This window comes from Miniopterus natalensis, chromosome 1 (assembly GCF_054644295.1).
Source record: "Miniopterus natalensis isolate mMinNat1 chromosome 1, mMinNat1.hap1, whole genome shotgun sequence".
NCBI classification, from domain to species: domain Eukaryota; kingdom Metazoa; phylum Chordata; class Mammalia; order Chiroptera; family Miniopteridae; genus Miniopterus; species Miniopterus natalensis.
The window spans coordinates 162,850,028-162,915,120 of record NC_142081.1 but is presented as its reverse complement, the minus strand read 5'-3'; the positions used below and the strand labels follow the sequence as shown (position 1 = coordinate 162,915,120).

At 37.6% G+C, this 65,093-nt stretch overlaps 1 pseudogene; it reads right to left on the bottom strand.

The window, feature by feature from the left end:
* Positions 1 to 8,276: 8,276 nt before the first annotated feature.
* LOC107541925 (large ribosomal subunit protein uL4-like) lies at positions 8,277 to 40,619 on the bottom strand (annotated as a pseudogene).
* Between the last annotated feature and the right edge of the window lie 24,474 nt (positions 40,620 to 65,093).

Below are 65,093 nucleotides of genomic sequence, written 5' to 3'. Positions count from 1 at the left end.
CCAGAAGTGGAGCCTCTTATCACCCAGGCCCCACCGAATTACGTTCACTCAGAGAAGCTGCAAACAGACAAGCAGGAGCCACCAGGATTCACATCCCTTCTAGCAAGACAGACCTCACCAGACACAAAAAATAAAATAAAAAATTGGTCAAGTCCTCTGAAAACCTCCATCAGTTTACAGATAAATTGTAAGCTTTGACAATGTCTTTTGACCTGACTTAGGTGGACATTCATATTTTCCTGTCTGGCCATGTGCTGAACTCCTGAGGAGAAACACAGGGTCTGGTTAGCAGCTCAGGGACATGCTGATGGAATGGCAGCAGCTCAACCCGGTGGGAGCAACTTCAGTCCCAGCCCAAGATCTAGCCTGGAACTACCAGGTAGAACAGGCAGACCTCACCAGAACAGATCATATGACACACTGCCTTATAAGTGGCATGAAAAAAAATGTGTCATCAAGCCTGTAAAAATTATGGAGAAGTAAAAGGTAACTCAAAGGGAAAAAATCCTGCCCTGTTTCAAGGGAGACTGATTGGGGGCTTTAAAAAGTGCACCAACATAGACCACTCTGCTTTTGAAGGATGACAAGCCTTACTTGGTCAATATTTTGTTAGTCAGATATCAAGTGGAAGTTACAAAAACTTTAATTTGGCTCTCAGACCCCAACAGCTCAGTTACTGGAAACGGCCTTCAGAGTGTTTAACAACTGAGACTAATTGAGAGGGATGAAAGGGCCCAACGTGATATTAGTCAGGCCAAGCGACCAGCTCAGTTGGTAGTAGCCACCATTGCTGGCACTTTGCAACCTCAAGGTAACTCAGAGGAACATTAAAATGCTTGAGTACGGAACCCCTGGGGCCCCCAAAGGGGCTTGTTTTAAGTGTGATGAGTAGAGTCACTGTAGCAGGCAATGTCCCCAAAAGCTAGAACTGGGAGTCTCCTCCCCAGGAAAGAACTCACTGGGCCTTGCCCTATGTACAACCAATCAAGCCATTGGAAAAAGGACTGTCTCCAGCTCTGAAGAAAGAGGGGACTCCTGAGGACATAATGGACTTAACTGAATAAGGGTGAAGCTGCCCAGGGTCCCTGGTGGCTCCAAATGAAAAACATCTTGTGACTATGGAAGAAACCTGGGTGGCTCTTGATGTAACAGGTAAAAAATGTTAATTTTTAAACTGACACAGAAGCTACCTACTCAGTCTTACGAAACACGTGGGGCCTTGAAAATCTTGGCTTGTACCATTATAGGACTAGACGAGCAGTCTAAAAGAAAATATTTTACCCCACCTCTCAGCTGCCACCATCAAGATTGTCTAGTTTCTCAACAATTCCTGGTAATGCCAGAATGTCCTTCTCCCTCAATTGGGAGGGATTTAATAATGGTCCTAGGTACTAATATTCAACTTCGTAGTTTAACCCAGAGGAATGGCCCACTCCATATTTGTCTTGGTCTCTAACCAAGACTCAGACAACCCTCAGCTGGACTTTATCCCAGTCCATATACAGTCTACTATCAGCTCAATAATCTGGAACAATGAACTACCTGGGAGAGCCACCTAGATATCCACTGTACAAATTAAACTAAAAGAAATAGCTAGATATCTCCATAAATAGCAATACCATCTGAGACTAGTGGCCCATAGGGGACTAAAACACCTCACTTACAAGTTCCTTCAGCATGGACTCATAGTTCCTTGTCAATCCCCATACACGATTTCTACTGACTGAAAAAAAAAAAAAAAAAAAATCAAATGGAGAGATTCCTATGATTCTGAACTTATAATCCATTAATGAGGTTTTGACTCCCATGCAACCCATTGTACCCAATTTATATTCTCGTATCCCAAGTTCTCATGAGGCCAAATGGTTTACGGGTGAGATCTCAAGGATGTACTTTTTGCATCCCACTTCACTCATATAGTCAGTCAGCTTCTGTTTGCCTTTGAGTGGATGGATCCTGACATTCATGTAGCAGTTAAATATATTTGGACTGTCCTTCCTCAAGGCTTCCCAGACAGACCTCATATCATTGGACAAGAGCTTGTAAAATGTCTCTGGGAACTAGAGCTACCACATGGGACCATAATTCAATATGTTGATGGCATTCTGATCTTTAGACCCACCAAACAGGACTCTGACCATAACACTATCTTAGTCCTTAATGTTCTGGGAGAAAGGGATACCAAATGTCTCTCAATAAGGCCCAGATTTTCTCCTCAACAGTCAAATATTTAGACTACCATCTAACCCAGGGATCGATCTCTCTCTCAAACAAAACAACAACAACAACAAGGCTATTCTAAATCTTGAAGACCCCAGACAAAAAAAAAACAATCAAAAACCTTCTTTAAAAATGGCAGGTTTTTGCCAAACCTGGATCTCCAGGTTTGAGCTGATAGCTAGGCCCCCTAATGAGGCAATCAAAGGACCTGATTTTGAGCCATTAGAATGGAAGCAGGGCTTAAACTGAGCCTCCCAGGCTCTCAAATCAACCTTACCTGAGGCACAAGCCTTGGGCCTCCCTGACCTAGAAAAGCTGTTTATTTGATACGTAGCAGAAAAGCAATGGATTGCCTTAAGAGTCTTAACCCAAAACCGACACAGCATTCCTAGACCAGCGTCTTACTTATCAAAACAATTATACTCTGTGGCAACTAGATGGCCTGGCTGCCTACGGGCAGTAGCGGCAACTGCCTTGTTCAAAGAAGTAGCTAAGCTGACCCTAGGCTAACCTTTAGAAATCTAAACTCCACATCAAGTTCAAATGTCCTTAAGCCCAAAACATACATCATTGGCTAATGGGAGGAATACTTTGTAAATACCAGACCCTTCTCTCAGATTCCCATGAGTTCACTTTAAAAGCATGCCACACCCTAACCCCAGCTACCTTAATTCCTGAAGTGGACCCTGAGATCCAGGACATCTTGCATTCCTGTGTTGCAACTACTAAACAGACCTGACTTAAAGGACATAGCCTTTGACAGTCCCGATGTAGAATAGTTCACCGAATAAGGCAGCTCTGTTGATCAGAGAAGGAGGAGGGCAGGCTAAGCAATTATGAGTCTCCAGGAAACCCTAGAAGCCAAGTGTTTCCCTGGGAACTTTGGCCCAAAAGACTGAACTCATAGCTTTGACCTGAGCTCTTGAACTAGGAAAAGACAAAAGAGTTGACATTTACCCTGACCCCAAATATGCCTTCCTTGTTTTACATGCTCGTGATGCTATCTGGAAAGAGTGGTCTATTAACAGCAAAAAGTTCTCTATTAAACATGGCCCAGAGATTCTAAGGCTACTAGAGGCAATAAACCTACTCCAAGAATTAGCAGTGCTCTACTATAAGGAACATCAAAGGGGCCCAGCTAAAAAAGCTAAAAGAAATTGCCTTGCCCATTAAACCAAGGTATGTACCTAATAAAAACACTTGGACAAAAAGGCAAGGTTAGTCCCTAAACAATGGAAGATAGTGGATGAAAGATCAGAGACTATTGCTCTCAACTAAGGATCAATAGAAAGTTATAAAACCCTTTCAGGACTCTATCTAGTTCAAGATGCCACCTATTCTTAAATATCAAAAATCTTCATTAAAAAGGCCTATCTAGAGCCATAAAAAAGTCACTTAGGCTTATGCCCTTTGTTCAGTTAACAAGCCAGGGATAAAAAATAAAGCCCCCTCTTTTTTCAAGCCCATCTAGACAAGGTATACCTTCCCAGGAGGAAATTGGCATATAGAATTTACACAAATGCCCCCTCCCAGGGTTTCTGTGATATCCTGGTATTCATAGACACTTTTACTGGATGGGTAGAGGCCTCCTCTACCCAGACTGAAATGGTAGTCAAGGTAACCAAAGCCCCCTTTAAGGAAATCATTCTGAGCTTTTGACAACCTCAAAGCCTCCAAACTAACAATGACCCTTCTTTTGTGGCGAAAATTACCCAACAAATAGCCCAAGCCCAAGACATTAACTATCATTTACATAGTTTATGGAGGCCTCAGTCTTCAGAAAATGTAAAAATAAATAAATAAATAAATAAATAAATAAATAAATAAATAAACCTAAAAAAAATCTTAGCAAAGTTATCCCAGGAGACTTCAGAGACATGACTCCAGCTCCTGCCTATAGCATAGCCCTCCTAAGGTATAGAGGGGTTCCCAAATCAAACATAAGACTAACTCTTTTTGAGATATATGGGAGGCCCTTCTTAACCTGTGACATATATTTTGATCCAGAGATCCAGAAACAACTTAAGTATATCATTGATCTAAGACAAGTTTCAACAGGTTCTCCAAAACCATGGCAATCATATTCCCTGTCCCAGAAACATCCTCTCACACACCCAGTGTATCTCCTGGGAGCTGGGTCATTCTCAAGACTTAAAAGGAAGACTCCCCAGAGGAATTATTAACCCCAAAATAGAATGAAAAAACAACCTCCCTCTGGAAGATACACATATTGAGAAGGATAGAAATACCAGTCTAAGAAACTAATTTATCACACTTCTCAAGTTTGGTGGGCCCTTATGGGGCCCAGAGATGCCAAATTAACAGAGGCCACTTTCTCCTTCTTGTAGCAGTATCCCTACATGGAGTCCCAACTTTGCTACCTGGCTAAACCACACATCACCTAGAATATGCCTTTCTTTGTGGATATTTTAAATACATTTTTTTTTATTATTGATTTTTAGAGAGAGAGGAAGGGAGAGGGATAGAGAGATAGAAACATCGATGATAGAGAAACATCATCGGTAGGCTGCCTCTCGCATGCCCTGTACTGGGGATGGAGCCCGAAACCGAGGCATGTGCCCTGACTGTGAATTGAACCAAGACCTCCTAGTTCCTGGGTCTATGCTCAATCACTGAACCACACTGGCCAGGCTCTTTGTGGACACTTTAAACACCAGCTCTCTTATGACTACAGCCCCAATGAACTTTTATCTCTTTCTTGCCGGCCTTAGCCTACCCCCACAAAAACAACTCTGAATTCAAGAGAAAATGCATGCTTGATCAATTGGAGCCCACGAGAATGGCCCACACTGTAATCTCCTTGACAAGAGCCAAATGGGCCATAGGCTTAATCCTAGCAGGCACAGAAGTGGCAATATCATAGCCCCCATTGGATAGGATTCACCTACCATGAGGCACCTTACATAATCTAATGGGCCCTAGAAGCCTTTGCTACCAACATGAGAGAGAATCTATAGGAAATTTGAGACTCCCTAGATTCTCTAGTTAATGTAATGCTAAACAACAGGCGAAATTTCCCTAGACTACCTCCTAGCCAAAAATGAAGGCTTCTGTGCAGTCTTTAACAAAACCTGCTGTGCATAAGTAAACAAATCAGGTAAGATTTAGCTTAATATCAAAAAATCTACAAACAGATTCCGATGTCATTTTGAATGCGATTAAAAAGGCTCTTTCTTCTTTTGCCAGGCTCTATCCACTCCATCAATAACTATTCTCCTTTTACTATTTGGTTCATGCCTTTTTAAAATCCTCACCTGAAGGTATGTTTTTAGAGAGAAGGGATAGAGAGAAAGAGAGAGAGAGAGAAACATCAATGTGAGAGAGAAACGTTGATCTGCTGCCTCCTTATGTGCCTCAACTGGGGATTGAACCCACAACTTTTTAGTGCACAGGACTACTCTCCAACCAACTGAGTAATCTTCTTAAGTTTATATCATCTAAGTTACAATAGTTTCATGTAAAGATAATGACACTTCCAGGGTTCCAGGTCATACCTCAACATCCAGGAGATATAGAGCCTGGGCCCTTAGATCAGGAAGGAAAAGATTTTTTAATCCCAAACTAGGCAGGGTCCACGCCCAATCTCAGCCTGAAGCAGCAACACAAGACTGACTGTCAGCAGTTCATCTTCCAATGTGACTATGTTATCAAAATCTCTCAGGGGGGATTTAGGAGTCAGGAAAGTTAGAATAGGGAACAAAGGCCTTAAACTCTACCCCTCTCCTTTTCCTTCTCAGTTGGAGAATCATAGACGTGACATTTACTGACCACCTGTTCTTTGCCCTCCCCAATTTCCTGTAATTGAGAAAACCAAAAATAAATTGCTGTCTAGAAAGGAAATGTGGATGGGCCATATTAGCAGTCCTCTCAGTAGCTCAAAAGCCAAGGACCACCTTATTTCTCCCGTCTTGTACACGTTTAATAGAAACCTTCCACCCAGACACCTTCCTTTGGTGGGTTCATTCTCTGAGCTTGCCCATTCTCACTTCTCAAGTGTGTCCTATTGTTTTAATAAACATACTGTGCTCTGCTAAATCCTTCTGTAATGCTCTTGAATCCTTTCTTATTCCATGACAAGAACTTGGATCAAGTTAAGGCCTTTCTTCGCCTCCCCGGGTACTGCCCGACATCAAATTCTCTCTTAGTTTTTCTTCCTTTGAACTTATCAGTACTTTTCCATTTAAAATTCAACAGACCAAGTCACAGACATCCCACGTAGTGGACTTTTCACTGATACATCTCCTAGGGCAAGAGAAACAAAGGAAAAAATAAACATATGGGACTACATCAAACTAAAAAGCTTCTGCATAGCAAAAGAAAACAGCCTCAAAATACAAAAGAACCCCACAGTCTGGGAAAACATATTTGCCAAGGATGAATCTGATAAGGGGCTAATTTCCAAAGTGTACAAAGAACTCCTAGCACTCAGCAAGAGAAAGACAAACAACTCAATTAAGAAATGGGCAAAGGACTTAAATAGACACTTCTCCAAAGAGGACATACAGATGGCCAAGAGACACATGAGGAAATGCTCGACGTCGCTAATCATCAGAGAGATGCAAATTAAAACCACAATGAGGTATCACTTCACACCTGCCAGAATGGCTGCCATCAATAAATCAACAAATAACATGTGCTGGCGAGGGTGTGGAGACAGGGGAACCGTAGTACACTGCTGGTGGGAACGCAGACTGGTGCAACCACTATGGAAAACAGTATGGAGGTTCCTCAAAAAATTAAAAATGGAGCTGCCATTCAACCCAGTGATTCTACTCCTAGGAATGTATCCTAAGAATCCTGAAACATTCATCAGAAAGGATATATGCACCCCAATGTTCATAGCAGCACAGTTTATAATAGCTAAGATCTGGAAACAGCCCAAGTGCCCATCAGTAGATGAGTGGATAAAAAAGCTGTGGGACATGCACACCATGGAATACTACGCAGCTGTAAAGAAGAAGAATCTCGTACCCTTTGGTTGTGGATGGACCTGGAGAATAATATGCTAAGTGAAATAAGCCAGGCAGCAAAAGACAAATATCACATGATCTTGCTTATATGTGGAATCTAAAGAACTTAATAAACTGATGAACAGAATAGACTCAATGACATGGAAGCATAGATGAGACTGATGAATGCCAGAGGGATGGAGGAGGGAGGGTGGGTGGAGGGGGAGAGAGTAACCAAAGAATTTATATGCATATATACACAACCCAAGGACATGGACAATGGTGGGGAGAGGGACTGGGGAGGGGGAAGGAACGGGGTGGAACGGGTCATTAGGGAGAAAAAGGGACATCTGTAATATTTTAAACAATAATAAAACTTAAAAAAATAAAAAATAAAAAAATAAAATAAAATAAAATTCAACAGACCCTGAGTTTCATATGTCTCCTGGACTAACAACTCCAAGTTTCATATGTCCCCCGTACTAAAGCTAAGTTAGAGCCATTGTAAAGAAATTCCCTAAGGTAACTGCAAATTTTCACAAGTTTGCTGAGGAATTTCATATTATTATTCAGGTGTATCAGCCTGGGTTCTCTGATTTATATCAGCTAATTTATAGTCAGTTGATGAAGGCCAAACTTGGCAGTAGGTGAGAACTGTCAGATAGAAACATTCCAAAAGGGATTTAGGAAAGCAAACCTTCAATTTTGGGGGAAAAAGCTAGAGAACTTGCTCCAAAACTACAAGCAATTCCTAAGGCTGTTCCAAAGCCTAGTGATTGGAACAAAATTCAGACTTGTTTACAACAATCTGATGAATCTGTTCATGACTCCTATAATAGACTTCAAGTTGTTTTAAAGGAAAAGTCTGGTCTTCCCTCATATGTTAGCCCCACTCAGATAAGTTTTAATTCTTTATTAATGGACTGACCAGAGATTAAGAGAACCAGGATGGAATGGGAGACAATACCCACCCTAGATTTGGTTAATTTAGCCAATCAGTATGGTAGTACTCTAGATTTGCCACCTCGAGAAGTAAGATTGCCAATTTTTTCTCTCACTGCCTTTGATCACTTTAGCTGTCCAAAGTGATTTGACCTTTATGGAATAAACAAATTTAAGTTTATGCCACAGGCTTCTTTTCTTCTGTGGTGGGTTTCTTTTCTGCAGGTTTCTTCTCAGCTGCTGGTTTCTTGGTAGCTACAGCCTTTTTTCCCACCAAAGGCTTCTTCTGCTTCTTAATGCCAACAGCCTTCTTTCCTTTCTTTTCTACCACAGGCTTCTTGCCTGGAGCCCCCTTGTCATCTGATTTGGCTTCTAGTGCTGCTGCTGCTTTATCCACCCAGAACTTGTGGTTCTTGGCCTGGAGAAGAATGGTGTTCAGGTACATGGTCTTTGTGTATGGGTTTAGCTTCAACATGATTCTCAGATTTTTCAGTCTATTCTTCTTCAAGACTCTGCGATGAATCTCTTCTTGAGTGATGCTCGGAGGGCTCTTTAGATCTCTGGGTTTTTCTAATTTCTGCTAAGGTCTGTATTGAGCATCTTGTGCATGGGAAGGTTGTAGTTACTCTTGAGGGAGGCAGCTTTACACCAAGTGCCATACAGCTCATCTAACTTGTGGAAAGCACATTCAGTCCAAATGCAGAAATAGCCCACATGCCCACCAGGAGCAAGTTTCAAAACGTTCAGTTTGCTTACATTAAGCAGAGTAACTCCAGGGATGTTTCAAAGCTTTGATGATACCGTTGTCCTCATTACAGTGATGCAAGGCCCCCTGCACTGGATACAATGACAGTTTCTCATTTTGCCCCTGCCAGCTCTCATTCACTGTGAGGCATAGAACTTAATATCATCCCAGGCCTTAGGTCTCTTAAGAAGCAAAACAGCTTCCTTGGTTTTCTTGTAGCCTTCAACTTTATCTTCAACCACCAAAGGAAGTTCAGGAACTTCCTCAATATGATGACCTTTAGACATGACCAGTGCTGGTAAGGCCAAGGCAGCCAGGGCAGAGCAGATGGCATATCATTTCTGTGTTGTGTTCATCCTGCGGTGCCAACAGTGCCAGGTTTTGGTTGGTGTAAACATGCGGCCTCCACAACACATATTTCCAAAAGCACCCTGGACAGAAGGATGAGTTCCATCACCTCAGACTCTAGGAATTTGAGCCACAGCTCTGCCAGCGCCCCAAGACTCAGCACTGGTCTGATGACCTGCCAGTTCACTGACAGCATAAGGCTATTGTTTTTACGCAAATTGGTGTGAACAAAGTTCACAATATCTGGTCGAATGAGAGCCTTGAACACAGCAGGAAAAGTGACATTTTTGCCAGATGTTTCCCCCTTTTTGGAGTACATGGATGTCAGTGGACGAGCACACGCTATGGTGGGGAGAGGAGAAGGCCACCCTCCTCTCTACCTGGTGGATCCCACAGGAAAAAAGTGCCAAAATTTTTAATGTTCAGTCTTGGCACATGAGAAGCCCTATGCGAAACAAAAGACTCCAAACTTCTGCCATTATTGAAAAGAGCCAGTACTCTGGAAAAGGGATTGCTATAAGTTTAACCACTGCAGATGTTCTCAGTATTCTGACCAGTCTCCTTGATACCATTGTAGTTATGCAGTTTTTAAAAATAGGAAAGGAGCAAAGGGAGAAGCCAGACATGATAGGATGGATGTTGTTTTGGCACCTTCACCAAGAAGCTGCAGCTTTGCTCTCCCCAGGGAACCACAGGCCTATTCCCTGAAAAACACTGGGGAAAGGGAATATATATCCAACAAAGGTAATATAGATGCAAGCCCAGTGAAGTTGGTGTGGTATAAGGAAAGTACTCACTTGTCAGTCAAAACTTGGGACAGAGATGGTTGGCCAGAATGGCTGGGGCCACAGCAAGACCACAAAAATTTGGAAATACATAATCCCATAAACAAAATAATCCTCCCTCTTGTTGCTCTTGTTGTTGTGCTCTTGGCTCACTCTTGGCTTCCTTGAATTTGCCCATGTTTCTTCCATAGCCATGTGAAACTGCAGACCCCAAATACAATGGATGGATTGACTGCAGTGGGGAAAAACAAGCTAACCTGATGCTGTATTGGACTGTGCAGACATGGAAAGGAAATTCTGGACACTGGCTCTGATTTTAGCCCTTAACAGGGCAAAAAGCAAAAGAAGACTTCTTTCTTGGTGGGGCTTGGGAACTCAGGGGTTTGATTCCACAGAAATAAAGCTTTCTACAATATCACATCCTCCCATGTGAGTCTCAGAAAACTCTTTTTTGGTGGATATCGCAAGAAATCCAGACCACTAGCAATCTGGGGAGACAAGGACCTCTCCTCTCCCTTAACATTCTAACCAGCCTTTCAAGGTCCTCCTATTCCCCAATGATGGGACTCTGAAGAACTACAGGGGCTTTTTTCAACCTTTCATCTTAATCAGCTTAGAAAAGCTTCTCTTCAAATTGGTAAGAAAATTATTTCTATTCTTATTGACACTGGTGTTACACTCTTGGTATTCAACCCCCCTGTCATAAAACAGCCCTGCCTCAGAGTAAAACAATTCAAATAGTGGGGATTTCAAATAAAACTTAACAGGTTCATTTTTTTTAACCTATTCCTTTTTGCTTAGGCCCCTTAATAGATGCAAGTTGTTTTCTCCTTTGTTCTTCTGCCCCTACTCATTTATTAGGTCAAGACATCCTAAAGAAGTGTCATGCTGAAGTATCCTTTTCCCAAAAACGGGAAATAATGTTAGGGCTTGATGATAACTGTCAGAATGGCCAATTCATTGAATTAAATGGTCTTTGAACATCTTTTATTTGTTCAACTTTTTTAATGTTTTTTCATTGATTTCAAAGAGAGGAAGGGAGAGGGAGAGAGAGAGAGAAACATCAATGATGAGAGAGCCATTGATTAACTGCCTCCTGCATGTCCCCTACTCAGGATCAAGCCTGCAACCCGGGCTTGTGCCCTGGCAGGCAATCAAACTGTTACTTCCTGGTTTGTAGGTTGATTCTCAACCACTGAGCCACACCAGCTGGGCTATTTGTTCCATTTTTAATGGTACCACAGTTGAATCTGAAAGCACTGATCAATTGTCCCTTTTGGACCAATTGCCATCTTCTTTATGGGAGAAATTTTCAATTGATATTGGCAGAATCCGCAGTGCACCTTTTATTAAGAATCAAATTGGTCCTTTAAAACCTCTTCCCAGAATTAAATATCCTATAAGTAAAGAGGCCCTTCACAGTATAAAGCCCATAATAGAAGATTACATAACTCAGGACCTTATTATTTTTTGGCACTAGTCCCTGTAACACTCCTGTTTTACCTGTGATAAAGACAAAAGGATGAGGGTAGAGGTTTGTCCAGGACTTCTGAACAATAAACCACATTGCTATTACTTGACATCCGTTGTTCTTAAGCTAGCATCTATACCAACTGGAAATAAATTCTTTATGGTAATTGATATATGTAGCCCTTGTTTAGTATCCCAGTTCATAAAGCTAGTCAATACCTTTTTGCCTTCCCCTGGGAAGGAAAACAATTTACCTGAACAGTAATTCCTCAGGGTTTTACTGAAAGTTTTTCTTATTTCTCACAAATTCTGAAGACTGATTTGGATGGTTTAATTTTTTGTAAAGGTTCCATCTTATTGCAATATACAAATGATTTACCTTTTTGCTCTTCCTCTCATATCTCCTCAAAGGAATTTAATAACTTCCATCTGTTAGAACTTTTGACCTTAAAGTGACAAAAGGTCTCTAAAGAAAAATTGCAAGTTGTCAAACTCAGGTTTCATATTTGGGACATCTAATATCAGAATAATGACTATACCTGGATTCAGATGGGTTTCATGGTGTACTAAGTTTCCCAAGGTCCAAAACTAAGTGTCGACTGCAAGATTTTCTTGGGCTAGTTTGCTACTGCCAAATTGAATCCTAACTTTCTTTCTTATGACAAAACCTCATATATTTTACTAAAGAATGACAGTCCTGATACAATCTTATGGGAAGAACAAGATGATATAGCCTTTAAAGACTTAGAGAACAATTTAATAAACCCACCTGCTCTTGGGCATCTTTATGAGATTCCCTTTTTCTTTTTTGTTCACGAAAAAGAAGGGAATGCCCTTGAAGTACTCACAGAAAAACATGGGGATCACCATGACCCCTAAGATACTGTAGTCAGTAATTGAACCCAGTGGCTTGAGATACCTTCCTTGCTTTAGAGCAATAATTTTCAACCTTTTCATCTCACAGAACATGTTAGATAATTACTAAAATTCTGCAGCACACCAAAAAATATGTTTTTTGCCAATCTTACCAAAAAAATAGGTATAATTTTGACTCATTCACACCAGATAACTATTGTTCTGTTGGCTGTTGTAATTTTTTAATTTGACAATCTAAGGGAAAAGAGTTCAGTGCTGCTGACTAAATAGTTAGGTTTCCCATGTTTTAAAAATGCTTGCAGTACACCAGTGTCCCTCTTGTGGTACACCAGTATGCCACGGCACACCAATTGAAAATCGCTGCCTTAGTGCCATTGCTGCTACTGCCCACTTCATTAAGGCCACAGAGGAAATTGTTATGGGATCCCATCTCACTATTTTTGTCCCTCAAGTACTAGAAACTCTCCTGAATTCTCATCACACCTGGCATTTTTGGTTAGTTGCCTTATTTCCTATGAAATTCTTTTGTTAACCACTCTCCGCTTAAATATTTCACATTATGATAACCTTATTCCAACTTTTCCCCCTTCTGAAGCTGATAAAGCACATCATAACTGCTTGACACTGATGGATCACGTCCTGACTCCTTGTGACAATTTGCAGGAGACTCCTCTAGGTAAAGCAGATTTCTCATGGTTTACAGATGGTTCAGACTTAAAAAATAAAAATGGTAAGTACTGTGCTGGTTATACTATTATAACCCCCTTTGAAGTTGTTAATGCAGCATCTTTGCCTTTGGCTACTTCAGGTCAGCAGGCTAAATTATATACCATCACTGGAGCTTGAATTTTAACAAAGGGTAAAGCTATCAACATTTATACTGACAGTAGTTATGCCTTTGGAGTAGTTCATGACTTTGGAATGTTATGGTCTCAATGTGTTTTAGGGAGATTTTTATTTTTAATTTTTAATGGAGACAAAATTTAAAATGGTCAATATGTTCAGGAGTTTTTGGATGCTATATTTTTACGTGATGCTTTAGATCTTAAGAGGATTCCAGGACATTGTAAACTTGACTCCCTGGAAGCTAAAGGAAATCATCTTAATGACATTTCTGCTAAGAATGTTGCCTTTAAAGGCATCTGCTGCAGTCAAATCTGTCATGTTCCAAAGAGATATTTTCCCTGGTGATAACTTTGACAAACTTGCCAGATAAGCCCAACAATTGGCCTCAGAAAAAGAAAAACAAGGTTGGAAATCCAACAATTGCTAGTTTGATAAGAACAGAAAGGTTTGGTTCAGACTAAATAACAGCCAGTCCTACCAGACATTCTAAAATTTCCACTCCTGACTATTGAACCACAATAGTTCTTCTACACAATGATAGCATTTATGAATCAATATTGGTGGGGAAATACTAATAAGCAAAAAATGCCTGCCTTAAGTGTCCCACCCATCCAAAGGACAACTAAGGGAAGCCTATTTGCACTGCCCCTGGACATTTAAAATCTCTAATGGACAATTTGAAGTTTGGCAAGTAGATTTTATATAGCTTGCTTCATCTCATGGATATAAATATGTTTTAGTCATGTATGTTTTCTCACTGGACTGAAGTTCTCCCTTGTAGACCAGCTAATGCTTCTACAGTGGTTAAAGTCCTGTTAGAGAAGATTATTTTTACTTGGGAAACTCCTCTTGAACTCCATAGTGATCAAGGAATGTGTTTTACTCATAAAGTGCTACAACAAATCTGTGCTATTTGTCCAGATCTACAACATTTTCACTGTGCTTATCATGCTCAGTCTTCAGGTTTAGTTGAACATACATACTAAAGGTATTACTATAATTTAATTGGCAAAATTTGCAGAAACTCTTCAAATACTTTGGCCAAAAGCCTTCCTATTAGTCCTTTTAAAATTCAAATTTACCCTTTTTAGGACTCATAAGTTTTCACTTTTAGAGATACTTACAGGATGCCCATGCATTTGGCTCCTGCTTCTTTCGATCCACGATTGGTAAAAAAAGATATACTTCACTACTGCAAAGGCTTAGTTGCTTCTGTTGGAAAGGATCATGCTTTGGGAGAGCAATATTTCACAGTGCACTCCAAAGAAACAAAAAACCCAAAGTCCATACTCTACAACCTAGAGATTTTGTTTATTGGAAAAGACTCCTCAGAAAAGGTTCCCTCCAGCCTGCCAGGAGGATCTTTACCAGGTGCTGTTTACTAACCCTTACGTTGCTGAACTTCAGGGAGCATATTCTTGGATACATGTACCACACCTAAAAAAGACACCAAACCCTGACTAGAAGTGACTGCATTCAGATTGTTGGTTTAAATTCCATTCCTGAGAGACCCTGAAACTACAATTAGATTGAGTATTAAGTCTTGGTGCAGCTTAAAAAATGTGACTCTATTGGGGGCCTGTTGTTTCTTTTAAATACTGTAACAGACTGTGAAAGTTCAGGGCTGATATCTGTGGAAAACTGTGCAATAGCAATTAATCCAATATCTAGAACTAAGAACATGAATATATTAAGGTCAGGTTAATGGAACATTGATGCAGGCAGTAGTATGGAAAATATCCCTTCGAGACTGTTAATATTATAATGAAAAAAACAGTAAAAACAAATCTAGAGTTAGTAAGAAAGGACTTTATTAAAAAGAATTATTTATAAAGTGGCAGGGGATGAGGATAGAGAAAAGGGGTAGTGCAATAGAAAGAACATTCTGATCATAAGATCACCAAGTATCTTAAGAGCTAAGCAAGATAAATATTGCATGATCTTACTTATATGTAAAATCTAGCCTGGCCAGCATTGCTTAGTGGTTGAGTGTTGACCTATGAACCAAACAGTCATGGTTCAATTCCAGCATCAAGGCACATGCCCAGGTTGTGGGCTCAATCCCCATTGGGGGGCATGCAGGAGGCAACTGATCAATGACTCTCTCATCATTAATGTTGCTATCTCTCTTTCTCCCTCTCCCTTCCTCTTTCTGGAATCAATAAAAACTTTAAAAATAAAAATAAAATCTAAAACAGTCAAACATGTAGAAGCAAAGAACAGGCTGGAGGGTAGGGAAAAGGGAAGAAATGTTGGTCGAAGGGTACAAACTTTCACTTATAAGTAATGGGTATTTAATGGACAGCATGGTGACTATAGTTGATAATACTGTATTATATATTTAAAATTTGCTAACAGAGTAGGTCTTTAGTGCTCTCATCACAAAAACACAAAAGGTAACTATGTGAGGTGATAGCCATTTTTGATTAGCTTGATTGTGGTAATCACTTCACAGTAAATATTTATATCAAATTATCACATTTTAACCTTAAATATATACAATTTGTATTTGTCATTTATACCTCAGTAAAGCTAGCATTGAAGGAAAAAGTTAGGCAAAAGTGATCTTCTTTCTTATAAATAAGTCAATAAGGTTAGAAAGAACCATACATGGAGAAGTGAGCTAGAAGAGTGACATGATGAAAAAGAAGATAAAAGAATATTTGACCCTTAGGCTAGCCCATTCTCAGGATGGTATGCTAAGGAAAGATTGTTTACAGATGCAGGCTGAGGATAAGACAAAGTTCAGGGCCCTGTGAGTAGAAAGAAAATTTTAAACCAAAGTTTAATTAACATTTTGTTCCTATTGATCAGTAGGACAGGCAGTTCAGCTAATCATTTATAAGTCAAAGAATGAGAATCTGGAGCTTGTGTCTGGCCTTGTCACCTGTAAATAAGGAGGCATCCATGAGTCTTTATATATATATATATATATATATATATATATATAGATATAGATATAGATATAGATATAGATATAGATATAGATATAGATATAGATATAGATATAGATATATCTTTATTGATTTCAGAGAGAGGAAAGGAGAGGGAGAGAGAGAGATAGAAACATCAATGATGAAAGTCATTGACCAAGCCCACAACCCGGGCATGTGCCCTGACCGGGAATCGAACCCCGATCACCTGGATCCTAGGTCAACGCTCAACCACTGAGCCACGCCCGGCCGAGCTCCATGAGTCTTAATAAGTCATATGAAGAAGTGAGTTTACTTGCAGTAAGCTCATTTTCAGAACACAAAATGGTGAAAGAATTTCTTTAACCTTTATTGTTTCCCAAGAACACAGGTTTCAGGTAAAATTCAACATTGTCAGAAATGTCACAAAACTGTAAATATATCGAGATGAGGAATCAAATGTTATTCATTCCCCTTGAAGTTCACAGTGCCCTCCATAGATATTGTGGGGAAATGGGAAAATTACCCCTTCCGTCCTCTGGTTCTTTTGGCTAGTTGAATCATCAAATTGACATGAGACAAATTGACAAGAGAAAAATCAAACTCAAGTTTGTGCATGTGGGAACTTCCCATACATGAGAGAGTCAGAGATTTCCATACATTAGAGACTCAGAGACAAAAAGGGAAAATGAAGTATATATTACATTCTGAGCTAAGGATGAGGTAAGGTACCTTGGGGACTCAAAGGGAAGGAAGATCATTGTAGCATAAAAAGAAGAGCAGATATTCAGTAATTAGGAGTTTGCCGTGCCGTATAGATAAGTCAAAACATTTATATCTGATATTCTTTTAATGTGCACTATCACTAACTTTTTCTAGGTATTTGAGTGGACTCAGAAGTTTCTCTTGAGCCCACAGAGCCTCTGATGGCTTTAGCACAAAATAATCCAAATACTATAGAGTTACATTTTGGTGTGACTTGTTCTAAACCTCTACAATACCAAACAACACAGGGCAGTGAATGAGAATAGACTTGCTAGTGAGGCAGTCTGCTGTGTTGTAAAGGGAAACAAATTTTGCCACCTGAAAGCTGCCCTTTTGAAATATTAATTTTAAGCTGTTTATTAAAAAAAAAAAAAAAGACTCAGAAAGAATGTTTGACCCTCCCCACTTTCCTGCCCAAGAGATTCAGGCAGAGAAACCTCCTGCAGAAAGGACATCTTAGAATGTCGACATCACCTTGGCCTACTTTGAATTAAGTTTTGTGAATAGAGGGCTTCAAGAAAGAAGATTCTGAGCCTATTAGCTAGATACTCTCTCTGTCCCATTGTTTCTGAGTCTCTTTGCAAGACATTTTTTGTCATGTATGTTCTCCTCTCTCGCACTAGCTGTAAATAGCCCATTCTCATTTCTGAAATCTAAGACTTCATCCACTGCCTTTTCTCCTTTGCCCAAAATGTCTTATTCTATACCCAATATTGCCTCACTGTCTTTGGGATTTTCATAAAATTTTCATGTTTGTGTAAATTCCTCATGCACATGTATTAAAAATGTTGATTTTTCTCCTGTTAATCTGTTAATTTGGTTATTAGCCCAGCTAGAAGAACTTAGAAGGTAAGAGAAAAGGTATTAATATTTTTTTAGCTCCCACAATTATAAACTGATTAATGCAGTAATTATTTTAACCACTATCTCTTAATGTAAAAGATAATGCAAGAGTGGAAAAAATATTTTCTTCCTCTTTTTCTTAAGTGACTTCAAAAAATGTCTGGAGGAATTATCAGTCCTACATTCTCAGTCCTATGATTAGCTTTGGATGTTTATCAGTCATTAGTCAGGCAGTCATGCTGATGGATGCTAGGTGGTCTGGAAGATGGTGACATGAGGTTGGGTCAGGTCCAAGTGGTCTGTATAATGGATGTCAAGTGGATTTATCTGTGAGTTCTTCAGGAGGTAATCCAGTGGCCTAGGTATGTGAGTCCTTCAAGGGATAATTAAAGGGTTACCTGAAGGTCCAGATGTATATTCAGGCATCAATGCAGAACTGGAAGTTCAAAAAAATTAAAGTTGCCAAGGTAGTTAAAATAAGTATGAAGTCTGTCCTCATGCCTCAACTTTCATAATGTTAATAATTGTAGCAGCTTAGTTAAAATGACTCCATTTTATATATTCCCTATCTTCACCTTCTAGGTTCATTGGCTAGTGAAACAATTAAAATGACATAAAACAGATTAGCAGGAGAAAAACAAACAAAAGCATAATAATATGTAGCTGCCCCATATACATGAGAGATACCCAGGAAAACTGAGTAACTCCCCAAAATGGCCAAAGCCATCAGCTTAAATACCATCTTCAGCTAACAACAAAAGAAAATGTTGGGGATGGGGAGTTAATTATGGGAGGATACCAGGAAAAGCGCAATAAACAAGTATAGGGCTGTTATGCATATTTTTCAATGTCTTCTCCGTTGATAAGGTGCAGAGGGGGAGACACCCTTACAAATGGAGATTTCCTTTATACATGTAAATGTCTCTTGTAAAAAGGTAACTTAATAGGTTTTTAAAGCTTTTCTGTTGTCTGCAGTTTCTGACAAACAACGAGCCCAAAATAATCCTTATGCTAGAGACACATTTTGGAGAGGTAAATTCTGCTGCCCTACAAGAACTCTTATCTCCTCTTATGTGAAATGGGACAAAGACTAAATTTCTATAAATATGATTTGTAAAAATCACTTGTTATTTTAGTATGTGTGAAATGCACATTGGCTGAACAAATGAGTGCAGAAGCCCAAGAGGACAGGAAGATCTCCATGTTCTCTCTTTCTTAGTTTGTTAGAACATACTGCTTCCTCTGCCCCAGGCCTGCCTCCACATCGTGCTCAAGAAGGAAAGAACAAATAATGTTTAACTTGCCAGGGATAGTAACTTGGACTACTCTGCTGTCCAGTACTTACCAAAAGCCTGGTTATAACAAGAAATAATTGTGGAAAGTTGTTTGAAGGGAGTGAATTCTATCTGTTCCTCTGAATACTTAAAATGTTACACCTGGATTAAGCCAGACTATCAAAAAGTTATGCACTTCTGATATTGCTGTAATTAGTTAGTTATTAATAAGAAGAAAGGAGTAAAAGGGAGGCCAAACATTATAAGCATGGCCATTTGGACAGCTTCACCAGGAAGCTGCAATTTCACACTCCTCAGGGACCACCAGCCCATCCCCTGGAGGTCAGGGTGCATGCACAATGAGTCAGGGTGACACAGGGGAAGTGTCTATCAGTCAAGCCTGGGGAACCAAAGATTGGCTAGAAGAGGCAGAACCACTGCAAGCCTGTAAAATTTGGGAATACATAATCCCACAGACAAATTTCACTTTCCCTTGGCTCCCTGGTTCCTTTGGCTTTGCTCCTGCCCATGTTCCCCAATAAACACATATCCCATGGCATGTGGACCCCACACACAATGGACTGATGGACTGCAACTGGGAACACAAATTAAGCTAACCTGATGCTATATTGGACTGTCCTAACATGGAACAGAAACTCTGGGCAACGGCTTTGATTCTAGCTCTGCTGAAAGCAAATTGGGGCTTCTTCTTTGGCAGGACAAAGGGAAATGGGACCTTGGAAACTCAGGGGTATAATTTCACAGAAATAAAGCTTTCTACAATATCTCATTCTCTTGTGTGAGTCTCAGAACATTTCTCTTCTCAGGGTATCGCAAGAAGCCCAATCCCATTAGCAACTGTGGAAAGACATGGAGATCTTTCCACTGATAACACTTAGACTGAATTATTTTGTCTCCTCATAGGAATATTTCCACAGAACCAAGCCTCCATACAGTAGTATGATGGAGGGGTTTCAAGTTTTAACTTTAGACTTAGGGCAGACCTGAATTTAAATCTAAATTCTGTTGCTTATTCATTGTTAGCTTAAACATTTTATTTAAATTTTGTTAACTTAAAAATAAAAGGCCAAATTAAGAGGTAACAGTGTTTATTTGAAATAAAAAAGAATCGCAATTCTGGGAAGCTCTGATCCAGGCAAAAACCCTAATAGTATTTTATTTAGAAGGTTAAAACATGGGGCTTTTATGAAAATGGGAGGGAAATAATTACATGAATGGAATAAAGGTATTTCTATTGGTGCTAATAAGCCAGGGAAGTAATTTCTATAGGTACAAATAAGCTATGTTATTCTTCAGCTGTATATGGTAGTACTAATTCTAAAAAATGTCTTTAATTAACAGTCAGAATGTCTGTGTGGGGGAGAAAATTTTTTTTCTCTGTTGTTCTAGGTTCTTTGGCTGATCTAAAAATTAAATCATCATGAAACAGATTAACAAGAGAAAATAACCAAGTATAATTACATGTGTAAATGTGAAAACCCCACATACATGAGAGGTTCCGAGACAAAAAGGTATAAAGGAGGTATGTATGGCATTCTGAACTAAGAATGAGATAAGGCACCTTGGGACTTTAGAGGGAAAAAAAGTTATTTGCAGTACCATATGCAGGACAGGTATTCAGTGATTAAAAGTTTGCCCTGCCCTATAGATATGTAATAAAACTTATCTCTGGTAATAACTCTTATTATGGGCAAGGCCCCAATGTAAATATTTTAAGGGAAAAGTAAAAGTTTCTCTTGGGCCCACAGGATTTCAATTGCCTTAGGCAAAAAATAATCTACATGCCAAAGAAACCCATCATGGGGGGCCCTGTTCTGAACCCCTTGCTCTTCTGCTAACTTAACAAACAGTTGTGTGGAATGCAGTGTCAGCTTGACCCAGTCCAAAGGTTATTTTGCTCAGTTCAAACATTCCAAAGGTTTGAGGAGTAAGACATGCAAGGCAGTTTTTCTGGAATGACAGCTCCAACTTTACTTGAAGTGGTTGTGTGTGTATATTATTTTTCACACCTTTTGAAATTTATCTACTTTTTAAATATGTTTTTATTGATTTCAGAGAGAAAAAGAGAGAGGGAAAGAGAGAAATAAAAACACCAAAGATAGAATCATTAATCAGCTGCCTCCTGCATGCTCCCTGCTGGGGATCAAGCCCAAAATCCAGGCATGTGCCCTGACTGGGAATCAGACCTTAATCGCCTGGATCATAGGTCAATGCTCATCTGCTGAGCCATGCTGGTCAGGCTGGGCTTTATCTATTAGGTTTCACGTAGTTACTTAATTACATAGGATTTCTGGAATAGTGTGTATTGTAAAGATTATCACGACATGTGGAGGTAATAAACCTCTATTAAGGTATGTTCCCAGAATGATGTTCTGAACTTTATAGAACTAAAACCTTAACAGTCAAGCATGTCTAGGTCATCCTTTCTTGGCCACAAATGGCCAAGAAAGAAGTAGACATTTTTACAGGTAAGAATAATCAGATTACTGGTGAAAATATAAACCTATAGGTTCTATATCATTTTGAACTGGTCTCTTGAACATGAAAGTCAATAAGGGTAAAAGAGTACCCAAATTCCATTTGCATCATGATTGGAGGAGTAAAGGGAGCCACAGGGGGAGAAGAGAAAAGAGCAGATGTGAGAGAAAAATAAATTTCTGGGAGCTTTTTTCTTTGGTCTTCAGTGCCTTTCTGAAGGCTACAGCCTCCTTAGGATCTAACAGTACTCTCACTGGAAAACTGTGTGTAATTTCAGAAGCTGTATATTTATATAACATAAACTTTTTTATATGTTTATTGTCTTTCTGTTTTTAGAATGTAAAATTGAATGTTGAATCAGAATAGATTAAATGTGAAGGAGCGACTATGTGTATAATCCATGCATATATGCAAGGAATGTATTTTATTGATAAAACCAGTATTGGCTACATTACCTGTTACCTTAATAATTACTTTAAATGAAAATCAAGATATACTCAACTATTACTTATTAAAATATTCTTTCAATAGCTTGATTTGTTCTCATCCAGCTTAAACTCATCAACACAAACAACTGTCAATTGAAAACTATCTATCTGCAAAAGTCAATTTATAATCACTCAAAAACTGGATTGCCCTTCAGCAAGCATATAATTCCACTCAAGAGGGTTTGGCTGAAGATAGTTTAATGAAGAGATTCTTTTAAAAGATTCAGGCAAGATTAAGGGGTGAGTAATAATTAGGCACCCAGAGACTTGCTTCAGTAGAAAGCTATGACCACTTTTGGCCTAAAGGTGTAAGAAAAAAGGAAATTACTAGGACCCAATGAGAGCTGGAGAAGGGGCCACCTTATAGGGGCTTTTAAGCATGCTATTTTTGTTGACTTTTCTATATAATCTTCTTTAGATTCAGCATGTCTAATAAAATATGAAACAGACCTTGTAGTTTTATTACTTTTGTTTTATTAACTAAGAAAGAATTGTTAAATGTATGAATTTGTGTCGTACTATGTAAGATCACTCTTCTGTAGGTTTCATTATTTTTTCATATGTCTTAAATGATTTCAGCAATATGGGTAGGGGTAGTTCATTTTTGTTGCTGTTATTGTTGTTCTTGCTTTTACTGTTGCTTTGTGAGTAGCTGGGTTTCTTTATTATCTCTTCTACCAGTGTTTTCATGGTTAATTGCAATTTTTTGCACTGTAATGGCATTTCAGAGTGAGATTTTCATCTTCAGAAGTGGTTATTAAGCAGTCACCATGATTCCTCTTTTTGCTCTCTTCTCTTCACTTCTTCACTATCAGATTAGGTCAATTCCAACTCAAGCAAACAAGTTGACACCAAATGTCATAAGTATTTTCCCAACATTTACATTTTAATTTTAAAAGGCACACACAGTCATCATGTTGGTGGTGGCGAGGATGGCACCGGGTGTTGTTAGGCCAGTGGGGTCAGACTGGACCTTGATTCAGCAACCTCAGTACTTGAGTTCTGGCTAGAAAAGAATTCAGAGCCAAGACTCAAAATACAAGAGAAAATTTATTTTGTAAGTCACAGAGGTAAAAGAAGTGAGCTGTGGTAGAAATGGGTTCAGGAGATAACATGCCTTTGGGGGGGGACAGGAGGAGAAAGGGGTCCTTTCAGGATTGCAGTCTCCACTGATTGGTCAGTGCCAGGGCAGGGGGTCATTAATCAATGCAGCTAGTCCTCAGGTCAGCTGGGTAATCCCTTGTCTCGTTTTGTTGTTTTTCTAGGCCTGGAGCTAAAATACAATTGAGACCTAGGTGTTATCTCTAGGAAAGGGGAGGAAAGGTTAGGGGGTCTATCCCACATGACCAGCAATATGCTAGGGGAGGAAAGGTCACCCTTGAGGTGAGATCACTGTTTTCCCAGGTTTGCTCATTGCTAAGCACCTGGGGCTTTTCTCTCTGGAGACCTTTTGTACCTGACCAATTGTCCTTGCTTTGTTCATGTCTGTCTAACTGCCACTCACAATTGTACAAAAAATAATAATAATAATTCAAACAAAAAATATTTTAATAGATTAAAAAGCAAAAGTGTTTTACACTTCCTAGAAATAATCACTCATTAATTATTTTTTATTCTTTTGTGATATATATATATCTTCAAAAGTATTGTAGAAAAAGAAGGTATATTGATAAATAAATAAAACTTTTATTTTCCTTTCAAACTTTTGGTAGTTAGACTCTTGTTTAAGCCTCACTGTCTTGGAAAGGTTTGAACAAAATTTATGCAATGTCAATAGCAAAAGAAAAGTCCACTTATTAATTATATAAATATCAGCTCTTTGAGAATAAAACCATATCTTTTCATTATTTGATTTTTAATCCATAAAGTACATTTATTTATTTAAAAAGCTTGAGTAATTTACTGTTGAAGACTTTCTGATCAACTCCAGAATTTTCTGAGGCATGAGACTGTGCTAGTGTTAAAAAATTATTCATGAGACTTGTTAAAGATGGTAAGGCTGACTTTGTTCAGGACTATAGCAATAGGAATAGGAATTACTGCAGTGGGGATTGGCTATAGGGGAGAAAGATTGGGTTCAGTTCCTAATACAGCAAGGAAAGATGGGGATTTACAACTAAGGAACAGATCGGAGGTGGGGGAATGCGGAGCCAATGGATGGACTATTACTAAGAAGGAACAGTGCGATTCTTTGCTAAACTGACCTAACAAGATTCTTGCTGAAGGTAGACCAGGGTAATTAGATATTACCTGAGAGATGATAGGGCATGAGGAATTTGGTCATATATTGAGAGTGATCAGATATTGAGCATGGAGGATTCTGGCTAAAATAATTTAGCAGGGTTCTTGCCAAAACTGGATTCAACAAGCACTGAGAAAAGGCCAAGATCAGGTCAAGTCAAGCAGATGGCTCAGAGCAACCTCACTAAAGTTTGGACAAGGAAAGAATCCTTGTCACTGGCAGTACAGGATCATGCTATGTTCTCATGCCACATATCAATATCTTCTGCTAGATTGACAAGGCAACATTATTTCATTTTGGGGTTTCTGGCTTGGAACGTAATAAATACCAAAGGTCACCAGAAAGTCAATCTTATTCATTTTCTGTTGTTTCCTTAAGTTCTGTGAGTACGGATAAATTGGAATATCATTTTTTTATGCAATGCAAATCATTATTTAAAAGTTAATTCAAGAAACAATTTCTTAGCATCAACTAAGTACCAGACATTAAGTTAGTCATTGCACACACATTGTTTGATCAGAGGTAAATCTTACCTTTAAGAAACTCACACTACAATAACACTACCAGAAGTATCATTAAACATGATGATAAAGTACAAAGAAACTACAGAAAAGAGTAATGTCTTCACTCTCCCATTCTTGATCAATTTCAGAGAAAATATTTATATTTTTTAGTTACTGGGTCATTCCCACTAGTTCTTGAACCTATGGATGAAAAGGGGCCACATGTTAACTGACAAGCTCAGGGAAGGCCTTCCTATCTGCCTTACAAACTCGGAGGCCTACAGTAACCACATAGGATGGTGTAAAATTAAAACTTTAATTAAAAACAGTTCATGGCAGATAGTTACATACTATGGCAGTATTTTTTTCCTAACCAAGGTCAATCTTCACCTTAACTGAGCCTAGGTATTGTCTTTTTGCATCTAGAATAACATACCTGATAACATACCTTCAGAATTACAAAGTAATTTCCTTCTTCCCCCACCCACTCCCTCAAAGCACAACCCCAGCACCAGGGTGGAAATTATAAATCCCCTCATTGTTATTGTTATGGTGTAGATTGTTGACTTTAACTCCCCTGTACCCACCTGTGTAAAGAAGTATGTGTCTATCATTTTACTTACTATCCAATCCCAGAAGTTTCCCCACTTTGCTTTCTCCCAACTCCCTATTCTATCCCTGAATGCATTTCATGTAACTCCCTTTGGCCTCTTCTTTTGATTGTAATGTATAAAATAAAGTGCAAAATGGACATTTTCTGAAGCATTTTCTCAATCCATTGAGGTTTTGTTTCCCGGTAATTGTTGTCAGTTTGGCTCAAATAAACTCATAAAAATTATTACAGATTTGGACTTTTTTTGCATTGACAAACCAAACGATAAAGCTTGGTAGAAGAGAAGAGGGTTTTAAATTATTTTTCACATTTTAAGCTTACTCCTCAGAAATAATTTTCTTTATTTACTGTGCTACGACAGCCTTTTCCATTAACTTCAAATGTGTGCTAATCAAGAAACCACATCTTTCATTGTCCTTACACTGGGTCTGGAATTCTGTGCTGAACCTCAGATTAACTGGAAGGAATTCTGATATGTGCCCCAATTCTTTCTTCTTTAGGATTAGAGATTTTTCCTGTCTCTCTAGTTAGTGGAAAAAATTTTCTTTCAAAACAATAACAGCAAAAAACTAGAACCTCAACACCCAACTTTCCTCCTCCTTCCCACTGATTTACAAATATCACCACTCTCAGCAACTTCCACCTAAAATTTTCTCTCCCATAAATATGAGTACTGGCCACAATTACACGTATTGTTCACTGGACTTTGTGCTTTAATTTATGAATGTTCCTCCAGGGGCACAAACCTTAAACACAGTTCAATTTCCTTAATCCTATAGTTATTCCTCTTTTCCTCCCAGCCTCAAAGGCCATTAGAACAGAAGTTAACATGGCCTGCATGGTAACAAAAGGTTTTATTTTTAAAATGACAATATTTAAGCTAAGTTTTAAAGGACAACTCAAATGGTAAAGAAGGTGAGAAATAACTTCCTAATTAGAGAGAAGAGCAGATAGATGACATCTTACTACTTAGTACTAGAAAATAATTATGTGTATGTATTGAAGTAAAGTTATCTCTAAGACACCCTTGAGTGACAAAAACTGGGGAAAAAGCAATTCATAGTGTGAGCAACTTAACTTAAAAATGAACAGAAATATATATATATTTGTTGTTGTTGTTTTTAGTTTTTTAATTCTCACCCCAGGACATGCTTAGAGAGAGCAAGGAGAGAGAGAGAGAAAGAGAGAGAGAGAGAAACATTAATTGGTTGCCTTCAGTATATGTCCCAATTGGGGATCAAACCCAAAGCCCAGGTATGTGCTCTGACTAGGAATTAAACCAGCAACCTTTTGGTGCACAAAATGACGCTCAACCAACTGAATCACTCTGGTCAGGCTATATATTTCTTAATCAATGTATGTGTATTTTAGTATATGTATACATACACACAAATGCTTGCACATTGATCTGAAAGAATCTCAGAAAAATAATGTGAAACAGGGTAGCACCAAATAGTGACTTTGCTTTATCTAATGGTTTGAATATATACAATATGAATATATACAGTGTGTAGAATTGTGTGTATGTGTTTATTATTTGGAAAGTTAAAAACAACTTGTAGAAAATAAAGAATATAAATACTTAGTAGAAGAAAAGAACATAGATAACATGATTAATGTATGGCAGGGCTGTAGAGAAAATATTTTTGTATGATTAAGGCTTCTGAACAAATAAATCTGGAATTTAGGTTAACAAATAAGGCTTGGAGGTTAAAAGATGACTGGATTGAGATTTACTCTCCCCTAAAGTCTTGGGGGCAGTGAGAACAGAATCAGATGTTAGAACAGAGGGGTAAGACCAGACCTGGGTTCAGCAACCTCAGTACTTGACTCTAGCTAGGAAAAAATTCAAAGTCAAGACTCAAACTATAAGGGAACATTTATTTGGAAAATCACTGAGGTAGGAGTAATTTGTAGAAGAAATGAGCTTAGAAAACAAGTTATAGAGATAAAGGAAGAGCTGTTGGAGCTTAGAAGTGAGGAACGTAAAGGTGACATGCCTGGGGGAATGGGGAAGGGGAGAGGGAGAGCGAGCTGGGTCCTTTATCCTAAGGGTTTTAAGGGTGGAGATTTTGGGGGAGGTCCCAGGGAAAGATCTCAATAGAATATTCAGCAGCTTTCCAGGTGTGTGTTTTCAGGGTTGGGGTCTCCACTGATTGATTTGTCTGCACCAGGGCCGGATCATTATTTAATGTGCTCATCCTGAGGCCAGCCTTGGCCATGGCACTGCTTGTCTGGTTTTGCTGCTTTTCTGGGCCCAGAGCTGAAATACAACTGAGGCCTAGATGTTATCTCTAGGAAGAAAAGGTCAAGAGGTCCAAACTGATTGACCAACAATATGCTAGGGGAGGAAAGGTCACCCTTGGGCTAAGGTCCCACCCTACAATTATCCTTTGCTAGGCACCCAGGGCTTTCTGCCTTGGTGACCTTCTATACCTGGCCCACTGTCCTTGTTCTGCTCATGTCTGTCTGTCTACCACAGAAGTATGTGTTTACATTTTAATGGGGAATAATATACAGAATGTAAGAAATTTTCCTGGGTTTTTAAAGCTGAAGGCATTTGGCCTATCCCACCCTTATTTCTCCCCATCCCAACCCCCTTGAAATCCTTTACATTCCAAATAAAAAGAATCTTGAATCTTCTTTTATTTCTAAGTTATAATTTGTTTAGGGAGATTAAGCTTCTCTTTCATTCTCAGAACCAGAGGAGGGCAACAGGTAAATAAACTCCCAAATTCATATTTTGTGGTTCCTTTCCTCTAGTGCAAAACCACTTGCAGTTTTGTTCATATGACTGTTATCACATTACTTCAAAAGAAGAAAGGCAAAGCTAGAAAACAAAGGTGAACTGGTAAGGTTATGACTATAGGTAATAATACCTCTGATTTCTACTCTAAACTTTCATATTTATGTTCAGATAATATAAACAAATATAGGAATTAAAAACATACCACAGCCCAGCTGGCATGGCTCAATGGTTGAGTATTGACCTATGAACCAGGAGATCATAGTTTGATTCCTGGTCAGGGCACATGTCTGGGTTTCAGGCTCGATCTCCAGTAGGGGGTGTGCGGGAGGCAGCCGATCAATGACTCTCATCATTGATGTTTATATCTCTCTCTCCCTCCCCCTTCCTTTCTCTAAAATCAATAAAAACATATTTTAAAAAAATACCATAACACCAATATTCAATTTCATTGAGACTAATACTTTTGTGCTGTCAATGTAAGAAATACCCAAGCCTGAAGAGAATCTTTGTGAGTTTATCTGAGCCAAACAGACAACAGTTGCCTGGAAGCAAAATCTCAATGAATTGAGAAAATGCTCTGGAAAATGGCAGTTTTATCACTGACTTTATACATCAGAATAGAAGGGAAAGATGTAAAGAGGTTACATAAAATTCATTGGTGATAAATTAGGGAGGTGGGGGCAGAATCTATATGATCGGGTAAAAAATAAAACAAACAGACACATACTTCTTTTACATAGGTGGGTATAGGATAATTAATAGTTGACCATTAACACAATAACAATAATAATAAGAGACTCTGTGGTCTCCAGCTCTGGAGGGAGATTGTGCACTGAGAGGTCTGAGAAAGGATTATAATAGATGCAAAAAGACAATGGACAGGCTCAGTTAAGGTAAAGACTGACCTTTATCAAGAAAAATACCAGGTGTCTGGCCAGCATTGTTCAGCGGTTGAGCATAAACCTATGATCCAGGAGGTTGTGGTTTGATTCCCAGTGAGAGCACATGCCTGGGTTGTGGGTTTGATCCCCAGTGGGGGGCATGCAGGAGAAAGCTGATCAATGACTCTCATCACTGATGTTTCTCTCTCTCTCTCCCTCTCTCTTCATCTCTCTGAAATATATACACACACACACACACACAAAGAAAAATACCAGGCTAGGTCATGACTACTCATCATGACTCACTTTTAGCTAGAAAGTTTCAGATCATCCTATGTAGTTACTTTAGGTCTCTGAGTTTGTAAGTCTTGCCATGCAGGCCTCCTCTGAGCTTATCAGATTTAGTATGTGGCTTCTTTTTTGGCCACACTTCCTTTTTTGGTCATAAATAAATCCAAAGGATGCACTGATGACCAACCTTTTAGTTGGATAATGTGGTCCAATGATACTAGAAAAGCTCATTTTTAAGAAGTCTTACTGTCAGCATTTGTCTTGGTGAACAATGGACTATTGGGGATGAGACAAGACCATAACCTTGGATGAAAGTCAAGGCCGAATCTTTCTCAAAAGTGAAAATCAGCCTGGATGGCGTGGCTCAGAGGTTGAGCATTGACCTAGAATCCAGGAGATCAAGGTTCAATTCCTGGTCAGGGCACATGCCCAGGTTGTGGCTCAGTCCCCAGTGGGGGACAGGCAGGAGGCAGCCTATCAATGACTCTCTTACCATTGATGTTTCTCTCTCTCTCTCTCTCTCTCTCCCTCTCCCCTCCTCTCTCTGAAATCAATAAAAACATATTTTTTTAAAAAAAGAAGTGAAAATCAGGTAAATATGAGGCAGTCAGTTCTTATGGGCCTTCATTAAGAAAAACACTCTATCATTTCTAACCTATAAGCTATCATGATCCATGTTTTGCTGTCTGTCTCACTTCTTTGTATTTTGCAACTAATATAACATTTGCTTATAGTTTGAGGTCACACCATACACCTCTTCAGTTTTCATAATCTGACCATGAAATGAGTCCCCATTTACTATGGCCCATCTAGTTCTCATTGTAAGCACTGAAGTGCCATTTATTATTAATCTGATTCCTACTAGTTATGCAGCTGGAAGCTATAACTGTATGTTTATTCAGAGACAAGGCTGTAAGAACACAGTGCTATAAATTACAATTACTATCTAAAAATTTTAGAGGCCAGGAGGACAGCAAGAGTTTCATAAGTAAATATCCTATGCTTCAGCAGAAGTTAGAGAGGGTCATGACTTTATAATCACTTCAACTTCCATCTGAATTAATATAGCTAGCAGTCCTTGTTGGGTAAGCACATTCCCATAACTGGGTTCTAGCATTTATACATAAAATTCCCCTCTCAATATTTCTTTTCCATTGACCTATAACTTTTTTTATTCTTAGTTTTTCACTTTTTACTCATTCAGAAATAACCAAGTTTTAGGACAAACTACTTACTTTTAATTTCTCTTTAAAAAACACATTCTTTTTCTTCCTTTGCAAAAGTGTTCCTTCTATTAATGTATTTTCCAATGGATAAAATCTCCTGGTTGTGAGTCATGATTTTTAGAGTCTTTGTCTCCTGAATGAATATCACTAATATATCAATTTCTATTAGTTGGTTAATAAGTTCTTGATGATAATGCAGAATATCTTTTTTATCAGGTTGATTCACATGTCACTTCATCTACATGCAGAGAATAACCGGTGACTAATAAAAAGAAAAGCTATGCTTTAACCAAATAAAGTAAATTACAGGTTGAGGAGTACTATAAAAAGAGCTTTTAACTAAGGGAAATTAAAAGCTTCTACAAATTTACTTAGTTAAGTTTTAATTGTACCATTTGTATGTTCCTCTAATCCAGGGAACTAAGATGATAAGCACAATAAAAATACTATAGGCCAAATGGATTGCATTATTTGCCCAGTGAAATGAGCAACTCAATCACTGTAACTCAGAGAAAATTTCCCAATTGGAAATTAATTTTTTTAAATAACAATTTACTTACCATTAAATATGTTGTTCTCCTATAAGGGAGTGCCTCAATTCAGTAAAAAACAAAACAAAACAAAATAAACAACCATATACACACAAACCATACAAATCATAACTAACACATATTTGTATTCTTGAGATGGTGGCATTTGGATAAAATCCAATTACCATACCTCACATGGATCTAAAAAAGTGGGAAATGGCCTTGGGTTTTTCAGGGTTCTATTTGGACAAATAGAACATCTGCTACACACTTTATGAGCTACAGTAGTAGGATTTTTCCAGTAATATTGTTTACTCTAGGAAATCATTTTTAGGACCCCGATGTGTTAGCCTATGTGCATGTTAAAGTATAGGTAATTGAGTCCCTATAGTTAAGATTGGTTTCTGATTGGGACCATATCTGTTTGGGTAAAAGTTTCCCCCTTTTTGTTGTTATATCATCTTTTATTCTTCTGCAGATGTCCACTGAAACTGTAAAAGAAAGTTTTCATTGATTCAGTAAGAAGCATTCTAAGGTCTAGGTAATTTGGCTGTTTAATGCTGCCTGTCTAGCTGAAGCATCAGCTAAATGATTTCCTGATGCTTTCAAGGTGGCAGCTTTAGAATGTTCTGGAATTTTGATAATTGCCAATTGTTTTAATTTTCATATGACATCTAATAATTCTTTAATCTATTTTCTACTCTTTATGGACTTCCCTGAGAAAGTTAAGAAGCCTCACTATTTCTACAATATTTTAGTATTGTGAGCTACACCAAGGGCACGGCTACTATTAGTGCAAATATTGACTCTTTGATATTTGACCAATTAACAAGCCCAAAATAGAATAATTAATTCGGCTTATCATGCAGACCTTATTCAGGTAAATAAGAACCTTCAGTTACGTCTACCATGAAAGTTATTGCATATCCAGCTCAGTAACATCCCTGTTTATCTTTCAAAAATCTATAAACCAAATTCAGAATTCAGTGTTCTATATTTTTTGACTAGTTGTCTCTAAGTGAAAGCAGGTAAAAATCAATATTTTTTGAAACATATTTTTTAAAAATGCTTGTCTAACTTTTTCTTGATCAGTCTCACTGTAAGTTAAATTATGACATTGATTCTACTTTATTAATTTCTGCTCTTATTATGTCATTGTTTTCATTATTTCATTATTTCTAAATTTAATGCATAATCTCAACTGGGATCACCTCCAAAAAGCAGTAAAGAAATTTTTCAAACCCTTTGACTTTTCCAAAATAAGAATTGTGGAAGCTTTATATCACATAAAAGTACAGTTGGAATGTCATGTACTTAAGTTCTTGGATATATTTAGAGAGAGAGATAATTATCCTGGATGAAAGGAGATTATTTCATAAATATTTGTCTTCCTGAAACATCCATGAGTCCTACATTTAGTGATGTTTTGTATTTCATTTTTATCTTTTTGATATTTATATCAAATAAGTATTCATTCCATTTCTCATATCAGCACCATATGTACATATGCCACATTATAGAATTCCTTGCACTTTAAATTTTACTAGAATTGTGCTTCATTATTATATATTTTATTGCTATTCTCTCTTTTTAATGAAATAATCTCCAATTATTTAAATGTCTTAAAATAATTATAATTTATTACAGTTTGTTTTTCTTTTCTTTTTTTTAATATGTCTTTATTGATTTCAGAGAGAGGAAGGAAGAAGGAGAGAGAGACAGTAACATCAATAATGAGAGCCATTGATCGGCTGCCTCCTGCATGTTCCCCACTGGGGATTGAGTCCACAACCCGGACATGTGCCCTGACTGGGAATCAAAGTGTGATCTCCTGGATCCTAGGTCGAAGCTCAACCATTGAGCCATGCCAGCTGGGCACAGTTTGCTTTTCTTTAATCTTGTTATTCAAAATAATTCCTATGTTTTGATCATAAATTTATGGGCCAACCAATCTATTTCAAGTCATTTTCAGGGATTTTTAAACTTTAATGTGCCTATGAATCATTTGGAACCTTTTTAAAATGCAGATACTATTAAATTTAGCAGATCTAAAGGGGGGCCTGAGGTTCTGCACTTCTGATAAGCTCCTAACTGATACCAATACTGCTAGACTATGGACTGTGCTCTGTATAAAAAGGGTTTAAACAGAAGATTTTAAATCATATATTCAAATCTTCTAAATTCTGAGTGACAACATATTTGGGAAAGAAAATTTAAAGAATCACAAATTCTCTTGAAATATAAAAAAGAGAGTAAGCTTTATAATTGGCAAAAACATAGTCCTCAATATTCATAAAATATGAAAATATTTTTCAAATATCCATTCATAATTTCAGTGTAGATCTTTTTAACATGATCTCTGTCAAACATTTCATTTTGAGCCACAGTGTGATTCTCTTAATCTTAATTTTTCTTGTTAGAAAAAATAAAAAGACATTTAATTAATTTTCTTATTTATTAGTGATGTCTTCCTTCTCTCTTTCATTCTGGGTGCCAGAACTCAAGAACACTTTCAATTATTCTTAAGAATGTATTGCATAGTTTTTAGAAAGTACCGAATATGACTAAGTTTAAGGATTGCTTTTTGTATAAAGGTAAATGCAGAATAATGTTGAAATTGTTTTCTAATTTCTTCTTCTACCAATAATACATGATATTAAGCAATTTGTCTTTTTATTGCTGCTTTTTCTGTGGCACAAATGCCACATATGAGAACTCACTTTTTCTCATAAGTGGTAAAACTTTGTGGTCCAGTGCAAAGAAATCTAGTGCTACCCAGCAGGGCGTGGCTCAGCGGTTGAGCACCGACCTAGGATCTAGGGGATCAGGGTTCAATTCCCGGTCAGGGCACATGCCCAGGTTGCGGGCTGTAGCCAATCAATGACTCTCTCATCATTGATGTTTCTCTCTCTTTCTCTCCCTCTCTTTTCCTCTCTCTGAAGTAAATAAAGATGTATCAAAAAATAAAAAATTAAATTAAATTAAATTAAAAAAAAAAAGAAATCTAGTGTTGTATAATTTGTCCGTGGATTGTCTTTCATCAACTTGAATAAAATATTATGAATAATTGTATTTGTAATTTTGCTTGAAATGTCCTTTTCAATAAATTGCATGAATTTTTACAATTCATGCTTTGGATCTTATAGAAAAAGGGTTAAAAGTTTGATTTATAAGGAAGTCAATAAACTGAGAATTTCATTGCATTTTTTAGTAAATCACTTTACAAGAGTGACTGAAATTTCTCAGCTGGTAGAATACTGCATCACTAGTTTTTTTCACCCCTACTGTCTCACTCCTCATTGTCCACCAAAAGAACTTTCTCAGTATAAATTTTCCATGTACAAAATCCACCTACCCACAAAAATAAAATATGGTAAAGTTTGTTTTGGCTAAGGACTTTTAAAGGAAAACAGCATCAATCTTGGAGTCAATGCCTTGGGAAGAGGCCCACTGGTTACAGAATCTTGTGACCATACAATGAAAGAGCATAATGCAGCTGGTTTCAATTTCCTCAATTTCCTCTGGAGGATATGGCCTGTTGGCCTGTGTTTGTAGAACTTTGAATTCCTTAAACATCTGATTAAACTTTAACGTGTAATGTATGTTTACTTCCTAAAACCTCTTTCCTCTTGCTGTGTTTTTAATTATCCTCAAACAATTGACTATAAAAATGGAAGATCTACCACTTCCCTGGATAATTTTCTATTAGCTCCTAGCTTCAGATTCCACTGTTCCACACAATAGTATAAATAAAATTCAGTTCCTAATGTTACTTTTGGAAAATATTCCCCATATTCCTGTTTGCTTCTCTCTCATTTTAAAGATTATCCTCACCTCTTAGATATCTTCATAGTGCAGGAAAAATAGATCACAATCATTCTTCTCCCTGCAGTCTTTTAAATGGTCAAGTCCAGCACACTAACACACAAAAAGGAAAAATAAAATAAATAATGATTTCTAACCTGATTGCCTTGGTGTCTATTTTATTTAGAGTGTGTGTTTTTTTTAAATATGTCTTTACTGATTTCAAAGAGATGAAGGGAGAGGAAGAGAGAGACATAGAAACATCAGTGGTGAGAGTCATTGATCAGCTGCCTCCTGCACACCCCCTACTGGGGATGGAGCCCACAACCTGGGTACGCGTGCGCTAACTGGGAATCGAACTGTGATTTCCTGCATCATAGGTCAGTGCTCAACCACTGAGCTATACCTGCCAGACTTATTTAGAATTTTGATAAGAATACTTAAGAAATATTTTACAAACCATTTTATGCTTAACAAATAGTCCATGATCCCTTCATTTAACTTCACTTCCCCTAGCACTATAACTTACTCTATAATCAATAAATAAATGACTGAATATATAGGTGAATTATATAAATATTTTGCCAAATGAAATAATATAAATTAAGAAAGGAAATACATAGAGCTTTGTGTTATAAAAATAAAACACGCAAAAGCTTTTGTGAAGAAAACAAAAAATCAAAAACCTTGAAATGACCTTGAAAGATGGGTAGAACCTTGGCAGGTCAAGAATAGTAGAAAGGCAAGTACAGCCAAAGACAACGGTGTGAACAAATGCAGAAATAAAAAGAGCAAGGGCATTTTTGTACAACAGTAATCATGACAATATGATAGAATACAAAATACTAACTAGGATATATGGTTAAAAGATAAGTAGAGGCTTACTGAGAATGACCTTGTTTGCCTTAATAAAGAGGTTTTACTTAATTTCATAGATATCTGTGGGTATTTACTGAAGATGACTGAGGTTGGAAAAGTAGAGAAAAGACATGTTCTGTCCTTAGGACACATCAAAAGAAAGGATAGAAACAGAGGGATTAGGACAATTTGAGACAGCATAAGCATATGAAATATATGTAAATAGATATGTGGATATGAGGCAATATGGGGTGACAATGTTCCATTAAAAAAAAAAAAAAAGTTACCAAAGAGGAGATGAGATATCTTAGTTTTAGCTCAAGCTAGCTCAGGAAATACCAAAATTCTAATTGTTCAAACAGATCTCAGTACATCGTATACATATGTACTCCTTTTTCTCTTGCTTAATTGGTACTCAATCCAAGATCATATTATTTTAAGTATCATAATGAAGGGACTAAAATTCCACCATCCTGAAGCTGCATTTTAGGATACTAATTTTAAGCTGTTTATTAAGAAACAGAAGACTCTGCAAGAACTTTAGACCCTTTCCCCTTTCCTGCCCAAAAGATTCAGACAAAAATAACCTGCTTAAGAAAGGTGATCTTAGGATGTTTGACTTAGTCTAATTTCAATTAAATATGGTAAACAAGAGGGCTTCTTGTATCCCATTGTTTCTGAGTTTCTTACTATCTAGAGCAAGAACAGAGTAAAATTTTTGGACACCTTTGACAATCTACTATGGAGTCACTGTCAGCCATGAGAGTTATGTCAAGTGTTATGTCAATCTGAGGTAATATGGTGTAATGGGAACATTCCTGGGAGGGGCCTGGAATGCCCAACACCACAAACCTGAACACTTTGATAAGGACTCTATCTGGACACTGATATAAGTGGGACCTCTGCCTATTGTGGGCTATAAGAACTCAAAGCTCTGACCATTTCTTGCCCCAGTCACTCCAATAGATAGGAGCTGCTATTGTAGCCGCCTGGCTTGAGACCAACACCCCCCTCTCTCTTCAGACAACGCGAGTGGCTGGGACTTTCTACTGGACACTTGCTCTGCTTGCTTCCAGAGTATAAGATTCCCCCCTCTGTGTGTAACCTGCTTACGAATCTATTGGCTTATCGGGGAGGCCTTCCTTAATAAACCTGGCATTGTGGGAAGACGCAAACCTATGTGAATCGCTTCTTTCGGGGATGCTGCCTTGCTCACAACACCTAGCAAGTATTTTCCTGCCATGTGTTCAGCTCTTTCAACTACCTATAAATTGTCCATTCTCACTTCTCAAATCTATACCTATTTCTCCCCTACTCTTTGTTCAAAAATATCTTATTTACCTAACGTTGCCTCACTGTCTTTGGAATTTTCATGGAATTATCATGCCTATGAGAATTCCCCATACACATGTATTAAACTTTTTTTTGCCCTGTTAATCTGTCTCTGTCAATTGGCTGTTAGCACAACCTAGAAGGCTTTAGGAGGTGGGAGCAAAAGTATTAATAACTCTTCAGCCCATACAATTTGGTGAGCCAGACAGAAGAATTACTGTCTGGTGTCTGGTACGCTGCTAACTCCCTGGCATGCTGCAGCTGAGAGATCATGGATGTCTAACCACAGTTGGCAGAGGTGGTAAGCATTTTACCGTCAGGCTCTCTGATCTCTTGTCTGTGGGGTTAGGTGGAAATTTAAAGAGAAGAGTCCTTTTCTAAGAAATTTAGATTGGCAGAAGAAAATATTTGTGAAGCTAGCTTTTTAAGCCTAGTGATGTTACTGGTGGGGTGCCCTCTGTGTCCCCACCTGTTACTGGTGGAAGTAGAATTCTTGCAATGTCACATGAAAAGGAATTTTCTGAGACTCATATGGGAAAATGAATGATATTTATTTATGTGGAATTAAACACCAGAGTTTCTGAGGTTTCATCTCCCTGCATCCTACCATGGAAAAAGTCCAACCATGTCTTCAGCAGAGCCAAAGTCTCTGCTCCATTTTAAAGCACAGTCAAGTCCAGCATTTGACTAGTTTACTTATGTTCCCAGCTGCAGTCCCTTGTATGTGGGGTCAGCATGGCCATGGGTCATGTGGCTGCTAAGGCCACATGGCTATGGAGGCACATGGGCAAGTGCAGGTCATGGAGCAAGTGAGAAATAGGAGTGCAAGAAGAGCAAGAGAGAGAATTCTTTGTCTGGGGATTATAACTGGGAGTTTATCCAATGAACTCTTCAGGATTTCACTGCTTGCAGAGGCTCAGCCCCTCTAACCAATTATCTTTGTTCCCAGATTAGACTGACAATCACCTTCCCTACATCACCCAGACTCTGCTGTGCATGCATTTACCTCCCTCTTTGTTTAACCCCTTCCCCCAGTGATTTGTGGTTCCCTGTGTAATGTGAAGTTACAGATTCCTGGTGAAGTTGCCCAGATTACCATGCTTATAATGTCTGGACTCCCCTTTGCTTTCTTCCTATTATTAATATTAATAATTAATTATGACAATAACAGTAACACTGTATTTTATTTTTAGTTGATCCTTTCCTCACAGAGAGATGTCATTTTGTCCTATTATGTCTATGTTTTTAATGTCATTTTGTCATAAGAAGGCAATACCATAGCGACACAACACAGGCATGAACTTCCTGTAAGCTTGTTGTTCTTGTTGGCCTCACAGGCTGGGGAGTTAGATGGTTTTCTCCAGAGCAGTATCTGTTCAGGCAAATGTTGCTGTGAGTCTTTATATAAAAATCAGATGTTTTTTCCTTCAGTCTTATTCTATATCTGTGGACAAAAAGGGGCGACATACTAAACCTGACAAGCTCAGGTGAGGCCTGCACAGTGGCCTTACAAACTCAGAGACTGAAAGTAAACACTTAGAATGGTCTGAAATTAAAATTTTCTAACTAAAAGCAGGTCATTCATGTCCTTGGCTAGAGTTTTTCCAGATGAAAGTCAATCTTTACCTTAATTGAGCCTGTCTATTGTCTTTTAGCATCTACACGACATTCCTTTGGAATGTGAAGGTTACTTCCCTTTTTCCAGACCCCTCTGGGCACAACCACAGCATCAGGGCAGAGACTACAAATCCCCTCACTGTTATTATCATGTTGATCACTGACTGTTAGCTGTCCTGTACCCACCTATGCAAAAGAAGTAGTGTCTATTTGTTTTACTTTTTATCCAGTCCCAGGGGTTTCCCCACTTTGCTTTCTCCTGCCTTCCTAATCTATCACCAATGGATATCATGAAACCTTCTTTTGATTGTAATGTGTAAAATAAGGTGCAAAACTGCCATTTTCTGGAGTGTTTTCGAAATCCATTGATATTTTCTTTCCCAGCAATTGTCTTCAGTTTGGCTCAAATAAACACATTAAAATTCTCTACAGGTTTAAATGTTTCTTATGCTGACATATCCTAAGAGCTTGGTTTGGGACTTTTGAAAATATTTTCTCTGGTTTTCACCATCTGGAAGGTACACTTACTGTGATGAATCTGGTAACACCTGGGGTTCCAAGCGTCTCTTTGTCCCACTGTGCCATCTCTTAAGTGAGTTTGTCAAAAGGGGACTCAGCCCATATAAGTCCTTTGCCATCTAAACCTTCATTAGTGCTGAAAAAAATCTCATTCCAGTAGTGTCTACACAGTGCCACAAATTAGCAGATTTCTGGCTGGAAGCATCTCATGTTTTGTGGGAGACTAGAGATACCATATACACCTCACCATTCTAATCACCTGTGTAATGAAGTTCTGTGCTTTCTGACTTTCTTTGGGAGTAAAGTTTTAGATCTATGAGGAATATAACTTTTGCATTCTCTTTGTGGAAGCCTTTTTGCTTCCTTGGTTAAGCTATAAAAAGCTTGTAGGGTGAGTCACTACAAAATCCTATTGTCACTGGCCAGATGGTGGATGTATTGAACTGGAAAAACTTCTAAATTGAAACATTTTAGAGACTGCTCATATTTGTATAATAACTAGTCATTAAGATACTTTTAATAAGATAAGAAGGACAGAAATTGGAACAAAAGTCAAAGTCCACTCAGACCCCTTTCTATTTACCTTCAGATATTTGCAGGTATTATTTAAAAATTAGGACATTGAAAGTACAATTGTCCTGCACTTAAGAAAATAGAATAGATACACAGAAATGTAATTTGTCTTAAGAGTTTCTGAATTTGCTATTTAGCTTTTTGGGCGTTATAGATACTAATTAGGTCAATTAACAAAATAATTTTTTTAAAAAAAAAAAAAGGGAAGAAGGGAATGTTAGAGATTTCCCAACAAGTTGGAAACTATTTATAAGGTTATAAGATTTATGAGAATTGGTGTATTTGAACAGCTTTAGGAGGATTAATAACTGATCAGAAATCTGACAATACTGGAAGTTGATTTTTCAGTTTGATAGGAATATTTTGAAAGTCTCAGCAGATCCTCCTGCTGGGTAATCAGAAATATAAACACAGCCCACTGAAGTCTGAGGCTGAGGTAACTGAAGGAAAAAAAAAAAAAAAAAACACCAAAAAGCCCTGACACTTTAAAGACCAGTCCCCTTTTCAGCTTCCTAGATTATTTGATCTAATCTTCCAGGGACTAGGAAAACTGCCAAGCAGACCAGTACACCCTGTGAGTCAAAGCTGATACTTTTGGCTTCGAGGTGCTGCAATAACTCTTCAGGGACAGGTTGACCTGTGGATGAGTAGAGGCCTTTGCCAGGTCTTTTTCAGCCAGGTTGCACCAACTGACCCTAAACTCACCTTTGGGGTCATCATCACCTTTTCTGTGCAAACTCTTTGGATGGCAGCATGCTGCAGAGAAAAAGGTCCTCAAAGTCAAGTCAGAATCTCTGGTCTCCAGCCCAGCTGCATTGTTAGCTTGCAGCAGGACCTTGGACAATTTCCTCTCATCTGAGCAATGAGGGGAGGACATGTTCATTAATGAGCTCTCCATTATGTCATCGAGAGTTCTTCTTCATTAATGAGGATGGCTTTAGTTTAAAAAAGCAAAAACAAAAAACCCACAAGTGACTAAGTCACCCATGCCTGATATCCTCTAAAAATTATAAAGGAAAATGAAAAATCTTGTATCTTTTCTATATTTTTTACTAATTTTGTTACATGTACGATCTATTTGATATCTTTGTTTATAGATGCATATACCACATGCTGTTTTCTGCTTCCAGATGGTATTGCTAGGTTGTAATGTTTGATTGGCTTGAAGAAATGAAGTGCTTATATAAATTAAGAAATATAATAGAATCTCACTGGAGTGCTTTTCAGGATCAAATGGTCTAGAAAAGTATTTGATATTAAAGCAGGTTTAGGTTTGGTTTGATTAAATAGACATGTCTTTTAGTTATTAATACTGAATATGGTATTTTGCTTTAGCTGGCTTTACAAAATAAATTTATGTTATCTGTGTTACTAAATTTGTCAAGACATAGCTTGGATAATAATTAACTTTGAAATCTCATAGAGTTGCTAAGAACGAATAAATATTTGTAAGTAAAATGAAAAGTTTTTTGGTAAAACCATTTAATAATAATTATGTTATATGATATATATACTTAAACATTGTTTCCCACATTATTTTGGTAACTTGAAACTTTAGAATTTTACTTAGTTAAATAATAAAAATTATTGGCTATCCAGATATTTTGAAATAATATAAAATTCTGAAACATTAATTGATAAATCTAAGTTTACTTATTGTTGGCTCCTCATTACAGAGAAACTAAAATGTAAATTTGGATCTGTATATATATATAGCTCTTTATTAAAAACAAATGTTTCTTTAAAAATTGTAAATATATTTGCCAATGAAAGAACCTATGTTTCTAAAAGTTATAAAATACCATAAATTTGCCAACCTAAAGAATGGTAATTGCTTACTTTTTAGTTGTCCCTGGAAAGTGAGGTTTCTAAGGATCAAGAATTCTAAGTAAGTTGAAAAGAAATTATGTTTTTGGTAATGGAAGGTATAAGATATAAAGATACATTTTTGAGGAAATTAAAGCGAAGTGATTTGTTCTGGAAGTTGGTTATTTCTAACTAAAAGTGATGAAAAATGTTGCAAAAGGTTTGTAAAGAAGAATCTTAAGGAAATTTTATATACAGTTAAGCTAAATAATAAATATAATTAAATAAATTAATTTAAATACCAAAAGTACCAGAGTTTAGTTTTTTTTTTCAGTTTGTTAAAAAGAGAAAGTTTTTTCTCTATGCTTCTCTAAATAAGATATAAAAAATCTACCTAGAAAGCAAAGATTCTACGATTTATTAAAATAGTGCTGTGTCATATTGTCTTAATTAGGTCCTTGACTACTTATGAAAACAATCTTCAAAATCCTAAGAACTGAAGTTTTGCTATCCTGTATTTATCTTTGGTAACTTTTGTTGTCACTTTGGGTAAATGAATAATTTAATATTGTTTTACAATGAGATATAATTTTTGGTCAAGTTATCTGACAAACTTTCTAGGGTTTAAATTTTAAAAGGAAACTTTTTCTTAACCTGGAAGTAGCTTTAGGTTATTTCAATTGGCCCCTGAAATACCTCAAAAATTTGCTCTCTTTTTCTCCTCATAAAAGAGAAACTTTAAACTAATTAGGCCTATTTGATATGCTTGAATTACGTAGAAAGCTTTGTCAAATAAAAAAAATAGTATGTTGTACTTGTATACATATCTAGAGATTATATAAAAATCTCCAAGAGTCTACAAAGTTCTGATATAATTTCATTTATAATTCTAATTGCTATTTTAGAATATTATATTACAGAAAAGCAAAGTCCTTTGTCAATTGCAGATCTATAAGCATGTCATTTTAAGTTTTGTCATTTACAAATGGCTGTTGTTTAACTGATGCTTTTGCAAATATATTTTCATCTTCAGAAATATTCATGAAAAGGACTCTGACTTATTCTAAAATAGAACTTTCTGAGAATAAATTTTTAGATCATATCTTTGAACTGGAAGAAGATTTAGAGCACTCTAAAAAACAACTGGATTCATTGAAATGTTGGCAAATGATCAGGATAAACAAAAAATCATTATATGGAACAGAATGAACTGTGGATAATCATAATTTTTATAACTTTTTGTTCAAAATATTGCTGATTAAAAAAACTTTTTTTTTTTTTCACATATGAGAGACCTTGTTTTGTTCTTAGAGCAGTTTGCTAAATTATAGCTTTGTAAGCAATATTGAAACATTGATATTTTTCTCCCTACCTAATCTCTTCAGAATTTGGAAAAATTTAATGAATGAATATTATTATTTTTTATGGCAATCTGATTGTTTGCATAAATTCAATAAGAATCTGTTTTCTCTATAATAGCATAACATTAGAAACTGGTTTTATTAACCAAGACTTTGACTGGAGTGGCAAATTGAGAGAGACATGCGTAGACTCTGGATTTCACCAGAAAGGAATTAACATTGACTTTGGAGGCAGATAAAAGCCCCTTGAAAAACAGCCCGTTGCCTTACTTATAGGGTTTACAGCAGTCTTTCCAGGTAAGGAACAAAGGTTACTCTCCTGGGAGATGGCAAAGAAAGAACCTTAAGATATTTTTTGAAGACCTCAAACATGAGGAATTCACTCAAAATCTATAGGTATTGTGGGCAAAGTCTGGCAACTACATGGCTTGGCTTCTTAACCCTGAGAGGCTAATTAAAGTTCAATTTGGAGACTCCTTATGAAATTTCAACAAATCAGATTTAAGAGAGCCAAATGATCAATTGCTATTTTTGTTGTGTTTATGTGAATAATATGGCCAAATTTATTGAAACTAGACTTATGCAGCTTGGCCAGTGTGGCTCAGTGGTTAAGCACGGACCTATGAACTAAGAGGTCATTGGTTCAATTCCTGATCAGGGCACATGCCCTGATTGTGGGCTGGCTCCTCAGTGGGGGGCCTGCAGGAAGCAACCAATCGATGGTTCTCTCTCACATTGATGTTTCTATCTCTCTCTCCCTTCCTCCCTCTCTAAAAATCAATAAAAAATGTATTTTAAGAAAAGAACCTAAACTTATGCAGTAAATAGTCTTAATTTGACTCTGAGAAAAATGAGGGTGGTTTGTGTTTCAATAGAACCTATAATAGATAGTTGTGGATATTAGACTCTAGTTTAGTTAATTGTCTTAGAATCTTACTTTTCACCTGTGGGCTACTGTATCCTAAATTTTTCTAGTTTTCTTAAATATTTGGTTAAAACCCTCCTAACCAATGTGTTTTTGTTCTCCCATATTTTGACTTGGAATTATTGAAAACTAAAACTGCTTTTTTCCCCTGAGCCATGCAATTGCAAATTTCAGCTAAAGGACATGACATAAACTTGAGAAATTGCCACAACAGCTCACACTTTAGCAATCTTAGCGACTGATGCTGTGCATGCCATGCAGAATTTTTCTGAGCACCTGATGACATCACCAGAGGCATTCAACAGCAGACCAGGAGAATCTATCAGATTGTCACTGCCTGCCTTCATTGCAGCAAGAGAAACTTTGAGCCTTACATCTAGAAATCTTGACAGCCTTATAGATGCAGAAACTGGTTTATAAATTGCTCTGATCATTGACTTTTGTTTTTCTTCTGTTTTCATAAACATACCTCAAAATATTTGCTTGCTTTCTTACACAATATAGGCCTCATTTTGGAAGCTTATCTAATGCCAAAGGGGCAAGTTTCTAGGGGGAACTTGAACCTTAAACCAAGAGGGTTCTTGGTTTCATGAAAGAAAAAATTCAAGAGTGAGCCTTGGAGTGAAGTGGAAAAACAGAGCAGAGAGGACAAGTAAGTAAAGCCATTCCACAAACAGAGGAGTGGATTCTCCTCACAAAAAAAGGAAGAAAGGCCCCAACTATTTCTAGAGGTTGAGCTTATATCTGTCTGTAGTTTCCATGGAAAATTACTGGTATGGGAAAATAGAGAGTAGAAAAAAATGTTGGAATTAACTTATCCTTTACAAGGTATATTTTGTGGTCTCTTTTCTTATTATGAAATGGGTAAATGATAAAAAAAAAAAAATGGGTGAGTAGCTATTAATCTTTGAAGAAATTTTCTTTGTTCCTGAGGGTCCTTGTGGTTTGCTTGAATCTCAGGTCAACAGAGTTCCATGTCAGGCCTCTGAATTAACTTTGTTTGACTTTAGTAAATTTATATAGTTCTCATGCCCCTCTCTTATATTACCTCTGCATTACCACCTCCTGAAACAAGTCTCAGCAATTTAACTAAACTGATCTATTCTCAGGACTGAATGGTTGAATCAATCAAATATGGAACAATTTACCAACTTAGCTTCTGGAATGTGAAACTTTTTTATCTAAAGTTTAAAAGGTGGGAGTGGCCCTGTGTGGTGACTCAGTGGTTAGAGCATTGGCCCGAGCACTAAAGGGTCTCGGGTTCAATTACTGGTCGAGGGCACGTACCTGGGTTGCATGTTCTAGGGGCTTATACAGGAGGCAACCAATCGAAGTGTCTCTCTCACATCAATGGTTTTCTCTCTCCCTTCCCCTCTCTCTGGAAATCAATGGGAAAAATATCCTCTGGTGAGGATTAACAGCAACAAAAAAGGTGGGAATGAGGGGCCCAAATTCTGCCACTCTGAAGCTTCTTTTTGGGACAGTGATTTTAAGTTGTTTATTAATAAACAAAAATCTCAGAAATAACCTTTGATTCTCACCCCTTTCCTGCCAAAGAGATTCAGAGAAAACTGCATAAGGAAGGACATCTTAGGATGTTTGCCTTAGCCTAATTTGAATTAAGTATGGTAAAGAAGAAAGCTTCAGGCAGGGGCTTGTTAGCTAGATAACCTCTGGGTCTCATTGTTTCTGAATCTCCTAGCAAGAATTTTCCTGCTATGTTATCTAGCATGGATTTTCAGCCTTTCCTCAAGTACCTGTAAATCACCCATTCTCACTCCTGAAATCTAATACCCCATCCCTGCTTTCTCCTTTGTTCAAATGTCCTATATACCCAATGTTGCCTCACTGTCTTTGAAATTTCTATGTGACTATCACATGCTCTTGTATTAAACTTTAACTTTCTCCTATTAATCTGTCTCTGTTAATTAGCTCAGCCTAAAAGAACTTAGAATGTAGGAGGAAAAGTATTAAAACATTTTTTTAGACCCCACAATAACTTGATCATAAATAGTATAAGAGGATTAATTTGCCTTTGACTTAAAATATTGCTGGTTTTTAACTTTTAATTAAGTCAAATAACTTCCTATGTTTTCTCCCAGCCTTTGATCTCAATTTCTCCCAAATTATTCTGAGCACTTCACAAAGAACAGCTTTGGTCCCTTATACGTGTCTTGTCTTTCCAATATAAACAAGATTTCAGAGTCTCTAAAGTCCTAGTACACAAGGAAAAATTCATGTCTACTGGAAATTTTCCATAATAAATGCTGTAGTAATGGTAAAATAAGAAAATCAATATTTCTCAAAAAATCAGCCTAAATCAAGGCTAAGATTTTTCCAAGAACAACAACACAATTATGTAAATGGAAGTCTGTCATCCCCTGAATCCATTGGTTAATCAGTAGACCTAAATGTGAGAGAACCAGACAATATTGGTCTTATGATGTGGTGCAATTTGAAATTTAGAATTATTTATAAAGTGTTCTTGAAAAAAATAATAAACCTGAATTTAATTTAACCTTTAGATCTAACTTCTAGTCTATAAGAAATATGTGAGATAAAAGAACACGTTAACATCACAAGGGACTTCTGGGCAAGATGGCACAGTAGGTAAATTCAGTACTTTCCTTCTCCCACAACCACATCAAAATTACAACTAAACTACAGAACAACCATCATTCAGAACCTCATGAAATCTGGCTGAATGTAAGTTCAACTAGAGAATTAAAGAAGCTACATCAAGACTGGTAGGAGGGCCTGGCCGGGTGTGGCTCAGTGGTTGAGCATCGACCTAGGATTCAGGCAATCGGGGTTCAATTCCCAGTCAGGGCACATGCCCAGGATGTGGGCTCAATCCTCAGTCAGGGGCATGCAGGAGGCAGCCGATCAATGACTCTCTCAGCATTGATGTTTCTACTCTCTCTCTCCCTCTCCTTTTCTCTCTCTGAAATCAATAAGAAGATATACTTAAAAAAAAACTAGTAGGAGGGGCAGAAACACCAATAGGCTGGTCTCACACCTACATGTGGCAGAGCTGAATTGTTAAGTTCTGTAACAATAGCTTAGAGAACAACATCGAAGCACTAGTCTTAGTTCCCGTCTCATAATTGTATGGCGCTAGATTAAAAATCAACCTTTTTTTTTTGAATAAATTTTTGACATTTTTAACAAAAATAAATACTCTGCTTAAAAAGGTAGCCAGGTAAAAAAAATTTTTTAAATATACAAAGAACTCTTAAAACTCAAAATATACACACACAAAAAAACAACCAAATCACCTGCTTAAAAAAATTAACTAAAGATTTGAACAGACACCTCAGCAAGCAAGACATACAGATGGCAAATAAGCATATGAGATAGTGTCCAGCATCACATGCCACTAAGGGACTGAACATTAAAACAATAATGAAATACTACTCAAACCTATTAGAGTAGCTAAATCCAAAACAATGACACCACCAAATGCTGGTGAGGTTGTGCAGTAATAGAAATTGCTGGTGAAAATGCAAGCTAATGCAGCCACTTTGGAAGGCAATTTAGCAATTTCTTACAAAACCAAACAATCTTACCATCCAACTCAACAATTATGTTCCCAGGTATTTACCCAAATGAGTTAAAAACATGTCTGCACAAAAACCTGCTCATGAATTTTATAACGGCTTTATTAATAATTGTGAAAAGTTGGAAGCAAACAAGATACCCTTCAATAAGTGAATGGATAAACTATATCTCTTCTATACGCTTGACTATCATTCAGCAATAAAAAAGAATAAATTATGAAACTAAGAAAAACATGAATAAAACTTAAATTCACATTTCTAATGAAAAGAAGCCAGTCTAAAATGGATGCAGCCTGTATAATTCCAATTATAGGGGAAAAGGCAAATTATGGATACAGTAAGGAGATCAGGGGCTCAGGGGGAGGAGGTAGGGATGAATAGGTGTAGCACAGGACATTTTTAGAATGGTGTAACTATTTTGTATGATACTGTAATGGTAAATACATGACATTATATAATTATCAAAACTCATAGAACTGTACAACACAAATAGTAAACCCTAATGTAAGCTATGAACTTTAGTTAATTGATAATAATGTATCAATATTAGTTTATTAGTTGTAATAAATGTACCATGCTTATACATGATATTAATAATAAGAGAAATTGTGGCAAGTAAGAGGATATATTTGAACTCTGTATATTCAGTGCAATGTTTCTGTAATCTGAAAAATTCTCTATTAAAATTGTCTATTAAACAAACAAAAAGTAGCCAGTAGCATGTAGAGACTCAACCATAAGTGATAAATTTTCCGGTATTATTCAGATGTTATTACCAGTTACTACGGGTGATTTACATGTGTTTTGGAAAGCAAAAGTATCTTCCTAGGACAGTAATAATAAATATTGAACATCAATCTCTCAAAAAAGAGATTGATGTCAGTTTTTTTGTTCTTGTTGGAAGGTTTGGTATATACTAAAAGATTTATTTATGTAAATTGTGAAATATAATGTAGATATATGAATTATCATAAGTATTATGTCATGATACAACTAGTTCTTTTGTGTAATGTCATTTTAATGAAATATAAACATAAGTAGAGATGTAAAATAGGACTTGAATTATTATACTTTAAGAAAAAAGTTTAAAATGTAAAAATCCATTTATCATGTTCAGAGCCATTTTCTGTTTTATTATTTGCATGACAGATATGAAAGGGAAGCAATTTTTAGAGCTGATGTTACTTTTAAGGCATTAGAAATCTAAGTTGAAAGTAGTTTATCTACTTCAATTTTTATTTTCCATTAAATAATGTTTGCCATTATATTAGTAAAAATGTGATGGACTGATTTAATCTTTAATGCCTTTATTTAAAGGAAATATGTATTGAGATCCAAGATGGTGGCAGATTGAATGGAAGCTACACTGACACTCTCCTGGGACCAAACTGGAATTACAACTAAAATATAGAAAAAACACCCTGAGTAATCAACTGCAACTGAAGATGAGCTAAAGAGCACGCTCATAACCAAGGACAAAAACTGGAGACCCCAGAGACTGGTAGAAAGTGCAGAGAGGCACGAGAGGGCTTGCTGGGCTCCCAAAGGCAGCAACTGAAGCTCTGGGGGGGGGTTATCTCAGCTGTTGGGGGATTCTCAATGAGAATTCTGGGGTCAAAACCCCAAGCTGGGCTCCCCAGCGCAGAGCACCAGAACTGAGAAAGGTACCCACATAACCCCTGGCTGTGAAAAGAAGCAGAGTTTTTTGTCTTCCAGGAAAAGAAGGCTAGAAATGCAGGCACTCTCTTAAGGAGTCAATGCACAAAGTTTTGTGTACAATGAACTCTCTTTGGGCTCCAGTAGAGGGAGGGCAGAGTCGGCTAGAACTGTTTGAGGAGACTCTAGGGTTGTGGGCTCTGGAAATAGAGCTCAGAGGCATCCCTCTGGATTCCTAGGCCAAGTCATTTCCAAATATTGCAGGGGACATTTTTCACAAGCAGACATTTACCTTCCAAGCTGCTTTTGTTTGAGGGGGAAGCAATTGCCCCACCCTGCTGAAAAACATCTTGCCCAATAGAGTTTCTACAGCCTAAGGATCATTGAGAATCAGATTAGTTAGCCTACAGCCAGAGGTAACCTCATAGTACTTTGAGTCTCTGCCTGATTTGCTTCTGGACCCAGATCTTGGAAAAGCAGAATTTGGTGTGCATCTTGCTCCCGTCCAAATGCACCCAGCCCCAACAGAGGGAACTGCAAGCTATGGGTGGTTGATAGCTCCAAACAGGGCACTCAAAGCAAGTCACAAACATCCCATCTGACATTGGCCTGCACCAGAGACATTCCATAAAAATTGAGAGTCCCAGCAAACCTACCTAATACATAGAAACAAATCTGAATAGGAAGCCAAAACGGGGAGATAAAAAACAAGCTCCAAATGAAAGAAAACAAGAAGTCTCCAGAAAAAGAGCTTAATGAAACAGAGATAAGAAATCCATCAGATATAGAGTTCAGAATACTGATTGTAAGGATGCTCAACAGCATAAAAAAAGATATGAAAACTATGAAAAATGACCAGTCAGAAATGAGGAATGACATAGCTGAAATAAAGAATGCATTAGAAGGAGTAAACAGCATATTAGAGGAAGCTGAGGATCACATCAGCAAATTAGAAGACAGGGTAGAAAAAATCACTCAATCATAGATCCAAAAAGAAAAAACAATTAAAAAACAGGACGACAGTTAAAAGAGCTGTGAGACAACAGGAAACATAACAATATCTGCATCATATGAGTGCCAGAAGAGGTCAAAAGTAAGCAAGGTTTAGAGAACCTGTTTGAAGAAATAATGGCAGAAAACCTCCCTAACCTGATCAAGGAAAAAGTCACACAAGTTGAGGAGGCACAGAGTCCCAAGCAAGAATAATTCAAAGAGGCCCACACCCAGATACATCATAATTAAAATGCCAAAAATTCAAGACAAAGAGAGATTATTGAAGGCAGCAAGAGAAAAGCAATCTGTTAACTACAAAGGAGCTCCCATAAGGCTGTCAGTTGTCTTCTCATCAGAAACATTACCCACCAGAGGGGAATGGCATGAAGTATTCAAGGTAATGCAAGACAAGGACCTGAAATCAAAGACTACTCTATCCAGCAAGGCTATCATTCAAAATAGATGGTGAAATAAAGAGATTCCCCAACAAAAAAGACTAAAGGAATTTATCACTACCAAACCAGCATTGCAGGAAATGTTAAAGGAACTGCTATAATAAGAAGTTGAAATAGAGAGAGAAACATAGGCATAAAGAAATAAAATGGCAACAGTTAAGTACCTATCAAGAATAACCTTAAATATAAATTGATTAAATGCCCCAATCAAAAGACATAGCATAGCTGAATGGATGAGAAAACAGGACCCAAATATATGCTGTCTATAAGAGACCCACCTCAGAACAAAAGGCTCACATAGGTTAGGAAAAAAACAAAACTGGAGGATTTTAAAAGGGGAGATCAACAGCAACACAGTCATAGTAGGGGACTTCAACACCCTAGAGACTTTACTGGATAGATCCTCCAGACAAAAAATCAATAAGGAACAGTGACTCTACTGGATGACACACTAGATCAGATGGATTTGACATTTACAGAACATTTCACCCCAAAGCTCAGAATATACAATCTCCTCTAGGGTATATGGGACATTTTCAAAGATAGACTACATATTAGGACACAAAACAAGTCTCTACAAGTTCAAGAAGATTGAAATCATATCAAGCATTTTCTCGGACATTTACACAATGGAATACTATGCAGCTATAAAAATGAAGGATCCCTTACCAATCTAGATAGCATGGTGGGGCTTGGAGAGTATTATGCTAAGCAAAATAAGCCAGTCAGAGAAAGACAAATGTCACATAATCTTACTCATATGTGGAATCTAATGAACAAAATAAACTGATGAACAAAATAGATCCAGAGACACAGAAGTATGGAACAGACTGATGAATCTCAGAAGAGAAGGCAAGGTGGGTGGGTGGGTGGGGAGAGATTAACATAAGAATATATATGCATATTTACATAACCCATGGACACAGACAATAGTGGGGTGAAGACCTGAGGAGAGGGGTACAGGGTAGAGGGAATCTATGGGGGAAAAGGGGAACATTTGTAATACTTTCAACAATAAATTTAAAAATAAAAATAAAAATGTATCTTTACATGATTTATAAATATACTAGGGTGTGTGTGTGGGGGGGGGAGGGGAATACACCTCCCAAAGGTTGAAAATTTAAATACTATCACATTGGGGTATAGGATTTCAACATGTAAATTTTGGGGGTATATAAACATTCAGACTATAGCAGTGGTTGTATTGAATATATGTTTTAGGGATTCACACTATAGTATTTAGGGGCAAAATGTCTGAGGTTTACTTTAAAATACTCCAAGAAAAATCAAACTGGGAATGAGCTACAAGCTGTGAAAAATGTTGATGCTGAATGTGGATGATGGAAAAATGGATTTTGTGGTCTTCTCTACTTTTTGTGTGTGATTTAATACTTTTTATATTAAGTACTTAAAAATTTTAAATTGATATTTAATTCTTTCTGTAGTATGTTTCAATCTTTCACTCTACTTCCAATTCACTTTCCAAAACTTGTAGCTCCACCCAATTTGTTGTATTTTTAGTTTTACACATGCCTTGTGTTTTCCTGATTCTATGCCTGTGTTTGAGACTTTTGTAAGTATTTAAATATTCTCTCAGTCTTGTTTAGGCTTGTATTAGAGCCTCAAGAACAAACTGCACTGATAGTTATCTGATAACAAAGTTTTGTTAATCCATAAGGAATAATTGAACATCCTTAAACATTTTCTCCAGAACTCTGAAAATCAACTTGGTATGTAAGGTTACCTTTCCCAGTCATAAATTTGTCTGGAAAATCTCATATGCCAGTATCAGGGAATCTTTGCCTTTTGATAGAATCTATAGTATGAAAAGGTCACATTCTGGTCAATTATTAGGTATAACGAAAAATTCTAGCAAAAAGAAAAACTCCAATGAGCAAATTGCTTTCAAATTTAATGATGTGTTTATAAATAAAAATTTGTATTAACAATTAAGGAGATTAACTTTACTAAATATAATATTTTTACAGATATTAATTAGCTTTTATTGTATAATTTTCTTTTTGCGTTTTGAAAGGAACAGTGATGTTTTTTCAGATGCCAAAAAATTTAAGGAGCCCTTGAGAAGCTTGGAGGACATTGTGTTAGTATAGGCAGCTAGTTATTAAAGGAAGGGAGCAAATGGTATCAGACATTAAGCTTGATTAATTAGGAAAAGGCATCTTCACAGACGCGCCAGGGAACAGCGGCATCGGCCATCAAACAGATGCTAATCCTATGCAGGCATGAAAGATGACTTTCCGATTTCCCCAGGGGACAGCCAGCCCCTTCCCATAGATCACAGCATGGGAGGGATAGAACAATGAGGGGGAAATTCTTCTCTTGAGGCCTGCAAAGTAAGAGCCAAAATGGTGATCATAAAGGGGAGGAGTCTAGCCTGGGAAAATCTGAGAAAAAAGATCAGGTAGGATAAAGGTGCAAAACCCCAGAAACCCAGGAAAAGGATTGGATAGGGGTAGGTACCAGAGTAGCCCCAGGAAGAGGCAGGAAAGAAGTTGGATAGTTTGAAATAAAGCTTATCCCTTCTCAAACCCATAGAGATATAATCAAACATTTAAAAAGGCCCCATGTGCGCTCCCTGTCTATAGTAGGGAGGCCTGGGCATGGCAACAGCCCAGGCTAAAGTGCAGCAGCCAAAAGCAGGCTGGACGCAAACAGGACTGTGCTGAACTACTAGAGCCTCAGATGCCACTCCAATGGCACAGCAGCTCTGGGTTCTGGCCTTCCTCCTGGACTTTGTGTGGCCCCAGGGGCTGGACTTCCACAGCCAGACTGAGCTCAGCCACCTGGTCTTGGATGAGACATGGGAACCTGGGAGCAGTCATCTGCTTTCCCTCCAGTAAATCTTGCCACTATTCTCAAGTTGTTCTATGCATGGGTCCCAGAAATGCCTTTCCTGTGACTCCTTGAAACAATTCTATTTCCACTGGCAACAATTGTGTAGTCAAACTGTTATTACAGAAACATGGAAGAGGAATATGGAAATGAGGCAGCAGTGCTCTAACTAACCATTGACAATGATAGTATAACAAACTTTGAATTTGATCAATTAAGTCATCTCGATTCCCACATTTAGATGTTCTACTTTTTCATTGTATTTCTCTTCAGTTTTAAAGTTATTTTTTATCAGTTTGATGTAAGAAAATAAATACCAATAAATAAAATATGTTAAATGTGTCTAAAAAACTAAAAATAATTAAAGAAATGATAAAATTATACTAAGTAAAAAAGGTACAAAGTGGCAAGAAATCATACCTAATGAAATAAAGATAATATTACTTGAAAATGTGTAAATACAAAATCAGACAACTTTAAAATACTCTTACGTCCATCCATATAAAAATAAAAATGATGAATACATGTTTCAGAATATTCACAAGTTTGTACTAATATAAAGAACGATTGATGACCCAGCTGGTGTGGTTAAGCAGTTGAGCATTGACCTATGATCCAGAAAATCGAGGTTTTATTCCTGGTTAGGGCACATGTCCGGGTTGCGGGCTCCAACCCCAGTGGGGGGCATGTAGGAGGCAGCCAATCAATGACTCTCTCATCATTGATGTTTCTCTCTCTCTCTCCCTCTCCCTTCCTCTTTCTGAAATCAATAAAGATATATTAAAAAAGAAAGAAAAAGAAAAAAACCCAGAATGATTGATGAGTGATGAATTAATGAATGAAGGAGAAGAGACAAATCTCCCATGCAAAAGAACTTCAAGGAATTGTGTAGTACTTTCCTTTTAAGGAGAGAGAGCATAACTCCCCTCTCCTTAAGTGGGGCTGCACATAATAATTCCCTTCTGTTGGGGCTAAAAAATATTAGTATTTTCTGCCCTAGTTTCTCAGTTCTTCTGGCTGAGCTAAAAAATTAACAGAGACAGATCAACAGGAGAAAAATCAAAATTTTAATACATGCACATGGGGAATTCACATAGGCATAAACATTCCAAAGGCAGTGAGGCAACGTTAGGTACATAGGACATTTTTGGACAAAGGAGAAAGGGGTGTGGGAGTCGGGAGCAGGTGTCTTCAAAATGTGCGACCCTGACACACACATTATTTCCAAGTAAAATCAATTAAAGCCCAACAGGCTCAGAAACAGTTTTTACTCCCCCTTTCTCTTAAGATTCACATAGAGAGATCCAAGATGGCGGCAGACCGAGTGGAAGCTACGCTGACACAATCCCGGGACTAATCTAGATTTACAACTGAATCACAGAAAAACCATCCTGAAAACCAACTGAAGACATGCTGGAGAGCACCCTCATAGCCAAGGAGGAAAAGTGGAGACCACATAGAGACTGGTAGGAAGTGTGGGGGCGAGAGAGCTGGCTGGGCCCCCACAGGCAGCAGCTGAAGGCCCGGAGGGAGATCTCAGCTGTGGGGGTTCCCACTGAAGACTCTGGGGCCTAAACCCCAGGCTGGGCTTCCCCAGCCCAGAGCACCAGAACCGAGAAAGGTGGCCACATAACATCTGGCTCTGAAAAGCAGCCGGGTTTCTGTCTGCCAGGGAGAGATGGCTGGAAATGCAGGCACCCTCTTAGAGAGCTAATACACAAGGTTTTGTGTGCAGCCACTCACCTTGGGCTCCAGCGGAGGGGAGTGGAGTGCACTGGAGCTATGGGGGGAGAGTCTGGGGACAGTCATTCCTCCAGACTGTGGGGGACATCTTTCTTGGGAGGTGAACTTCCACTTTTGTTGAGGGGAGAAACAATTGCCCCAGCCTGCTGGAGAGCCTCTCACCCTGCCCAGAGGAGTTTCTACAGCCTGAGCCTTGTTAAGAGACTGATAATAAGCATCCCATCCTGTGGAGCTTCTACAGCCTGAGGCTCATTAAAAGAATTAGATTAACAAGTCTGCAGACTGAGGAAGACTTCAGGTTGCTTTGAGTTTTTGCCTGACCTGTTTTGGGACCCAGGCCTTAGAAAAGCAGGCTTTGGTGTGCATCTCAGTCCTGTCCAAATGCCTCCAGCCCCAGCAGTAGAGACCTCAAGCCTGGGGTTGTTGATAGTCCCAAACAAGGTACTCAGGGCCAGTCACAAACTGCATCTGACATTGGCCTGTACCAGAGACTCTCAAAAAAGACTGAGAATCCTAGCAGATCTACCTAATATTTAGCCAAAATGGGGAGACCAAAAAACAAGCCCCAAAAGAAAGAACAAGAGAAGTCTCCAGAAAAAGAGCCAAATGAAACAGAGATAAGCGATCTCTCAGATATAGAGTTCAGAATACTGATTGTTAGGATGCTCAACAGCATGAAAAAAGATTTGGAAACCATGAAAAATGACCAGTCAGAAATGAAGAATGACATAGCAGAAATAAAGAATACATTAAAAGGAATAAACAACATATTAGAAGAAGCTGAGGATCGGATCAGTGAATTAGAAAACAGGGTAGAAAAAAATCACTCAATGAGACACTGAAAAACAAAAAAACAATAAAAAACCAAGAGAACAGTGTAAGGGAGCTGTAGGACAGCATAAAATGTAACAATGTTCGTATTATAGGAGTGATAGAGGAGGTTGAAACTAAGCAGAAGTTAGAGAGCCTGTTTGAAGAAATAATGACAGAAAACTTCCCTAACCTGGTCAAGGAAAAAGGCACACAAGTTCTGGAGGCACAGAGTCCCAAGAAAGAAGAATCCAAAGAGGCCCACACCCAGACACATCATAATTAAAACATCAATAATCTAAGACAAAGAGAGAGTCTTAAAGGAAGCTAGAGAAAAGCAATCTGTTACCTATAAGGAGCTCCCATAAGGCTGTCATCTGACTTCTCATCAGAAACTCTACAGGTCAGAAGGGAATGGCATGAAGTATTCAAGGTAATGCAAAAGAAGGATCTGAAACCAAGACTACTCTATCCAGCAAGATTATCAGTAAAGCTGGATGGTGAAATAAAGAGCTTCCAAGACCAAAAAAGGTAAAAGACTTTATCACTACAAAACCAGCATTACAGGAAATGTTAAAGGGACTACTATAATTAAAAGTAGAAATAAAGAGAATGAGAAATAGCTATAAAGAAACAAAATGTCAGTAGATAAGTATCTTTCAATAATAACCTTAAATGTAAATGGATTAAATGTCCCAATAAAAAGATATAGGGTGGCTGAATGGATAAGAAAATATGACCCAAATATATGCTGTCTATGAGAGACCCACCTCAGAACAAAAGACTCATACAGGATAAGAGTGAAGGGATGGAAAAAAATTTTTCATGCAAATGGAAATGAAAAAAAAGCTGGGGTAGCAATACTCATATCAGACAAAATAGACTTCAAAATGAAGACTATAACAGGAGACAAGAAAGGTCACTACATAATACTAAAGGGATCAATTCAGCAAGGGGATATAACCTTGATAATCATATATGCACCCAATATAGGAGCCCCTAAACTTATAAAAAGACATCTAGAGGACTTTAAGGGGGAGATCAACAGCAATACAGTCATACTTGGGGATTTTAACACCCCACTGACTTCACTGGATAGGTCTTCCAGACAAAAAATCAGCAAGAAAACAGTGACCGTAAATGACACACTAGATCAGATGGATTTAATCGACATTTACAGAACACTCTACCCCAAAGCTGCAGAATATACATTCTTCTCAAGTGCACGAGGGGCATTCTCAAAGATAGACCACATGTTGGGACACCAAACAAGTCTCTACAAGTTCAAGAAGATTTAAAGCATATGAAGCATCTTCTTGGATCATGATGGCATGAAACTGGAAACCAACTACAATAAAAACACTCAAATACATTTAAATACATGAAGACTGAAAAGCATGTTTTTAAACAATGAATGGGTTACCAAAGAGATTAAGAAAGAAATAAAAAACTTCCTGGAAACAAATGAAAATGAACACACAACAACTCCAAATCTATGGCATGCAATGAAAGCAGCCCTGAGAGGAAGTTCATAGCAATACAAGCCTACCTCAAAAAATAAAAAAACTTCTAATAGACTCTCTAACCCTACAGCTTAAAACCGTAGAGACAGGACAACAAGAAAAGCCCAGAGTAAGTAGAAGGAAGGAAATAATAAAGATCAGAGCAGAAATAAATTACACTGAGACTGAAAAAAAATACAAAAGATCAATGAAACCAAGAGCTGGTTCTTTGAAAAGATAAACAAGATTGATGAACCTTTAGCCAGGCTCATTAAGAAGCAAAGAGAGCGGACCCAAATAAACAAAATCAGAGATGAAAGAGGTGAAATAACAACTGACCCAACAGAAATAGAAAGGATTGTAAGAGAATACTATAAACAACTATATGCCACCAAGCTGGACAACCTGGATGAAATGGATAAATTCCTAGAAAAATACAATCTATCAAAACTCAATCAGGAAGAGTCAGAAAGTCTAAACAGGCTGATAACTGCTGATGAAGTTGAAGAAGTAATCAAAAGGCTCCAAGCACACAGAAGTCCTGGCCCTGATGGCTTCACAGAGGAGTTTTACCAAACATTCAAAGAAGAATTAACACCTCTCCTCAAACTATTTCAAAAAATTCAAGAGGAAGGAACACTTCCAAACTCTTTTTATGAGGACAGCATTAACCTGATTCCAAAACCAGATGAAGACACTGAAAAGAAAATCACAGGCCAATATCCCTGATGAACATAGATGCTAAAATCCTCAACAAAATATTAGCAAATCAGATCCAGCAATATATTAAAAAGATCATACACCATGGCCAAGTGGGATTTTTTCCAGAGATGCAAGTCTGGTACAATATTAACAAATTGAAAAATGTGATACATCACATAAACAATTTGAAAGAAAAAAATCACATGGTCATATCAATAGATACAGAAAAAACATTTGATAAAATACAATACCCATTTTTGATAAAACCTCTCAGCAAAGTAGGAATAAAAAGATCATACCTCAACATAATAAAGGCCATATATGACAAACCTACAGCCAATATCATACTCAATGGGCAAAAACTAAAACCATTTCCATTAAAACCGGAACAAGACAGGGATGTCCACTTTCACCACTCTTGTTCAACATAGTACTGGAAGTCCCAGCCACAGCCATCAGACAGGAAGAAAATATAAAAAGTATCCAAATTGGAAAGGAGGAAGTAAAATTGTCATTATTTGCAGATGACATGATATTGTACATAGAAAACCCTAAAGGCTCCATCAAAGTACTACTAGATTTGATAAACAAATTTGGCAAGGTAGCTGGATACAAAATCAACATCCAGAAACCAATGGCATTCTTATACACTAACAATGAACTTTCAGAGAGAGAAACTAAAAACACAATACCGTTTACCATTGCAACTAAAAAAATAAGATACCTAGGAATAAACTTAACCAAGGATGTAAAAGACCTGTACTCAGAAAACTACGGGACTACTGAAAAAAGAAATAGAGGAAGATTTAAACATGTGGAAGAATATACCATGCTCATGGATTGAAAGAATTAATATCATTAAACTGTCCATACTACCCAAAGCAATTTATAAATTCAATGCAATTCCTATTCAAATACCAAAAGCATATTTCACAGACCTAGAACAAACACTTCGAAAATTTATATGGAACCCAAATACCCGAAATAGCCACAGCAATCCTGAGAAAGAAGAACAAAGTTGAAAGGATCACAATACCAGATATCAAGTTATACTACAAAGCTACTGTAATCAAAACAGCCTGGTACTGGCACAAGAATAGACATATTGATCAGTGGAACAGAACAGAGAACCCAGAAATTGATCCATAACATTACCCTCAATTAATATTTGATAAAGGAGGCAAGAACATACAATGGAGTAAAGACAGTCTTTTCAAGAAATGGTGTTGGGAAAATTGGACAGATACTTGAAAAATAATGAAACTGGACCACTAACTTACACCATACACAAAAGTAAATTCAAAATGGATAAAAAATGTAAGGCATGAAACCATAAAAATCCTAGAGGAAAACATAGGCAGTAAAATCTCAGCCATCTCTCATAGAAATATGTTTGCTGAGACATCTCCTAGGGCAAGAGAAACTAAGGAGAAAATTAAACAAATGGGACTGCATCAAAATAAAAAGCTTCTGCACAGCAAAGGAAACCATTAACAAAACAAAAAGGGAGCCCACTGTATGGGAGAACATATGTGCGAATGACACATTGGATAAAAGGTTAATATCCAAAATATATAAGGAACTCATATAACTTAACAAAAGGAAAACAATCCAATTAAAAAATGGACAATGGACCTAAATAGACGCTTCTCCAAAGAGGACATACAAATGGCTAAGAGACATATGAAAAAATGCTCAAAGTTGCTAATCATCAGAGAGATGCAAATTAAAACCACAATGAGGTATCACTTCAAACCTGTCAGAACATCTACCATCAACAAGTCAACGAACTGCAAGTGCTCATGAGGGTATCGAGAACAGGGCACCCTAGTACACTGCTGGTGGGAATGCAAACTGGTGCAGCCACTTTGGAAAGCAGTATGGAGTTTCCTCAAAAGATTAAAAATTGACCTGCCATCTGACCCAGTGATCCCACTTCTAGGAATATATCCTAAGGAACCCCAAATACCTTTTGCAAAGAACTTATGCACCCCTATGTTCATAGCAGTGCAATTCACAATAGCTAAGATCTGGAAACAGCCTGAGTGCCCATCAGTAGGTGAGTGGATAAAAAAGCTGTGGGACATTCACACCATGGAATACTATGCAGCTGTGAAGAGGAAGGATCTTTTGGCCTTTGGCACAGCATGGAGGGAACTAGAGAGTATTATGTTAAGTGAAATGAGCCATTCAGAAGGACAAGTACCAAATGATCTCACTTACATGTGGAATATATTAAACAAAATAAACTGATGAACAAAGTGGATCCGGTAACATAGAAGCTTGGAACAAACTGAGGGATCTCAGAGGGAAGGTGGGGAGAGGAGTGTGGGTGGGGAGAAATTAATCATGGAATTTGTATGTTTATGGGCATAGCCCATGGATGTGAACATTGGTGTGGGGAGGGCATGGGGGTGGATGGATGTGGGGTGGAGGGGATCAGTAGGGTTAAAAGGGGGACATCTGTAAAGGTCTCAATAATGAAAATAAAGTCAGTTTTAAAAAAAGATTCAGATAGAAAATCATGCTTTAGAATGGAATTTTAACTTAATCACCTTAATAATTTTATACCCTGGCATTAGTCAGAAAGATTCAACTCTAATGAGCTAGATAATTGCCCTTCCCCATCTCCCCACCTTTTGGTGTCCCATTGTTTCTGAGTTGCCTTGCAAGAGTTTTTCTGCAATCTATATTCCACTTTTCCTCAACTAACTGTACTATCACCCATTCTCACTCTGAAATCTAATACCATCTTTCCCCTTTACCTCCTTTATCCAAATTTTCTTGTATACTGAATGTTGCATCATTGTCTTTGGAATTTTTACACTTAATGTGAATTCCCTGTGCATATGTATTAAACCTTTGATTTTCTCCTATTAATCTGCTGTTGTTTGAATTCCTCAACCAGTTGGAAGAACTAAAAAGGTAAAGGGACCAATTTTGTGGGGGTCCAGACTGGTGGGAGTGAAATATTAGATTTCAGATGTGAGAATGGACAATTTACAGGTAGTCAAGGATGAAACAAGTACATTTTTGCTGGGCAACTCAGAAACAGTGGGACCCAGGGGATATCTAACTAGGAGGCTTGGAGTCTTCCTGCCTGAAACCTTGTTTATCTGACTTAATTCAAATTAGACTAAGGACATCCTAAACTCTCCTTCCTGAAAGCTGAAGCAGCTTTCTCTGTATGAATCTTTGGGAAAGGAAATTAAGGGGGGCAGAGGGAGGGAGCAGAGGCTCTTTCTGAGTCTTGTTTCTTATGCAGCAGCTTAAAATATATCCCAAAAGGAAGCTTTAGGGCGGCAGAATTTTGGTTTCCTTTACTTCCAAAGAGTACAGTAGAAAAGGGAGGGAAAGTAGACCAGTACAGTAGAAAAACCTGAGAAACACTATCTCAGTCAGTGATCACGATCAAGGTTAACATCAACAATGATAAATCATGTTGATAACTTATTCCCTTAATATGCTAAAATGAAATGGCACTTTACGCCTACCAAAAACCCATGACTCCAGTCTAATAATGAGAATATCAGACAAATCCCAACTGAGAGACATGGGACAAAATACTTAAAAATTACTCCTCAAAATTACCAAGGCCTTGGGGGAAAAACCACACACACACACAAAAAAACCTGTCATGGCCAAGAGAAGCCTAAGAGACAGCAAGGACTAAATGGGGTAGCCTAGACAGGATTCTGGAACAGAAAAAATGTGTCAAGTAAATTAAAGAAGCCTAATCAAGTATGGATTTTAGTTAATAATGTTTTCAATACTGGTTCATTCACTGTGATAAATGCACTAAGCTAAAATAAGATGCTAATATAGAGAAAATTGGGTATGGAATATATGGGAACTCTACTATATCACTTTTTTTGCAAAAATCAAAGTATAACAAAAATGCAAGAATTAAGTAAACAAATAATGAGATAATAATTAAACATAAAATGCTAGAAAAATAGCCCTGGTTGGTGTGGCTCAGTTATAGTTGAGTCTACACTATCCAGGATGAGCTGCCACTGCCTTTTGCTCCCCTGATTGCAAATCTCCTGGGGTCCCCTTAGAGGGGAGAAGGAAATGTTGCTGGTGTGCTCCCCTGAGGGGAGGGAGGGAGTGCATGCCAGATCCTTTGTCCTAAGCTTATTTATCTCTTTCTTGTAGGTGGGAACCTGAGGAGAGGTCTCAGGGGAGTGTCTCCACAGAATATTCACCAGCTTTCCAGGTGTGCTCTTTCAGGGTTGTGGTCTCCACTGACTGGTAGGTGCCAGGGCAGGGGGTCATTAGTCAATGTATCTGGTCCTGAGGCAGCCAGGGCACCACTTGTCTGGTTTCACTGCTTGTCTGGGCCTGGAGCTGAAATACCACTGAGGCCTAGATGTTATCTTTAGAGATGAAAAGGTCAGGGGTCTAAACTGCATGACTAGTGATATGCTAGGGGAGAAAAGGCCACCCTAGGGACAAAGTTCTTCTTTTTCTTTTTTCAGTTTTGCCTCTTGCTAGGCATCCAAGGCTTCCTGTTCTGGTGAGTTTCTGTACCTGGCCCATTATCCTTGTTCTGCTCATGTCTGTCTAACTACCTATATAACACTACAACCATTAAGAAATTTAATAATTCAATAAACACATAATAGTGTTATGGTGGAAGTGGAATTCTTAGGTTGCCGTGAGGAATATAATTTCTTGAGCCCACCCCCCAACAGGAGGATGGGGTTTCGTGGAAAGCTCTATTGATGATGTAAAATTAAAGAGGTTCCCCTTCAAGGTCCCATGTCTACACATCTCTCCATGGAAGATGTCAAATTTTGTCTTCAGCAAGACCAGAATTAAGGCCATTCCCCAGAATTTCTGTTCCATAGTAAAGTACAATTTAGTCCAGCATCTGGCAAGTTTAGCTTGTGTACCCAGATGCAGTCCGTTGAGTGTGAGGTCTGCATGGCCATGGGCCCTGAGGCTGCTTACGGCCACACGGCTATAGAGAGGGAACAGGCAAGCACACTAGTGAGTGAGAGTTACAGAGTAAGAATGAGCAAGAGTACAAGAGAGGAAATTCTTTGTCTGGAATTTTAACTTTCCAAGATTTTGTGGGCTTGCATTGGGGTCCACTCCATAGCCAATCCATTGTTCCTCAAGCTAGACTGACAGGCAAGCACCTTACCTATGTTACCCTGACTTCACTGTGCATGTATCCATCTCCTCCTTTGTTTGATCCCTTCCCCCGGTGGTCTGCAGGGAATGGACCAGTGATTACCTGAGGAGCATGAAGCTGTAGCTTCCTGGAGAAGCTGCCCAGATGATGACCATGCTTATAACGTCTGGCTTTTCCTTTGTTCCTTTCCTATGATTAATATTAATAAACTAGCTAATTATGATGGTAACAATAGTATAGCTTATAAAGAATTTTTTAAGCAATGTAATACTTTACAGAAAATAAATATGAGAGTAGGTGGTTTTACAGCAGAGGTCTATTAAATGTTCAAAAAAATTGATAATTCAGAGTTTAAGATTGATTTTTAATTCCAAACACTTTTGTGAGAAATACTTCTGTGAGAAATACTTCAAGTCTTAAAGTTAAGTTCAAAGTTTGCTTTCTAGGTTAGGTGTTTTCTGATCATTCCAAATGAAAATGTTTGAATTTTCTGTCTGAGGAAGAATTGTGGTGGCCAAGCAATGTGAAATAATTGGACTAAGAGAAACCAGAAAGTACCACTTCATCCACTCTCTCCCTTCTCTCTCTGTCTCTCACACACATATGTACACACAACTTACAACTTGGGGAAAATTAATCCCCTCTCTGCCCTACAGGTTTGAGAAGGAACTGTAGATCTATTTTAATATTATTCCTTTTTTTCCAGAAAGGAAATATCACCTTTGATCATTAGGTGGCATCAAAGAACAATATAATATGCTCAGATGAAAAATGCAAAGCAAAGGAGAAAACTAAATAGGTTCTGCAATAAATCATCTTTGTTTAATTGTGCAGTAGACACTATCTTTACTGAAATAATATTAAACAGCATTTAAAATTTTCTGAAAGATATGTCAATTATTAGAAATCTTAACAAAATACTTATTATAAATTCTACAATTAAATATATAACTTTATTTTATGAATTACTTTATCTTTGCTAAAATATAAACATTACCAATTTTATTTGTCTAGACATTTCTATCATCGATGGATTAGGTCTTGGACATTTAAATTCATTAATAAACTTAGATGCTAGACATCAAAATGCACAAATAAATTTGTTGCCTACCTCATGCTTTTATTTGTTCTATATCAAGGCTATGCATTAGGGATGAATAGAAAATTTAATAAGAAACTATCAATTTATGGCCAAGTTTATTTCATGTACTATAGGTTGTTGATGATACAGTGATGTCTGTCTTTGCCTTCAAAGAATTCACAGTTGAAAGAAGGGTAGCAAAAATGTGAATAGAAAATTAAAAAACAACACTAAGTTTCAATGTATAAATATATTCTACCATAGTCTAGAAAAGGTGTATAACAAATGGTTGTTCTCTTATACAGAGAAGTATATTTTATTAAGATAAAAATATTGAAAAACCAAACCAAAACAGAAGAGAATTTTTCTGAATTGATTTACCTTTCCTCAGAAAATTCCATAGAAACTAAAGAGAGAAAAGGAAACCTAAAAGTAGCAAAAGGTAATATCCTTTCCTCAGGTAAATTCTCATATTTATACAATGATATAAATCGAATAATTTAGAGACTTTCTTAAAATAAGATATCACAGACTAAGTGTAATTTTATAATTTTAATATTTAGAATTTTAATATTCTTATTGGAAATTCTTTCTTTTAGATAATTCAATCTTTCCTGATTGCTTAAGTGTATATATTTTTTCTGTCTTTGTCACTCTCCTTCATAAGTAATTTGGCCTTCTGAAATCAATCTATCTTAAATACATACTTAGGCCAATAAGTTTCTTAATTTGAGTTGTCTCAGAATATGAGTCCTCTGAGATTTCAACAGAATGTGTCCTGC